Source organism: Ixodes scapularis, unplaced genomic scaffold (assembly GCF_016920785.2).
Source record: "Ixodes scapularis isolate PalLabHiFi unplaced genomic scaffold, ASM1692078v2 PGA_scaffold5__190_contigs__length_132052651, whole genome shotgun sequence".
Classification (NCBI taxonomy): domain Eukaryota; kingdom Metazoa; phylum Arthropoda; class Arachnida; order Ixodida; family Ixodidae; genus Ixodes; species Ixodes scapularis.
In genome coordinates this window covers 1,039,167-1,111,255 of record NW_024609880.1, presented here as the reverse complement: position 1 = coordinate 1,111,255, position 72,089 = coordinate 1,039,167, and the positions used below count along the sequence as shown (strand labels likewise).

Here is a 72,089-nt window from a genome sequence, read left to right as displayed (position 1 = left end):
AATATGGAAAAGCAGTCAGAGCATCATATGTACCTAGAGTGTTCAATAAGCTACCACCAAGAATAATAGAAATTACAAAAATAAGCGAGTTAAAACGTGAGTTAAAACAATGGTTTATTAACAGAAAAGAGCTGCAATAAGCAGAAGAGAAGTCTACCAGGGGTTGGAATCTAAATTGTGTAGTATTGTGTGTGTTATTTTGTAGAGAATTATGGAGTAAAGGTGTATATATATCTTGTTTTCATTTTTTTTTTCTTTTTTTTTTGTTTGCAAGGAACTGAACAAGTGTAAAAAAAGGGTTTGTTATAAGTGACTAGAGCTCTGTCGCTGCCCTACGCACAAGCCGCTTAGGCTTATGTGGGGTATGAATCTCGGTAAAATTGTATGTGGAAAAGATGAAATAAAGATTATTATTATTATTATTATTATTAATATCACACATATTGTTCCGAACATGGATAACTGGCATGCGCTCTGGCCATACCTGTGACACGTCTCCTTGGAAGCACTCCGACGCAGCTGTCAACTACAGGGGGGAGAGGTTGCAAACAGCAGTTTTACCTGCGTAGTTGTGAGCAATTTTAAAGGGATACTACAACGAAATTTCGGTGCTTATTTTTTGGTCTATACGTGTTCAAAAGAGCAGTATCACATCGAACTCATCAGTATCTTGTTAAAAAAGGCACTAAAAGGCATTTGAATAAATTAGGCAATTAGCAAAGAGCATTTTCTAGATGCCGCTAAAGCTGTAATGCCCGTCTAGGAACCTTGATAGGTAGGGATGATAACTGTCTTACCTAGAACTATACATGCTTTGAACCTGACGCCATCCCGACAGCTCTACGGCCAGCAGAAGAGAAAAGGGGAGGGAGGAATTCCACACTCGACGGGACTCTCTTTTGTGTGTCCCAAGATGATAGAAGATTAACCGTCACTCAAAATTCACACAAAAGCAGCTTTGGGGTTAGTTGCGGTGGCCCGATTGCTGGCGTACTTCGACCGCTTTGGTTGCTGGAACAGCTAGGGCATCCTGACGACGTCTGCCTCGCCGCAGCTTTGCTCATCCCGAGATAAACTACATCACAATTGCACTGGATGTGACGTGCTCTCAGCTGGCTGCTCGCCGAGCGCTTGCCACTGTGGGCAGTTTAAAACCAAAAATACAGCCATCAAGCTCAAAATACAAATGTGCAATTGTCATTTACGGGTACTGTGGATCATATTCAGCCTATTTCTGAACACGACGGGTATATTTCAACTGTCGTTGAAGTATTCTTTTAAAAAAATAACAGCATTAATATCATACATTTCCTTCTCCGACTCTGCAGGTGACAGCGGCTATGCCTTGGAACCTTGGCTCATCACCCCTGTCCCTGAATTCCACGCGATCTCCACCGCTTGCGGCCGGTTTAATAAGGCACATTCTTCGATAAGGTCCATTGTGGAGCGCTGCATTGGGCTGTTGAAAAGCAGATTCCAGTGTCTGCAAAGACACCGGACTCTGTATTATCATCCAACAACAGCCACCGTCATTATATCGTCTTGTGCAGTGCTCCACAATATGTGCCTTTCATCGAGGGAGGCAGAACCGGACCCTCACGAGCCAGGGTTGGAGTCTGGGCCGAGCTCGGAGGGGTCAGTGGCGGATGACGAGAGGCTAGCTCCTGCCCACCCTCGGGTCAGCCTCTCGGACAGGGGGAGGGCTCTGAGGCAGCGCCTTGTTGCCCAGTTCCGAACCCGCCACAGCCGTGCCTCACCGGAGCCCCACGCAAGCCACGATGGCAGTCGCGCCCACCAGGGACACTACCAGTGCCAAGGAGTCCGTCGCCACAATGGAGGTCCCGCCCATCAGGGACACCATCGGCGACAGGGAGCCCCTCATCGTCCTCGCCACGGTGGCACTCCCGCACACCAGGGACGCCACCGGCGACAGCGCACCCCTCGTCGTCCTCACCTCGACTGACGCCCTCGCCACCAGAGAAGCCCCCCGTGGCAGTATGTGCCTCACGTGTTGCTCCACAGTCAAGGCCGTCTATAAGCTCTACAGTGTCAACTCCAATGCCTTGCACAGTTCGTCGCACAACCACCGTGTTACCTTTACGGACATGTAGTACCGCCTCCGAAATGCTATTTGGTGCATCACGGTGATGTTGATAGAGCTTTTTTTAATTTCAAGCAGGGTGCATAAAATGCCTGGAACAATAACAGAATGTTTTGTGGGTTATGTAGCTAGCCAACAGGGCATCTGGCTCGCCCTTGCAGGAAACGTATAACTCAATGAGGCTACTGGTGAGACCCGTTTTGCTTCTTTTACTGCAATATATTGTTCGTATCGGGTTTGGACATCGATTCATTTTCTCTACACTTCCATTGCCCTGTTCCATTTTACAATCTATTATGGTTACCACAGGGCCAGGCGTATTACTCGATAATCGCATATTGGATTTGTGTCAGTTTGAATGTATAAAGAAGACAACAAGCAGTGTCTTTGAAAGTGCTTTCTTTTTTTTACGACAATGCCGTAACATGAAAAATAAACATGTTTGAAAGCACAGGTTGCAATACTTTCTTTAAAATTGAGCATGGACTATTAAACACCGTATAAATTCTTTGTCATTATCCAGGATATATCACAGACATTATTTCACACTACACTTCACTTAATTCAGCACACTGCCATTTGGTGTGTTTTGTCACACATGGAAGCATGACAGATTCCATATTAGGGGCATGTTGAGATCAACAATGATATAAGAAAACAAACAAACGAAAAACACAGTGACACAGACGAAGGAAACAGGACAAAATGCACTCTTAACTGAAGTTTATTGAAAATTTAACTTCAGTTGAGAGTGCACCTTGTCCTGTTTCCCTTCGGCTGCGTCCCTGTGTTTTTTTCGGCACTTTTTCTGTTTGCAATGAACGAACTGGCCCAAATCTCCACTTTATTTCGATAAAAGAAAAATGGCAAACCCGGAGGCCAGTTTCAGGCGGGTGGCAAGTTGTGGCTAGAGTGCAGACCTCTTGGTTTCAAATAAAGAAAACCCGGGAGCGCCCAGGGCCGAGTCCTCGCCCACCAGCGCCAAAATACGTGAGTATGGTGACGCCAGCGAGCGCACCCGGGCGCCTCCGCCCCCTGTTTGCCTGCGGGTAAAGGAAGTAATTCAATAGCTTGGTAAACTACGCAAATTACCTCGCCTGTTTCGCCAGCTCCGTAACCCGCGCCCGCGCCTTCGATACCCGCATGGCCCAGTAGCGTTTCCAACCTTCCGGCTCCTTCCTTGGAGGCTCCCTTGGAGGCCCGAGGAAGTTGAACCGGGAGGTTAGCTCGTTCCAGAGACGAACTTTGTCGTCTCTGGACAGCGCCGGGCTCAGCTTAGTTGCGCCGCGTACCAGAGAGGCCACATCCTCCTGTTTCTTGAGCAGTCATTAGCGCCAGTAATTCGAACTGGGCGCTCATCCACGTCCCGCATGTTGTTCTAGCCTTTTATGCGAGTTTACTCTATCTAATATTTTCTGGACCTGCTACAAAATCAGTTGTTTATTTCAATAGAACACGTGTATTTTTTTAGTTTGACAAGTTTCTTTCAAATAGAGCCGATGTGAAGGTCGCCGCCGCAAGGGATTGGCTGCCATCACTTGACTAAAAGCAGAAAATGCTCCTCCGGTTGCCAGAGAAACGGACGCTTGCGTAGGGACTAGGTTCCAGATAGGTACCGCCGAGAAAGCGTAGGTACGGCAGGGGGACAGCGTAGCTACTTCCGCTCTGCGGGGGTTGGCTCTTGACGCCTCTCAAGCGAGTGACAGACGCCAATCTTGCAGTGTCGTCACGGCGTCAAAGAAGGCGGTTTCGCGGTGCGCGCCGTTGCTTGGTTACGCTCCTCCTGCCGGTACGTCACTTCTGTTTCTAGTTTCTCGAAAGTCCAACATAGGTCCCCAGCTCGCTAGGCCTTACTTGTATTGCTCCGCTGTCGCTTGCCAGCCGCCATGTTGCTTTTGGGGATGCTCACTATGATTACCTGCTGATTGCGTGCCGTGTGACTGCCCATGGGGTTGTTAGTATAACGAAGGGGGGGGTAGCGATATCTGTGACGGCTTCTGACTACCCCAAGTGTAGTACCCTACGACAACCCTTTTGTTGAGAGTGCAGTTCAAGCGCACGCGGGCCTCGTCTTCCTCGGCCAACATGCTGAAAGACGATGAAGGGGACATCGTCAAGTATACACGTCACAACTACCGCCCCCCCCCCCCCCCCCCCGGGGAGGGGGGGGGGGGGAAGGAGGGAGGGTGGGGGGCGGTGTCTGGGTGAAGTAGGACGCAGCAAGCGTCTTTATACACAGGAAGGCGGTATGGGTGTTTTGCAGTTGTATGGTGAGGAGCATCTTGGAGATTAGTGCTTGGGAGGGGTTGGCTGGGGCTGAGCGTATTTCTTTAGCCGATTTACATGAATAATGTCGTCGTTTCGGAAGCGGGCATCGGCTGGTGGTGAGAGCGGTTCGACATAGCATGTGACTGGTGTCGTTTGTTTGATGACGCGATATGGCCCGACATACTTGCGTAGGAACTTGTCTGCTAAGCCTTGTCGCTTGATGGGCGTCCACACCATGACGAGGTCTCCTGGTGCGTAAGTAGCGGCTGTATGCCGTAAATCATAGCGAGTTTTTGCAAATCCCATATGGCCAGCTGTAGGGCCGTCGTGGAAAGCGCGAAGAAGGCCAGGCCGGAGACTGGAGGATGAACAAGGAAAAAGCCTCTTCGGTAATTCCCTTGAGGAGGCATATTGGCGCACCTCCACCAATATGTGACGCAGACCAAGAGTCGACGACCGTTTTTATGTCCGCACTTTTTAGCATTGAGCGCGCCTCTGCCCGCGCATCCAGTTCAAGCGCACGCGGGCCTCGTCTTCCTCGGCCAACATGCTGAAAGACGATGAAGGGGCCATCGTGAAGTATACACGTCACAATACACACACACACATATATATATATATATATATATATAGGCAAAAGTGATGTGCGCAGACACAGCAGCCGTAGGATGAAAAGAATAAAATTCTAATTTAATGGCGAAAAAAGTCACGCAAGAAAAAAGGGTGAAGTGCCGAAAAAAAGTTGTATTAGTTTACGGGAATAATGAAGACTAGGCACAAGAGCGCTAATTACGCGGGAAAGAAACTTTTAAACAGGACGGAGTAAAAGTCAAAGTTAACACACAAGAACTTACAAAAAATAAATTGTTAAATGAAAAATAAAATAAAGAATTGAAAATAAAAAATGTATAAAAAAATAAGAAAAGGGCCTGACGTCCGTCGACGTTTCGGCAGTGGCACTGCCTTCTTCAGGACGGGAGCCCACATGGCGTGGTAGGTTAGTTTTATAAAATATCTAGGGAGAGGGTTAGTTAACGCAAAAGTTCGAAGGGGTTTGTAGGGTAAGGGAAGCACGTGGGGGACGAGTCCAATTTTGTCGCGATGAGGGAGGCGGTTCTGGGTTTGTTTTTTCACAGGTGCGCTGGTGGTATGGAGGAGCTCGTAGGGAAGGGGAACACAGAGGGCAAAGTCCAATCTTGACGCGATGAGGCATGACAATTGTAGGTTCTGTTTGTCGGTGCATTGGTAGCAGAAGGAGCTTGCCGGGAGAGGAAGCGCCAGGGGGTATGAGTCCACTTTTGTCGCGGTGAGGGATCAAGGTTGCGGATTTTGTTCGGAAGCTGCCCTCCCGGGTAATTACGGTGCAGTGAGTGAGTCGTAGCGTCCTTGAGTGACCGAGTCGTCTGGGGCCCTCTTTCTCCTTGTCCCCGAGGGCTGGTACGTCCAGACCCAAGAAGGAAGAAAAAGGAGAGAAAAAAAGGGGATTAAGTAGGGCGGGGATGTCGCGGCAGGTGGTCGTTTAAGCTGTGTATGGTTGACAGAGTGCCCAAATCTTTGTTAATTTTGCACTGGAATTTATGAATTAGGAATGACTCGCGAATTTCTCTATTTGTTTGACTTTTGAAGCCACTCTGTATGATGACTAATTTTGCCTCCGTTATTACATGTCCATTCTGGCTAAAGTGTTTGGATACTGGAAGGTCGGGTTTGCACCTAACGTCGGACTTATGGCCGTTGTATCTTTGACGAAACGTGGATTTGGTTTGACCAATGTACTGCTCTTTACATTTGTGACATTCAATAAGGTATATTACATTGTCCGAGTCACAGTCGACATCGCTGCTAATCGTTTGACGGAAGTGCGAATTGGTGCTAGATACAATATTAGTGGAAAGCATTTGACGGCATATCTTGCAAGGAGATTTTCCGCATGGTTTACATCCCGTTGGTTTTGAATGACTTTGTTTATTTAGTTTTGCATGCACGAGATTGTCACGAATGTTTCGAGGTCGTCTAAAAACCGCTCTGGGCGCGTCGGGGAATATTTCTTTAAGTTTAGTCGATTGCTCTATCAAGTACTGATGTTTCTTTAAGATCGAGCGGATGGCAGGGAGGTTATTACTGTAGGTAAGTGTGAGGTTCACAGGATTTTTGGGGGCATTTCGCGTGGTGTCCGGAGAAAGTATTAAATTACGATCTTTTGCACGTGCCTTGTCTATCGCGTTATCCACTAAGGCCGTTGGGTATTCACGTCCCCGGAACGCCTCCCTGAGTTGTTCTAAATTTCTGTCTAGATCGTCATCGTTTGAGCAGATTCGGCGGCATCGGAGGGCCTGGCTATAAGGGATGGCTGTTTTGGAATGTCGGGGGTGCGAGCTTTTGAACGAGAGATATTGCTGTGAATCGGTTGGTTTTCGGAAGAGTGTGGTGCTTAATACACCATCTACGAGTTTCACAGAGACATCCAAGAAGTTGATACTTGTGAGGGAATAAGAGCTTGTGAATTTTATAGTAGGATGAAACTGGTTAAAATTTTTAATGAAACAAAGTAGATCGCTAAGGCCGTGCTGCCAAATTATAAATATGTCGTCAATATATCGTTTGTACAAGAGAGGAGTCAGCGCGCATTGTCCCAAGAAACTGTCCTCCAAAACTCCCATGAATACGTTCGCGTAGTTTGGCGCCATTTTTGTACCCATTGCTGTGCCATTAGTTTGGAGATAATGGTTGTCGTCGAATTCGAAATGATTAAAGTTTAGTATTAAATCCAAAAGTTTTGAGAGAGTCTCGGAGCTGACAAGCTTGTCTTTTTTGCGGTTGTATGCGGAAGCGGTGGCCTGAATGCCGTCGGCATGTGGTATGTTGGTGTAGAGTGAGGATACATCCAAGGTTACCAATAGCGCGTTTGGGGGAAAGTCGACATTAGAAATGAGATTTAGAAAGTGTGTCGTGTCTTTGATGTATGAGTTAAAAGTTTCGGGGAGATCTTTAATGAGGTAATCTACAAAATTTGATAAGTTTTCAGTCACAGTGCTATTCGACGAGACAATAGGTCGGCCTGGATTTCCTGGTTTGTGAATTTTGGGTAAAAGATAAAAGCGTCCTGGTTTGCAGTCGGTGGGAGTGAGGAAGCTTAAGAGGTGGTCGTCTATTTTGTTCTCTTTGTGCAAGCGCCTTAGGACCCGGGCGATGGTAGCTGCATAGTTAGCAGTCGGATCAGAAGTTAGGGCGGTATAAAAGTTTTGGTCACTGAGTTGACGCAGGGCTTCTGTTTTATACATGGCGGAGTCCATTACGACTGTGGCCCCTCCCTTGTCCGCCGGCTTGATCACAATGTCGTTCCTTTGTTGAAGGTTCTCCAGACTTTTTTTCTCGTCGGGTTTTAGGTTACTTTTTTTACCATTCGAGTCTTTGCGTCTACAATGCATTAAAACATCTTTTTGAATTCCCCTTACGTATAGGTCCAGATTCGGATCTTTGCTGGCGAATGGTGTAAAGTCGCTGGATTGTCTGAAGGGATGGATAGGGGGAGAGGAGACATTTCCATGAAAGTGCTCCCGAAGGCGGAGATTTCGAGCGAAATTATGTAGGTCGAGGTGCATTTGATATTCATTTACATGGGTATTGTCTGGACAGAAGGAAAGTCCCTTTCTTAATAGATTTATATCCGAGTGAGAGAGCTCAACTGATGATAAATTTACCACGGTGTTATCAATGATGCCGGATGCCTTAAGCATACCGGCAGGTTCGCTCTGGCTTAGGGTAGGGGGCTCTGTGTCGGGTGACCGTCGTCGGATATCGCTTATCCCTTCCTCTCCGCGGGCTTGACAAGTCTCTTGCAGGGTGTCTGGATCGGGTGATTCTAGATCGATATGGTCGCGGGAAAACTTTTTGGATACTCTTACATGTAATGAATGGGACTTTTTGGTGATGAAGCTAGCTAATTCATGCTTGTGCTTTTCCGAAAGTGGCATGGTTTTGGACAGTTCCTCCTCCTCTTGGCGTAAGGAGGTTATATTAGATTTACATTGGGCAATTAGGATTTTGACTAAATCATTGGAAGTCCTCGAGAGCGACGCGCTCCATTGCGATGCGCGTGCGGGATCAAGTGGAAAGTTTGGAAGAGCGGATATTTTAAGGCCCCTAGGGTAACTCTCGTTCTGGGAGTATCGTGATAATGACATGAGATGGTTTTCATAACTAATGCGTTTTCCAATTATTCTGCGGAGGCGAAAGAAATGCTGATTGGGAGCGTTTAGGTTAGGTTTAGCGGGCGGAGAGTATGAAAAGGGTTCACCGGATGGCAGTCAGTTCGGCCGCTGGTTGCCGTGGGGCCGGATTCGGCGTGGCTGGGTGCGACGTGGCTGGGTGCGACGTGGCTGGCCGCGCCGGGCCTCCGTGTGCTGTATCAGTGTAGCCTCCCCGAGCGTTGGCCAGTGCACATCCGGCGCCGAGGCTCCTTGAGGTCTCGGGGTCTGCCGCAGGAGGCATGGGATCAGCGCCCTGAGGTTTCGGCTCATGATGTGCACTCCGGCGAAGCTGGGATGGAGGCCATCCGCAGCCAGGACCCGGGGGAGTCCGCACGCCTGCAGGTTGTGCGTGTAAAAAAACAGGCCGGGTGTGGACATGCAAATGTCCGTCAGCTGCCGCCAAGCGTTCGAATCGTCATTCTGCACGTCGCCACTAAAGCCAAGAAGTCCACCAAGAAGTCGACCTACTGCCGCCAAGCGTTCGAATCGTCATTCTGCACGTCGCCACTAATGACCTAGCTTCTAAGGATCCTCAGGCCGTCCGTCAACACTACCTCGACCTGCTGCACCACATCCAAACAAGACTAGGCATCCAACTGGTCGTCTGTAGCCACGTCCTGCCCCGGATCATTAACCGCCATCTCCATTTTCCTAACAGGCATTTCACGGATGCCTTCAACCACCGAGCCGGAATCTTCAACCGGCAGCTGACGGACATTTGCATGTCCACACCCGGCCTGTTTTTTTACACGCACAACCTGCAGGCGTGCGGACTCCCCCGGGTCCTGGCTGCGGATGGCCTCCATCCCAGCTTCGCCGGAGTGCACATCATGAGCCGAAACCTCAGGGCGCTGATCCCATGCCTCCTGCGGCAGACCCCGAGACCTCAAGGAGCCTCGGCGCCGGATGTGCACTGGCCAACGCTCGGGGAGGCTACACTGATACAGCACACGGAGGCCCGGCGCGGCCAGCCACGTCGCACCCAGCCACGTCGCACCCAGCCACGCCGAATCCGGCCCCACGGCAACCAGCGGCCGAACTGACTGCCATCCGGTGAACCCTTTTCATACTCTCCGCCCGCTAAACCTAACCTAAACGCTCCCAATCAGCATTTCTTTCGCCTCCGCAGAATAATTGGAAAACGCATTAGTTATGAAAACCATCTCATGTCATTATCACGATACTCCCAGAACGAGAGTTACCCTAGGGGCCTTAAAATATCCGCTCTTCCAAACTTTCCACTTGATCCCGCACGCGCATCGCAATGGAGCGCGTCGCTCTCGAGGACTTCCAATGATTTAGTCAAAATCCTAATTGCCCAATGTAAATCTAATATAACCTCCTTACGCCAAGAGGAGGAGGAACTGTCCAAAACCATGCCACTTTCGGAAAAGCACAAGCATGAATTAGCTAGCTTCATCACCAAAAAGTCCCATTCATTACATGTAAGAGTATCCAAAAAGTTTTCCCGCGACCATATCGATCTAGAATCACCCGATCCAGACACCCTGCAAGAGACTTGTCAAGCCCGCGGAGAGGAAGGGATAAGCGATATCCGACGACGGTCACCCGACACAGAGCCCCCTACCCTAAGCCAGAGCGAACCTGCCGGTATGCTTAAGGCATCCGGCATCATTGATAACACCGTGGTAAATTTATCATCAGTTGAGCTCTCTCACTCGGATATAAATCTATTAAGAAAGGGACTTTCCTTCTGTCCAGACAATACCCATGTAAATGAATATCAAATGCACCTCGACCTACATAATTTCGCTCGAAATCTCCGCCTTCGGGAGCACTTTCATGGAAATGTCTCCTCTCCCCCTATCCATCCCTTCAGACAATCCAGCGACTTTACACCATTCGCCAGCAAAGATCCGAATCTGGACCTATACGTAAGGGGAATTCAAAAAGATGTTTTAATGCATTGTAGACGCAAAGACTCGAATGGTAAAAAAAGTAACCTAAAACCCGACGAGAAAAAAAGTCTGGAGAACCTTCAACAAAGGAACGACATTGTGATCAAGCCGGCGGACAAGGGAGGGGCCACAGTCGTAATGGACTCCGCCATGTATAAAACAGAAGCCCTGCGTCAACTCAGTGACCAAAACTTTTATACCGCCCTAACTTCTGATCCGACTGCTAACTATGCAGCTACCATCGCCCGGGTCCTAAGGCGCTTGCACAAAGAGAACAAAATAGACGACCACCTCTTAAGCTTCCTCACTCCCACCGACTGCAAACCAGGACGCTTTTATCTTTTACCCAAAATTCACAAACCAGGAAATCCAGGCCGACCTATTGTCTCGTCGAATAGCACTGTGACTGAAAACTTATCAAATTTTGTAGATTACCTCATTAAAGATCTCCCCGAAACTTTTAACTCATACATCAAAGACACGACACACTTTCTAAATCTCATTTCTAATGTCGACTTTCCCCCAAACGCGCTATTGGTAACCTTGGATGTATCCTCACTCTACACCAACATACCACATGCCGACGGCATTCAGGCCACCGCTTCCGCATACAACCGCAAAAAAGACAAGCTTGTCAGCTCCGAGACTCTCTCAAAACTTTTGGATTTAATACTAAACTTTAATCATTTCGAATTCGACGACAACCATTATCTCCAAACTAATGGCACAGCAATGGGTACAAAAATGGCGCCAAACTACGCGAACGTATTCATGGGAGTTTTGGAGGACAGTTTCTTGGGACAATGCGCGCTGACTCCTCTCTTGTACAAACGATATATTGACGACATATTTATAATTTGGCAGCACGGCCTTAGCGATCTACTTTGTTTCATTAAAAATTTTAACCAGTTTCATCCTACTATAAAATTCACAAGCTCTTATTCCCTCACAAGTATCAACTTCTTGGATGTCTCTGTGAAACTCGTAGATGGTGTATTAAGCACCACACTCTTCCGAAAACCAACCGATTCACAGCAATATCTCTCGTTCAAAAGCTCGCACCCCCGACATTCCAAAACAGCCATCCCTTATAGCCAGGCCCTCCGATGCCGCCGAATCTGCTCAAACGATGACGATCTAGACAGAAATTTAGAACAACTCAGGGAGGCGTTCCGGGGACGTGAATACCCAACGGCCTTAGTGGATAACGCGATAGACAAGGCACGTGCAAAAGATCGTAATTTAATACTTTCTCCGGACACCACGCGAAATGCCCCCAAAAATCCTGTGAACCTCACACTTACCTACAGTAATAACCTCCCTGCCATCCGCTCGATCTTAAAGAAACATCAGTACTTGATAGAGCAATCGACTAAACTTAAAGAAATATTCCCCGACGCGCCCAGAGCGGTTTTTAGACGACCTCGAAACATTCGTGACAATCTCGTGCATGCAAAACTAAATAAACAAAGTCATTCAAAACCAACGGGATGTAAACCATGCGGAAAATCTCCTTGCAAGATATGCCGTCAAATGCTTTCCACTAATATTGTATCTAGCACCAATTCGCACTTCCGTCAAACGATTAGCAGCGATGTCGACTGTGACTCGGACAATGTAATATACCTTATTGAATGTCACAAATGTAAAGAGCAGTACATTGGTCAAACCAAATCCACGTTTCGTCAAAGATACAACGGCCATAAGTCCGACGTTAGGTGCAAACCCGACCTTCCAGTATCCAAACACTTTAGCCAGAATGGACATGTAATAACGGAGGCAAAATTAGTCATCATACAGAGTGGCTTCAAAAGTCAAACAAATAGAGAAATTCGCGAGTCATTCCTAATTCATAAATTCCAGTGCAAAATTAACAAAGATTTGGGCACTCTGTCAACCATACACAGCTTAAACGACCACCTGCCGCGACATCCCCGCCCTACTTAATCCCCTTTTTTTCTCTCCTTTTTCTTCCTTCTTGGGTCTGGACGTACCAGCCCTCGGGGACAAGGAGAAAGAGGGCCCCAGACGACTCGGTCACTCAAGGACGCTACGACTCACTCACTGCACCGTAATTACCCGGGAGGGCAGCTTCCGAACAAAATCCGCAACCTTGATCCCTCACCGCGACAAAAGTGGACTCATACCCCCTGGCGCTTCCTCTCCCGGCAAGCTCCTTCTGCTACCAATGCACCGACAAACAGAACCTACAATTGTCATGCCTCATCGCGTCAAGATTGGACTTTGCCCTCTGTGTTCCCCTTCCCTACGAGCTCCTCCATACCACCAGCGCACCTGTGAAAAAACAAACCCAGAACCGCCTCCCTCATCGCGACAAAATTGGACTCGTCCCCCACGTGCTTCCCTTACCCTACAAACCCCTTCGAACTTTTGCGTTAACTAACCCTCTCCCTAGATATTTTATAAAACTAACCTACCACGCCATGTGGGCTCCCGTCCTGAAGAAGGCAGTGCCACTGCCGAAACGTCGACGGACGTCAGGCCCTTTTCTTATTTTTTTATACATTTTTTATTTTCAATTCTTTATTTTATTTTTCATTTAACAATTTATTTTTTGTAAGTTCTTGTGTGTTAACTTTGACTTTTACTCCGTCCTGTTTAAAAGTTTCTTTCCCGCGTAATTAGCGCTCTTGTGCCTAGTCTTCATTATTCCCGTAAACTAATACAACTTTTTTTCGGCACTTCACCCTTTTTTCTTGCGTGACTTTTTTCGCCATTAAATTAGAATTTTATTCTTTTCATCCTACGGCTGCTGTGTCTGCGCACATCACTTTTGCCCATATATCAACGGAAGCATTTGTCAACATTCGTCACTCTTTATATATATATATATATATATATATATATATATATATATATATTGTGGGCAACCTCGCGATTCCAAGCGGTTGACCCATGCTGTCCCTCCCACAATCATGAGTGGTCATCTTGACTACGAGGGGGCCAAGGGCAACTGGCCACGCGAGCGGCGCTGCGCCGCTGATAAAAGGCCGTCGGAGCGGATGCGCGGGGGGCTGTTGGGATCGCGGCGCAGGCGATAGCGCTCATTAAATGTTTACGTGTTGTTGAACCGGTGTGCTGTGTCATTCTCCGAGACGGGTAGCAGCAAGGGAAATCCCACACTGGCGCCCAGACGTGATATGCTGCTCGTCTGGGAGGATGGCAGCAAGCTGGGTTCGTTCTTAGGTTTTACAGTGTCAATTTTGCGTTCCTGAGTTTGCCCACAGTTGAGGGCGCGTTTCTTCGCAAGCCTAAGTTCATTCACCTGCGGAAGCCTCCACTACAACACGATGCCGTCTACAGAGGACGCCGACAGATACTTGAGTGAGGACGACCTTTTGACGCTCGGTGCACTCGCGGATAACACCGCCAGCGACATAAAACCAGACGCTAAGCCTGCAGTCCCAGTCCCGGCAGGCGCATCATCAGAGGGTGGTCTAGCAGAACTAAGAGTGGCCATGACCATGCTTCTTCACATACACTGGAAAAAATGGACCGTCAAAATTACGGTAAGTTGACCGGCATTCTGGCCGCCAGCAATTTCTCATAATTTATACGGCAGACCGTAAATTCAAATTTACGGTCTGACCGTAAATTTGGAAAATTTACGGTCTTTTGTAAAATATTCCTTTTACAAAAGAAGGCTGTAAGAATTATTGACAATTTAGGCTACATCGAACATACAGCATCCTCATTTGAAAAATATAAGTTACTACCAATAGAACATGTCCTCTCTCATAAACTGGCAATCGTAATTTTTGATCAGATCAAGCATGATGAGGCACATTTCCTCGATACTTATCTTTATAAATCTGCGGAATACGATCTTAGGAGTACGAATTATACAAAACCAAATGTTAGAACTAACTATGGAACTCAAAGACTAGATTACCAAATTCCTAACCTACTAAATAAACACCCAAGCATTGTGCAAATAGCACAGCAGCGTAGAACATTCCAACCGTTCAGGAAAAAAGTTAGAACATATTTCCTTGAAGCTGATCGCCTACCTTAGATTATTTAATGTGGCTTTTATGTGTTTATATTGCAAATATAATGCCTTTAATATGTCCTTCTTTCATGGTGTTATGAAGTGTTGTGATGTGTTAATATCAGACGTGCGTTGGATGATTTTGTTGATAACGAAGATGTTAATGTCAATGAATACAGTTTTCTCTGGTTTTTGTTTCATGATTTTTTTATTAGTTTGTTTCTTTTTTTTATTATGACGCATTGCTTATGTTTATATTGATGATATTAAGTGGAATGGTTTACTGATGCCTATGTTTATTTCAATCTTGTTGCTAAATTATTGTATGCTGTCTCTGTTGACTGCTATGGGCAGGGGAGGGGGGCTAGCGGCCTCGTCAGAGGGCTTTTTTGCCTTCTTTTGCTGCAGCCCCCCAGACATATGTATCACACATGTATGTCTGAAATAAACTATTCTATTCTATTCTATCTCCCAGTGAATTAAACAGTCACAGTAAAAACAAATACCGTTAATTTGACGGGGGAATACTGAACAGACCGAAAACGAGATTTACTGACTGCCGCTACGGTCACGGCATGGTGGGAGTTTATTTGCCGGTCAACGGACTGTTAATTTAATGGTTACCATAAAAATGTTCACCGTTCAGGTCACTGCCGGTTAATCATTGTAAGAAGTAAAGTGAAGGTGCAAAGTGCTGGCTCAATGAAGCGCTCAGCACTTCGTACAATATGTCAAAAAGATTGCAGAATTCGACAGAATTAAGCATTGTCGGATTCTATCATCTTCCCCCCGCATTGTACGACATGCTCAGCGTTTCACCGCATATGTTTCGCCGCTTCAATTTACTTCCTACTACTGGTCAACAGACAATGAATCAAACAGTGAGTCATGAAGTTTCCCTAGGTTAGTCATTTTGTGCCTGTAAAATTTGTGGCATGCTGTATGTTGTAATTTGAGAGTGGTCTTCATGTCTCCAATGTGACCACTGTGTATGTACATGCAAATGCAGTTAAGCCAGAACACTGCATAAATAATGTGTTGATAGAAATAGAAACATCACATTTATTTACTTTGATGGTTAGACCCCAGGCCCAAGTACCCTTTGATCGGCAAGAGAAAGGAACCCTTTATGGATATAACATATATGAATATGCCAAAAAATAGCCATTTAATAGATATGTTATATAATTTCAGCCACGCTTTATTCGGTGTGCAAAGAAACTAATGATACCGATAGTGCTTCCAATGTTTGAAAGAAGTTTTATGTGACAAGTGAATACTATAACTTAGCTTCTGCTAATCAAGTCAAACTTCATTCTATCTCAGAAGCTATATATTAGCTTTGTAGTACATGTATTTTGGTGTTCACGAATACTATTTCAGTATCTCTGCACAGCCCCGATATACCTGAGCAAATGAATGAGAGGATATGGACAAAGTTTGTAAAAGAGTGCTGCACTAAAATTTAGCTATTTGATGGGAAAGCCTAATATTCACTTGCTAGACATTTTTCAACTTAGGAGTGGAGTGAGTTTGTTTTCTAGGTCAGGGGTCTACGTTATTACACAGCTCACATAAAAATTTACTCCTCTTGTTCAACTAGTTAAGCTGGATGACTGTTAAGAGTTACGCATTTCGGCAGTTATACTGTTCTAACGTAGAACAAGACTTCCCCCACCATCACAGAATAAAATGCTCTTGTCACCGTGAGAGATATGAATACTCAGAGCGAGCTAGAAATTTCATGCTTAGCTTGCAATACAATCTCTGTGCACTGTGCCAGGTGTTGCTACAGATAAACAAATGGCGGCAGCAGTGTTCTCAGCACTTAAGTTTGGGATGGTATTCAAAATAAATATGGACAGCTTGGGATGCAGCCGCCACTTACATACTCCTGATATCATTGGCCTATATTTGCCATGTATATGATTCATCATATCTACAGTGCCGTCATTTCTCCTAAAATATGACTACATGCTAACCATATCTCATTTCTAGCATCACATAGATATTGTTTTATGTAACTAAAGGCGGTATAGTAAAGCTATGTTCCAGTTATAAGTGAAGCCAAGTTAGGTTATGTTTTAACACAATAGCGTTAAGGCTCCCGTGTAGCGAAAGATCCGGCGTTCAGCGTCGGCGCGTTGAGAAAATTTCACAATGTCTTGTGTGCGTAAGGAATCCCATGCAATTCCATGATCCCTTGTGCATGCAAGCAATTATAGGATTCCCCTCCCCACTACTCCAATCTCCTTCCCCACTGCTACCCTCCCTGCCCCTTCCCCTGCCTCCCATCTCCTCCTCCACCCCCTGCCCTCCCGCTATCGCGTCATATGCTAAAGCTAAACATAAATGTCCCGAATTTTTTTTTTCACAAACGCAGTTTGGCTTTTAAGTATTGCCATACTTGCCAAATTTAGACCCAAGTGCCATTGCTTGTGGCTGCTGAAATCTTCCTGATGCAAAGACTTTGTGCTGAATCAGCCTTGAGCCCCAGTTGCGTGCCTTGTCCCCACGTAGGATGACCAACCTTGTGACTGCACACAATTCAAACAAAACAGAATTGGCAAAAAACCGCACACTAAAACAAATCAAAGACAGTAACTCCAAGCTACTGCTGAAGTGATGTGAACAGTCTAAGTCATTTCAGAGCCCCTTCTGGACCAGCCAAGAAATCTATTTTCAAACAGCAAAAGAAAATTTTGGAGCACGAATGCACACCGTGTTCTCATTCATTCCGTTGTGAATGCAATAGTATACTGCCCAGAGCAGCAATAAGTTTTGATTTGCTCAAGCCCACCGTGATAGTCCAGCCATGAAGCAGGGCCTGATCAATTGGTTTCTATATTGATGGGAGGAATTAACTTGTGGTGCAATGTAGGCATGAGCAGCATCACAGCAATGTAAGAAAAAAAATTTAGGCAAGCTTGATTATGCTCATAAAGACAACGAAAGCTCAGAATGTGTTGGGCTCACTCAGACGCATGCTGTGAGTGGTCATGGACAATAGATAATGGTCATGTGACCATCTGACTATGATTTGCTCAAAAGACTCCTTTCCTCTGCCTTAATGTTTATTTTATTTTTATTTTCCACCAGCTTTTCACTTAAAGGCCCGTTCACACTCTTGCGACCGAGTACGACTGAGAGAGACGAGATCTCTTAAAACTTCTTAAATGTTTTTAGAATGAGGGAACACACTGGCATTGTGGCGCCATCTATGCGGTGACCCTGGAACTGGATTTCACAAGAGCGAAGGTTTTGCGGGATTTCCGAGGTCAAATGAGCGTAATACCCATAAAAAGGCTCGTTTATAACATTGACAAAAGTTTTTCGAGCCAAGAAAGAAAGGATAATGCGCGAGAAATAAAAAAAATATGCCGGACCGCCGAGTTTACACTGCTTCCCAATAGATGGCACCAGTGTGTTCTCTGGTTTAAGAAGTTTTAAGGAACCAAGGTTTAAGAGGTCGCAAGAGTGTGAACGGGCCTTTAAGTGAAAAGCTGGTGGAAAATAAAAATAAAATAAACATTAAGGCAGAGGAAAGGAGTCTTTTGAGCTTATTTTGTGTACTATGTTTAACCTACTCGGCCACCAAATGATTTTGGAACAGTGGTGACTATATGGGCTCCCTTCACGCTTGTCGGTGTCTGATGTGTGGGCTCTCTGCGGTAGTCGTTCTGTTGCCGCTGGATGATGTTTCCTTTTTTTTTTTTACGTCGTCGAGGCCAATCCTGTCGATTGCGCCAGTACGGGTTCTTTTTCAGGTCACCTCGAGCCGTTCGGGTTGCCAGGTCCGGATCGGGTGACGGACCTCATTCTGGGAAGCTGGGCGGGTCTCGTCGGAGACGAAGTTGCTTCTCTTGACCGTCGACGACAAATTCCGTTGAACTCGGGGATACTTTTTCAATACACACTTTATTCTTTTTTTAGTGAATGAAAATACATAATCGAAACAATTATGCAAAAGGGAAACTTCTCCTGTACAGGGTTGAAAAAGAGGTGCTCGGGTGTTAGCATATCCAAGCTCAGGAGTGGGCGGGCTCGTGGGATTACGCCCCGATTACGGGGACACAAGTCCCTCGAAATCCCACGACCTGATTCGATTACGGAGCGTCAGCTTTCGAGCCCCAACACAAACTAAACTCACTTGCTGCGTTTCCACCCAAAGTCGCTCGCTGGTTCATCTCCGTTTGTGGACCGCCGAATATAAGACGCGTCGTCCGACACGCGTTTCCCACTGGCTTAAAGGCCACAACCAATCGGCTAACTTTCTCGCCTTGGTGCGGTTGCTTATATTCAAGCGTGAGAAACCGCGGTCTTCGTATATCTCGTGGTCAAAGGTTGGGCGGATGCGAATGCAAGCAAGCTATTTCTAGAACTCGCAAGGCGAGTCAGACAGCCGACCCCGGTGTGGATAGCGCCAACTAAGTGAGCCATCCCGTCATTCATTCTGCCAGACGCGGTCTGACGTTGCCGTTCTGCCGTGACCCCCCCCCCCCCCCCCGCCCACACACACACACACACGGGGGCGAGAAATACAACACCGATGTAAACGGTGCCGGCCAAAGCCACTGCGTTCTCCCGGCCCAAAACGCACGCTCCATATTCTCGGCAGAAAATTGCGCGTGCCGAAGATCGCGTCGCAAAGTACGCCTGTTCCTCGAGGTCGCCCACCGCGGGAAGGGTTTACGCCGACGCTTTCCTATCAGCCAAGTCTCCCTGGCGCTAATAGCCCACCCGCGGAGCTCTCGTCGATGGGCATGACGTTTACCTCCCGCACGTTTTATTATCTTTTTATTTTTTTTTCCATGTAAACACATTTTAAGCTTTGCCATACGCTGGAATTCACTGTTCACCGAGATTGGTTGTCTCTCGTGTTCTGCAGGAAAGTAAACTCACAGTCGTCTTCTCAAAGTGTGGGACGCAAGCGCTGGTGAACTGTGCAGCCCTAGATACGCGCTCCTTTTGTTCCCGGTCAAAAGTAAAGCAAATGGTGAAAACCGGAGCCGGCAGTGGACATATATAAAAAGTACATAACAACGACAGGTAATAGAAAATGGTGCTGCGCGACGTGTTTTTTTACGCGTAGTTTTTGTTTGTGCAATCTACCATCCAGGTTCCTTGACTGAAAAAGCGCAGTATTTGAAAATATTGTATATATTCTTTTTATGTATAAAATACACGAAACCATAAGAAGCGGGGGATATAAAGTTCAAGAAATTAACCAAATAACAGCTTTTTTTGCAGCCTTCTGGAGATACTAGTCGACCGTCAGCTACTTTACGTTCTCATTTTATCTCACCCTGTATACTAACTAACCTCAAGGGCATCCATCTGTTGTGAACATCTGCATTTGTTAAGAGAGACTGGACAATCCTCAAAGTGTTGAAACGCGCTAAGGTATGTAGTATACACTGAAGCGCAGAACCGTCGATTTTCTATTTCGTCGGGGTCATTGCTACATAGAATTACTTTCTTTACTGTTCCCAACCGAACCAAGCCACCCTGGACCTGGCAGCTGAGCTGCCAGGTCATCCTGAAAATAGCGCGGTATATAATTCATCACTGATGTTCATCTATGCCTGAAGGCCCTTTTATACAGAGTGACCGTGTGAAAAGCATCACCGCAAATTTCAGTCTCGTGCGCTAAACAATTTGTAACCAAAGCGCAAAACAGTTTTTTTATACAAAAAGCGGCGTTGACGGTGCGACTGCGAATTGACTCACAAAACGACGGGAATCGCTTTGCGATTGAAGGAATATCGCACCATGCGAAATGACATTGAGACGCGATTGAGTGAACTCTGATAAACTCGACGAGCAAAGTGTTACGCAACAAATATCTTAAACCATCCTGGAGAGGACCTAAAAAAATAGGCCTCTTTGCTCCAGCATCTTCTCTCGCATCTTAAGTAGGAACTTGACCTTCACTTGTCATGAGTCGTTCTCCTACAAATAGAAGTTGCATTAAGTCATCTATACAACTACGTTTTAGTAGATGGCGAAATCAACGTAACAATCCCAACAGCGAAGAAAGTTTACCTGCGTCTCTGTGTGTGTCTGTCGGATGCCAACGTCGAATGCTAGCGCCTATAAACTCCGTGAGACGCGACTGGCGCGCCGCCGCGCGGCCGGTACCGAAGGTAGGCAGTGAGAACCCCAGAAAAAACGAAACCGAAACCACGCCGCGGTTGGTACGCATTAAGTCGGAGTGGTGCGGTTCCGCTGGGTTCACAGCATGAAGTGCTGCCTGTGCTGCGTCATTAAGTGCTTCAATAGTTATGCGTCGTATCTTGTGGAGACAAAGTTTCAGTTTTTCACCTCGCCGATGTTTTGTGGGACAGCGACAACGATGGAGCCGTGCCGTACGACGCGAGAAATTCGGTCTCCCGATCATGTCTGCCACTGTGTCGGCACGGCTGGCATATTCTACACTGCCGCTTTGCGCTCTGCGTTTGTTTTCGTACCAGTAACGCCTACATGTGTCAGCGCCGATGGGACGAACTGAAATGCCATCCCACACTCGCGGGTATGCAGTGCCAATTTCGTTGGAGGAATGCCCTCCAAAGAAGTTTCGTTCCCATCGTACGTGTCGATGATATTTCCGGACAAGTATGGCACACAATCTGTTCTTCATGAACAAAGATTCGAACGGTAAAAAAAAAAAAAAGTGACAAATGTAAATCTAAAGAAAACAACAATGAAACTCGGAATTACTGGAGAATCGACGTTTGAGTATGGAAGTTTATGTGGTGTGCTTTCTTTCTTGATCAGCCTACTATTGGATGTGGAAACGCTGACACCCCGAGTTCTGTAGACAACAATTTGTCTCTCGGCTTTAGAGCCACCTATCGCAAAGTGGTTCGAAATGGAAGTACAGTCCACTGGTCCCTTCCTACCTGTAAAGTGTGCACCTCCCACGATGAGTGGTATTATCTGGCAGCCTTTGACGGTCAAAGCCAGTTCCCATTTAGTTACGCCGCCCAAACTAAATTTCCACCTGGTTTCGCTATGCCAACTCTTTTCGTTATAATATGTGTTGTGCTAAGTGACAGTCATGTCAAAGTACCTGTGCGCGGAAAATCAGCACCTCGCACAACAGGTTAATACACAACAGCTGACTGCAAAAGCCCTTGGTGGCCAAACCGTGTGTTGGCCGACAACTTTGTTTTCTCGGCTTTGGGACCACCTTTCGTAAAGTTGTTTCAATTGGAAGTACAGTCTACTAGTCTCTGCCTACCTCTAAAGTCTCCACCTCTCCCGACCAGTGGTATTCTCTTGACAGCCTTTTCATGGTCAAAACCGGTTCCCTTTGAGTTACGCAGCCAAAACCAAATTTTGACCTGGTTTCCCTATGCCACTTTTTCTTTGTATAATAAGTGCTGTGCCATGTTACTGTCAAGTCCAAGCACCTGTGTGCCCCAATCTGCACTTTGCACAGCCCGCTATAACCCAACATTTTGGGTCCAATATTGGATATCCCATCAGCTTTATTTCTTTATTCGTTAGAAACATAACTTTCACACCTGCTGTCTTAAAGAAACTTGGCTCTCTTCGTGCACAAACTTAGTGAACATCTCACTCGCCTCCAAATATCATCGTTCCAGCAGTCCTAGGTTTAGAGCGACGAGCGAAATAAATTTCCCACTCAGAGCAATTATGGTGGCGGCCGTCTTGTTTTTCGGAAAATTGCTCCAACTCCTTTCTCGGCCGCAACTAGAGAAATTACCCCTAATAACGACTCAAACTCAATATATAAGAAGTGGAGAACAGCTAAATGCCCTTCTGCCCCAGCACTCATGCAACGTTACCCTCAACTTATCGGCTCAAAAAGCAAAAGTTTCGTCCGTGCGCGCTTCCGCTGCCACAGCGTGGCATGCGAAAAGGCGCCGCCGGCTTCTGAACGCGCCTCGCAGTCGAACGCCAGCTCCTCCGCTAGCGGCGCTGCGCGCGTTTTTCAAAGCGCCCCCTAAAGTTCCCGCACGGAGTGTATAGACCTTTCCAGCGGCAGTGTCGAACGAAGCGATTTACAGCGCGCGTCCCTGGTTTTGAGAGTGTACGTCAGTGTTGCCCGACTGCGCTGGGCTGTGGGTTTTCTCGTCAATAGGCTGTGGCAGCCTACGTGGGCGCCATACCGGACGCTGATGGCGGCTAAATTGCCTCGTTTTATTTTTGATCTTGTGTTCTATTGCAAAGAGTATTTCTCGAAGGTTTTAAGAAAGCATTGCACTATTTTTGGGAACAGAAACAAACAAATGAAAGCTATTTTTGGTAAGTTCGTGCGCGACAGAACATATGCAACTGGAATGTGTGTTTCATTTTATGTTGATTTATTTTACGGCACCATACACCCCAGCCGTGTCAATCTACAAATGTCTTAACTGCCGGAAATATTTGACCACATTACGGGATAGCCGAACTGCATGGGTATTCCCCGCTGACAACATGAAATTTAACGAGTCTCATCCATCGAACAACATATATTGTACGTACCCCACGGTGCCGCGTTATCTGAACAGGATTTGAGAAAGGTGTCTACTAACACTTCATATCCAATGTACAGTGTCGACGATAGTCACTTCTCGGCGATCGGACGGAATAAGCTTCTCTTGGGCCCTTAAAGGACCCATGAAACGAATTTTGGGCTGGAGTAAATCAATTTATATTGGGATTTTACTAAGAGCACATCGTTCAGTGGGCCAAAAGAACAAAGGTAGAAAGTCAGAAGCCTGACTTTAGCTACGAAAATTTGCAAAACATAGCGGACTATTTCGTACCTCCTTCCCTTCGTAAACTTTCCGCCTTTTCACTCTGATATATCCGCGGACCCCGCAGCGCGTCATCGGGCTACTAGCCACCATAACCGGGCCCCGCAGCGCGTCACCAGGACCCAAGCGCACGTCACACGACACCGAACCTCACTTAATCCCTTTACCCCTAAGCTGACATTGCGGTGGAAGCTACGCGCTTGCCGGACCAATCAGCCGCCTCCCTTTCATCACCTGACCTCATTCTCTGCGGGTTGGTATGCGCGAGAGAGCGTGATCACGTGGAAAATGTGTGGCTGGCCCAACGAGCACGTAGCTTCCACAGCACTGTCAGCTTCGGGGTGAACGGGGTGGGGAAAGCAACTAGTCGGAATTTTGAGCGACGGCCTAATCTTCTAGGGGGACAAAAGCTGTGATCGGCTACACAAGTGAGATTCCGAGCAAGAGGGGACTCCCCCCTTTCCGACCTTTTGAACTGTTTGGTACAATGCGCGATTTATGAGTTGAGGAGGAAAGCTAAACAGAAAAAAGTTGAAAAAGCGTTTCATGGCTGCTTTAAAGGCAGCCCTTTTCTACGCAGCACCAAAACAAATGAACGGACGTGTCTATTCCGTCCCCATACCCCGGACCCTATCAGCTATTTCTCGCCAAGACCGGGAACATAGCCGGGAATGCTTTTAGGAGATTATCTCAACGGAAATAATCCTCGAAGAACGTGGAACGGCCCGCGTCGCGGGCTGCTTGACGTTTGCTCTCTTCGTTCGTTTCCTGCGTAGGCCGAGCAGGTTACGAGCCCTGATATTCCCTGGTTCTCACAGTGGAAGATAACAAACAAAGGTTAAGCATCCTAAACAAGCAAATAAAGTAAAAACTTCCAAGGAGAGCCGCCGAACTCTGATGCACAATGAAGGTGGGGAGTCGCGTTGGCCGCGTTTCCGGGCCAACGCGACTGGCGGTTGGCAGAAATTTCTGGCCGATAGGGGTCGCTCGAGTCGCAAAATGGCGGCGGCCAGAGAGCTCTTTTTGGAAAGGTCTATAGCGGGAGGGCTGCACCATCGCAACAATTCTTTGATAACTTGAGCACGGACATGATGGTTCAAGACAGGAACCGTTCAAAACTCCACTGAGTTCAGTGCTAAAAACTGCGACGGCGGAAAGAACAACCGCAGATTGGACGCAGCTTAAAGGGATGGTGAACCAATATTTGGATTAAAAAAAAAAAAACAATGCTGGATATGCAGGCGGTACGCTGCAATCCCTACAACACTACTCGTAAGGCGATATCTCGAATGGATGGCCGTATTTTTGGAAAAAGAAGTCGACATTGAGCCAGGCCGACGGGGCGCGTGACGTGAAGATACCTAGTTTCCTTCTCTCTCCCCTTCGCTCCCTCAAGGCCGCAAGGCGGAGAAGACGCGAGGTTGTTCCCTCTCCTTCCCGGAGACACATGACGTCAACATTCCTGCCAAATGCGCCTCTTTTCTTGAAGAATACGGTCATCGTTCGAGATATCGCTGTATGAGTGATGTGTTGGTGTTTGTAGCATCCCGTTGCACGCCTTTGCCGCGTGTTTTGGGGAATCCAAATTTCGGTTCAGCATCCCTTTAAGTTTCGTTTTGTGAAAAAAACGCGCGCTTTTTTTGTGCTCAGACGATACTTGAACAATCCGGATGTCCATCAGTCTTCGGTCGCAGTCATAAACGATGACATTGTAAGCTGCTAAAAGCCTAACAAACGAAGAGAGAAGGAAGGTCAGAGAAACATTGAGAGCATCACGCCTGCCCCCAGCGAGTTACTAGAAAGTTTTAGAATAGCGCTTTAAAGCTTTGCCTGTGCAAAGAATAGCGTCGTGGCTACTCCGCATGCACCGAACGCTAACCACGTTTTACGCTGTGCATGCGCTCTTTTAGCGTACGCTTTTTTTTCGGAAATTGCGTGCGTACGCGAAGAGTCTTCGCGCTTCTCCAAGGTGGATTCGTAATAAGAAGCTGGCTAAAGCCAAGACGAGCAGAGTAAAAAAAAAATGGCGGCTCCCATGGCTGCGTTCGCTTTTGCGGCGTCGTGAGCGCGACGTCGGTGGAATCCTTACGACTGCGATTTTCAATACGGAACGGCATTGCACTCGGTTTGGAAAACCCAGTAAGGTGGGCGACGATCACCGACAGCTTTATTCTTGCGACGTGCGAACATTTCTCGGTAGAGATACGGTGTGCGAAGGTCAGTACACGAGACCTCTCTTGCCGAGGCGACGCAAGCGGGCACGACCGGTCGACCGCTCGCGTCGCATTCTCATGTTTACACAAATCTAAAATGCTACTCTGAACCAAAAATCTTTTTTTTTTTTTTTTATTTCTCAGGTTACAGCTTTTTGTGTGTGAAATAAAGGTAGTTACTGTATCTTGGTGGCATTGCAAGTGCGAGATGCTTGGGCTTTTGCGTCGCGGCGGAGAAACGCTATTCTAAAACTCTCTTGTGTAGCGTGCGCTGACGAAAGCGCTAAATTTAGCGCTAGCGTGCGCTAAAATTGTGCAGGTTATTCTAATACTTGTTATTGACAAGCCCCGAGCCCCGAGCGCACAAGTCAAAGCAGACTGTCTTCGAAAGGGCGAGGTTGGTTACAGACAGGGGGAAAGACAGCACGAACTCACTGTGAATTTTTCCTTCTTTTTTTGCGCCTTCCTATTGTCTGCGCGTCGAAGAAAAAAGGAGGGCGAACAGGAACTACATAAAGGAGAAATACTATTTTGCTTGTATACTCTTGTTTGTCAAACGAAGCCGTTTAAAGTCGAAATTATATTTTTTAGTAGCTGTTTATTTCTGTTTGTCCACATACAACTGGGAAAGAAAAACTTCGGTTCCGGCGGGCCGCTTATATGAAAGATTTTAAATGGCAGCAACAGAAATTGCGTGTATGTTTTGTCTTGTTTTAGGGGAATTTTGTGAAGTCTTGTTTATTTTTTATATAATTGCCGCTCCTCCTCCCTCCTCCAGCCTTGTGATTTCATACCGATTACTCAGTTGTTTCGAACAGCGAGGACACACGAGAAGAAAAAAACTGGAAGAATATATTAGCCGTATTGCAGAATCCCTCAGGCGCAACGCCCGAATAAAGTGTCATAAGAGGAGGCTGCGTGCGTGTGCTGAAGGCTGAGTTATTTTTTATGCGCGAGCTCTCATAGTGGATACTCAAACTCGCTCACTTTTACCAGTCTCATAATGGAGTTTCGCGCACGCGCATATATCCTTCCGTATCACTTCATTCATCTCTTCCGCACGTAACGGACTGTGGTTTTTATACATACATCTTTGTCGACAGCTGTATTTTTGCATCAAAACAGGAAACCACATCTTATCCCAGAGGTTGTCATTCACGTCCTTCCACTTGCACGGTACCGCGCAGCAATAAATTCGCATCTGGAAAGCCGTGGTGCGGTGGCTGCAGCGTGGTGGCCTGCGCCACCGCATCCATCTTAAGAGGGCGCAGTACCTCTATTTATTCGTCCATTTCAGCCACCAGATGGCGCGCGGCTCGTGACGTGGTTGAACGCGCAACTTCTAGATGGCGCCAGTATCGAAGTGTGAAAAGGCCCGCGTTATCCGCGGCGTGAAATAGATCCCCGAAATGTGTCGTGCTCTCCCGGCGGAGGAAGTTTCTCCCTCCCTCGTGCGCGCTTGGTAATGTCTGCGGTCAGTCAGCTCAGTGTGCGTAGCACACTGAGCTGACTGACCGCAGACATTACCAAGGACATGGTCACGTGGCCGCGGCCTCGCCGGCAGTGGCGCACGTGACCATGTCCAGCGGTCGCGCGTAGTTCGGGATTGACTCGGAAAGATGACGAGGCATTGGTGAAGGGATATTGCACGTGTTTAAAATACATATCATTTCAACGAATTCTCACGCACAGCTTTCTAGCTCCCACCATAGGATCTCAAGGACGTATTTGGTTAACAATTAATAGGGTAAAAACAACAACTACATAGTGTTTCCTAGTCGAGATAAATTGAGAACAGCTTGATCAATCTGTCGTCCCATATGTTGTTTTATATCTTCTCAACGAGCCATTAGTGCAACTGCTGCCGCTCTGCGAACCACTTTTCTACACTATTTATATATTTATTTATTAAAGTTCCCTTAAAGGCCGTCGTTGAGGGCATTACATAAGGGGGGGGGGGGGTGGGGCGGGTTCCTGACATGAGAACATAAAACAGTAACAACAACATACGCAGATACATATGTTATCGTTATAAAAAAAAGTTTAACTAAAGAACCTGGGATGTTCTGGCGCCATGCTTAGAAAGAGTGTTGGTGGTAACGCGTTACTGTTTTTCGGTAACGCTTTACGTATTCTTTACATTTTCAAAACAGTAACAGGTAACGTACGTGACTTACGTTATTTATTTCGAGTAACAGGTAACGTAGTTACGTCACTTGTTACATATTCTTCGCACAACTTAAAAAAAGAACACTCAATTTTTGGTGTTTTTATGGGACTTTTTTTTAGTTTTCATTGGTTTTTCCTTGCGTTCTTGCTTGTGGGCATTTAGGTAAGACTTGTACGTAGTTCAACTACTTTACTCAAGTTACTGTAGTTAAACTAGTTTTCTCAGTAGTTTATTAACTTTCAATTACATCTTGATTTCGGTAACTTGTAGTTTATTTGCATTAAATTTTCCGAGAAACTTATACTCAAATTACAAATTACTTTCGAATTTTAGTTGTAGTTATGTCTGTAAACAAACGTTCTTGCACAAACAGAGGTATTTTGGAGGATCAGCTGATTTTTGCAAAGAGGGTGAAGCATGTGGCGTAGGCAAGAGGGGAAAGGGAGGGAGTAGTTTGAACGGTCCGAAACTTGCTAGAATTTTCGCGACCCCTCACTTCAACAACCCCCCTACAAGGCGCGGTTAGCGGACATACACATCGCAAGTGAGGCCGAATAACTGCGGGATTAGCGCCGAAGACTGGTATTTGTTTTCTGTCTTGAAGCTCAAGGGGACTTGAGGCATTTGAAAAAAAAAAGAGCTTATCCCCGCTTCTCATCAACGTAGGAACTCTTGCCCACTACAGGAAGTGTACACACTGCAATTTCACTCAAAGGAGGAAACAAAAGGCAGCACCCGCTTTGAAGCTCATTTGGTGCTCCTGTATAGTTCGTGCTGACATTAGAGACGTCATCTGGTCATTTCTCTGAGTGAAGTAATGGCGCCTATAAGACTGATACAAATAAGTGCCTTATAGACGAACACGCGGCCCTGACGTCATGCAGCTGTGGTGTCGCTGTCGACGGCACGGCTCATGCGCAGACGCTTCGGTTCACGCGGATTCGGTTTCTGCGCAAGCGCAGTGCCCACACCTGGTGTGGGCAAACGCGGGCTTGTTTGTAAACAGCGTGTCGGTCTATAAGGTGATTGTGTTAAATAGTCCGCCAGCGAAAATAAAAATATTATTTTGCGGCGACTTATATTATTTACCGCCATTTCCGAAAAAAAAACTTAAAATACTGATGCATCTTTGATTTCCCTTGGAGCAATGAATGAAAGGACATTCTAAAGGATTGTGTTAAAAGGTACTTGTACTTTACTTTGAAAGTACATTGTATTTATAGTACTTTACTTTAACTACATTGCCCCTGGTGTACTTACTACTTTACTTGGAGCACATAACCTCTAATTGACTTTATACTTTACTTCTAGGGTGATTCCACGTCAGTTCATGCAATGATGGTCCGGGTCATAATTTAGATATTTTTGTTAAAAATATATATGAAAGCCATGTTCTTGGGAGGAACATTCAGCTAGATATGAACGCCGTAACATTTTTTTTCGCTGAGATATAAAATAGAGAAGCTTGAGGCGTGGAAATTGAGAAGATTTCACAATGCTACTTTGCACAGCCGTCATTTCCTTATCGAACCTTTCACGGCACCATAACTTTTTTAATAGGTTTCACAAAAGTTAAACAACGCATACACAAACAATTAAAAATATCCATAAAATATTTCTATGCAAACAAAAATATCAATAATGGCACAAGAACGCGTTTTAGAGACATATTCACAATTTTTTTGCAAATAAACCATCTTTCATATTACTTCACAAAACATATCAGAATGCGCGTATTTAAATATTCTTTACGAATCTATAAAGATAATATGCCCACCCTTAAATATATTTTTGTTATCAACGCGGAAATGCGGCTGATTTCTCAAAATGTGGCAAGATTGGGCGTCGATATTAAAAAAACTCCATCTTTTATTTTCTTTAAACTCCCCTTGGCACTTTGCAGTGACGTGAACTAACCTGCGATGGCAAAAGATTGAGTAACATATGACCTCCAAGCGGGAAAAGCTACGACAAACCTTCACTCGGAGCGAGCCGATGTCTTCGTCATAGCGGCTTTGCCGCACAGCACCAAACGTTTTGAGCGTTAGTTATGGCATGTATTTTATATTATTAAAATTCTTTTTTTTATAAGCGGTGAGTATTAGTGACGTGAAAAGGAACTTTGAGCTGGAATACCATTAATTAGCTTACAATTCACAGGAATAAAACGGCCCCACTCCGCAAATTCGCTACCTATGCATTATACATAGGCTTAAAACTCTCAGTTGCGCGAATGGTCATGTATACATCTGGCCTCTCGGCATATGATGACTTTCACAGATGAGTTGCCTGGATTCCTTTGACAGGTTTTACGGTAGTCCACTTTGCTTGCTTCACCGCACGAAACTCTCGAACTCGAAGACAGTTGTGAGCACTGCGCAGAGTGGTTTGACGCGTTTTGCGAAGTGCTGAAGGCATGTAGTTCCCACCAGGAACGCAAGCGATTGTACGTGCTTCTGCCACCAATCATCCTGAAGAAAAAAATATTGCGTCTGGTGTCGGAAGCGACTGCCTACATGATTGATCAAACATGAAAACTGAAGCGCAAAGGTGGTGTTTGGGCAACCCCTGATCCCTACATGGGGAAAAAGGCGAATGCCGAAGACGTGAGGGTTGCAATTGAGTACTACACACGCGACGACCTCGCATGCTCTGTTCAAAGCCCCAACAAAAAGGACGTCGTCAAAGCCATGATCAACGACATGTCCAAAGCCGTAAAAAGGTTTATGACCCGCTCTATTAAGGAAGCTTACCAGCTGTTTAGGAAGGACCATCCCCATCCCGAACTAGGCATCTCCAAATTTTATTCCCTACGACCAAAATGGGTAAAAAAAAAAGTCCCGAGCACCAGGTGTGCGCATGCATATATTGCGTCAATTTTCAGTTGCTTTTAACGGCAATAACAAATGCCCCAAAGAAGACATTTACTGAAGACGACCTCAAGCGCATCTACCTCTGCTGCGCTCCACAGAACGATTGCTTTCTACGCCGTTGCGAAAAGTGCCCAAAAACGCAGAGCATCTCGCTGCAGTCGCTTCATCTCGACGAAGACGAAGAGATCTGTTGCGCGTTATGGGACGCTGGCGAACTCGTCAAAAAGGTTATGGACACTTCTGCCTTCCTGCGGCAATAGGAGAGCGAAAAGTATATGAGGCATTCTTACATCCTTGACCTTGAACGAAGCCTGATACATGACACAAGAACCGCCTTAACACCCAAGGCAGTGGTGTTCCACTTCGATTTTGCGGAAAAATGGACAGTACTCTTTCCAACCGAAGTGCAGAGTTTTCATTGAAAAAAATCTCAAGTGTCTCTCTCCACAAGTGTGGTTACGTCCACGCAAGGCACGCAAAGCTTTGCCGTTGTCACCGATGGTACACGGCACATGACACAGCTCACGCTCTTCTTGCCACATAGGCCATAAAAGCGTATGTTAATGTTCATTTCCCAGTCTTTTCTGAAATAATTTTTGTATCAGACGGAGCGGCGGCGCATTTCAAGAATTGCTTCCAATTCCACGAATTGTCTCGGAAGCCGCACTCTTCGGCAAGATGGATCTTTTCAGCCACTGGACACGGAGAAAGCGCTTGTGATGAAGTAGGTGGAAGAACCAACGCTCACCAAGTTGAGATCTTCGCTCAACTCAACGATTGCCACCGCTAAAGACTTTGTGGAAGTGCTACGTAAAAAAGTAACAAATGTCTGCATGTTCCACCTGTCTGTGGAACGGGTTCGAGAGTTTCGTGCGGTAAAGCAAGCAGAGTGGACCACCATAAAACCTGTGAGAGGAATCCAGGCTTCTCATCTGTGGAAGTCATCATATGCCGAGGGGCCGGATGTATACATGGCCACTCGCATAACTGTTAAGCTTATCTATGCACAGTTAGCGAATTCGCACAGTGGGGCCGTTTTGTTCCTGTGAATTGTAAGCTAATTAATGGCATTCCAGCTCAAAGTCCATTTTCGCGTCACTAATACTGTGCCCTTATGAAAAAAAGAATTTTAATAATATAAAATACATGCCATAACTAACGCACAAAACGTTTGGTGCTGTGCGGCAAAGCCGCCTTGACGAAGACGTCGGCTCGCTCCGAGTGAAGGTTTGTCGTAGCTTTTCCCGCTTGGAGGTCATATGTTACTCAATCTTTTGCCATCACAGGTTAGTTCAAGTCACTGTAAAGTGCCACGGGGAGTTAAAAAAAAATAAAAGATGGAGTTTTTTAAATATCAACGCCCAATCTTGCCACATTTTGAGAAATCAGCCGCATTTCCGCGTTAATAACAAGAAGACAATTAAGGGTGGGCATATGATTTTTACATATCCGTAAAGAATATTTAAATACCCGTATTTTGATATGTTTTGTGAAGTATTATGCAAGATAATTTATTTGCAAAAAAATTGTGAATATGTCTCTAAAACGCGTTTTTATGTCATGTTTGATATTTTTGTTTGCATAGAAATATTTTATTGATATTTTTAATTCTTTTGTGTATGTGTTGTATAACCTTTGTAAAACCTATTAAAAAAGTTATGGTGCCGTGAAAGATTCTATAAGGAAATGACGACTGTGCAAAGTAGCATTGTGAAACCTTCTCAATTTCCACGCCTCAAGCTTTTCTATTTTATATCTCAGCGAAAAAAATTGTTACGGCGTTGATATCTAGCTGAATGTTCCTCCCAAAAACATGGCTTTCATATATATTTTTAACAAAAATATCTAAATTATGACCCGGACCATCATTGCATGAACTGACGTGGAATCACCCTCTAGTATGTTGTATTTTAATATCGGAGCTTAAAGACAGCTGGACGAAAGATCAGCTGTTCCATCCGCGTCTTTATTCACTCTCCTCTTCTTCTTCCAACTCCTTGCGAGCCCTTCTTTCCGACCGAAACCAGACACAACATAATCCCCCCTTAAAAAAATTCCCTAAGGAGAAAGTCTGTCCGGCGGATTTTTGCTCCTCTTGGACCTTCGTAGAGTTAGGTGAAGTGGTTGTTCCGCATCTAGACCATCTCCCCCGGGCCCTGTGTTGTCCTCATGTGACTGTGATCCGACTGGAACATATGCTCGCGATAACCGCGACGAATTCCAACATCCTCCTGCAGATGTAACAAACGTATTTTGGCCGACTGCTTTTTGAATTCGTTCGGGCTGTCCGAACGCTGTTGTTCCCTTCGCTTGGTGTGTGGGAAGTTTCACGCGCACATAGTCTCCCACGCTTCCTTTAAAGGGTCTTGCTCTGCGTCTCTCGTCAGTGTACTGCTTGCTCCGTCGCTAATAATCGGCAATGTTTTGACGGAGCTGCTGCATCTCGATATGAGCAGGTTCCTCGAAATTTGTAAATCCAACGATGTCCATTTTCGTCCGCATTCGACGTCCATGAAGCAGTTCAGCCGGGAAGAGTTTCGTCACCGCATGTGGTGTACTCCGGTAGACGCCCAAGAACTCAGTCAGGCTAGCACGAATGTTGCTTTGTTCTTGTATCGTAGTCTGGACGTACCCTTTTAGAACTCTGTTGAATCTCTCCACCTGTCCGTTTGCTGTGGGTGGTAGACTAGACCGACGGTGAGAAATTCCTCTTGTGTTCAGGAACTCTCGGAATGTGCTAGACCGGAACTGCGGACCATGATTCGAAACAATCACGTTCGGGTATCCTTCTCGGCTAAAAATCGTAGTTAGAAAGTTGCAAACAACTTCAGCCGTTACTCGAGTACAAAAAGCGACCTCTGGCCTCTTGCTGAAGTAGTCTACCAAAGTAACCGCAAATCTAAATTCTGGAGGAAGTCGGTAAAACGGTCCCACAATGTCGAGTCCTAGCTGTTTCCATGCGGCTGATGGAAGTGCCACTGGTTGAAGAGGTAGTACTGCTATAACCGCTGTCTTGTCGTTTGTCTGACATGTGTTACAGTCTTTGATGCAAGCTTCTAGTTCAATGTCCATCCTGGGCCACCAGAAGCGCTGACGTAGACGCTGCTTCGTTCTCACAATACCCGGATGTGACTCGTGTGCTAAGTTAATGAGTCTCCGTCGGATTGAAGTAGGTGACACCAGCACTTCTCCCCGTAGTAGTACGCCGTCCACCCAGAAGAGCTCTTCTCGTAGTTTGTAGTATGGAGACAGTACTGTGTCCCGTTGCTGTTCGAGACACTGTATCACCCGAGGCAAATCAGGGTCTTGTTTCGTTTCACTTTTGAGCTCTTGTATGTCTATCGAGTGTAGGTTGTGTACCAGGCAATTGAATTCGTCGTCATCTTCGCATGTCTGGGAGTGGTCGGCACCATTCCGTGCAGGCAGACGAGAAAGTGCGTCTGCCACGACGTTTTCATTCCCCTTCTGATAGTGAATCTCGTAATCGTATTTTAGGAGTCTCATGGCCCATCTGGCTATTCTCATCGGTTGTCGACCGGTTCCCTGAGTAGAAATCAGAGTCACCAGAGCCTGATGGTCCGTCTTGAGCGTGAAATGTTGGCCAAAAGGAAAAACATGCCACTTCTCGATGGCCCAAAGAGATGCTGAAGCTTCTTTCTCTCCCGTAGAGTAGTTGCGCTCTGCGCTAGAAAGTGTTGATTGAGACGGTGTGTATACCATTTGAATGTACTTGTTGCAATACCGCGCCCAACCCGTAGGTTGATGCGTCCGTCGTAACGACGGTAGGAAGTGTCACATCAAAAATGGCGAGTGGGACACAGCTCTGAATCAGGTGTTTGACTGAGGTGAATGCCTCCTCTTGTTCCTTTCCCCACTGGAATGAAACATTCTTCCGTAGGAGTGCGTGTAGAGGCTCTACGATGGTTGCAAATTTGGGAACGAACTTGAGGTAGTACATTAGGAGACCGAGCAAAGATCGTAGTGACGTTACGTCTGTGGGAGCAGAGGCTTGCATGATCGCCCTGACGTTATCTTCACATGGCTTTATCCCCTGAGGAGTGATCTCATGTCCCAGGAACTGAAGCTGTGGTACTGTGAAAATGCATTTGTCTTTGTTTAGTTTCAGGCCCGACTCTTGTAGGCGGGTAAGGACTTCTCCCAGTCGGACGTCATGTTCCTTGTTTGTTGCTCCAAAGATGAGCACATCATCGAGGTACACGATGGTACCCTGAGTGCCTCTAAGGATACAGTCCATCAGCTTTTGGAAAGCAGGGGCGGCGGAAGTCAGCCCAAAACATACCCTGGTGAACCTAAATAGACCTTCATGCGTCACGAAGGCCAGTAAGGTCTCTACTTTCTTCTGCCAGGTACAACTGGCGGTATGCTGACGAGAGATCTAACTTGCTGAATATCTTTGCACACGACAGCCGGTGGAAGAGCTCGTCGGGACACGGAAGAGGATGGGAGTCAACAATGACTGAAGTATTTGGCTTGCGCAAGTCTACGCAGAGCCGGCTGTCTCCATTTTTCTTCCGTGCAACCACAATGGGAGATAGCCACTCCGAGGCATCGACGCGTTCAATGACACCGGAGTCCCACAACCTTGCCAGCTCCTCAGAAACTTTTTCGCGTACTGCGAAAGGTAGTCTTCGCAGTTTTTGTTGTAATGGGCTGACCGCAGCCTTTGTCTTCACCCTGTGGACGAATCCTTTGGCGTGACGCAGACCCTCCGAGAACAGTTGGTGGAAGTCCTTTACAAGCACCGGAAAATTTCTCGAAGAAATGGTGGCCACTACTTCACCCCCCTTCGGAGAACCAAAGTGAAGATGTATATTCAGAGCACGTAAGGTATTCAGCCCCATCACGGCCGTGCCTGTTCGCACGACGTGGAATGTGCACGTACCATTCCTTTCGGCGAACTGTACTGTTGAGTCGAATTTTCCCAGAATGGGAATGTCCTTTCCAGAGTAATCGATGAGAGCTGTACTTGTTGGTTGTAGCTTGAAGGATTGAAAGTATCTTCGGTAGAGGTTTTCTGGAAAAATCGACACCGATGATCCCGTATCGAGCAGAAGTCTGATGGGTACGCGCGAAATCAGTATTTCGCAGGTAATGGACTGGTTGGTGAAGCTTGTAGGAATGGCTTGTACTTGTTCTACGTTTCGCACGTGGGATTTCGCCTGGGACACAGTCTGTTTGCAAACAGAGGCAAAATGTCCCTTCTTGTGACATTTCCTGCATTCTTGATTCTTTGGAGGGCATTTAGGGTGATCCGCCATGTGATGTGTTGAACCACATCTGTAGAAACTACCCGAAGATTTTCGGCTAGATGAAGAAACCGGAGGTTGTGGTTGATTCTGTGCTTTAATTTTCGCCACTTGGGCACTAGAATCCGCTTCTTTAGTGAATAGTATTCCCTCCTTCATCGCCTGCTCAACTTGAGATGCGATAGTTCCAGCGAAAGCTCAGCCTCTAGGAGTAGCCGGTTTCGTACTTCGGTATGGCTCGTTTTCTCGACGAGTTGATCGCAGATCATTTCATCCGTCATGTCCCCAAATTGGCAATTTGTTGCAAGGCGTCGCAGGACCGTCACGTACTCTTGTACTGTCTCATCGGGCATTTGCGCTCGTGAACGGAATACAAATCTTTCAGCCGTTTTGTTGATGGCGGGCGTAAATAATTTTCGCAATTTCCTCACCGCGCTATCGTAGACTATGGTAACTGATGCTCTCGCGCCGCTCGAAGCCGAGGCAGCCCCTGAGGTACTTGGAACTGTATCAGGGATGGCTGTGGGAGTGTGTTGAAGATCCGGCAGTTTGCAGTAGGTCCGTTGACCCTCAACTCCGAGTGAACTCAGTAGAATGGCAGTTCTTCTGCCGTCGTCCATCGCCGACCCGCCGGAAGCGATCATGTACGTCTCGAAAATTGCGTACCACTCGTCCCATGGGATGGTAGGCTTGCCCGGCGACGGTAAGAAAGGCGGCGGTGGCTCGACCTTCATGCTGAAGTTGAGGCTTGTCGACTGCGCCAATTGTTGTATTTTAATATCGGAGCTTAAAGACAGCTGGAACGAAAGATCAGCTGTTCCATCCTCGTCTTCATTCACTCTCCTCTTCTTCTTCCACCTCCTTGAGAGCCCTTCTTTCCGACCGAAACCAGACACAACATAGTACTTTTTAGATATACTTTACGCAGCACTGTAAACAAGCAAACAGTGTCTGCAAAATCAAGCTCAGGCAGTGCTAAACCTCAAAGGAGAAATGACACCTCCGCAGTGCATCATTGACCAAAAGGAAAAGAACTACAAAACAGTGAGTCATGCAGAAGCAGAACCAGCTATTAAAACATTTCTATGAAAACACAAGCCGCTTTATATTCAGGTAGCAGGATTTCGCTTACGGTTCAAAACATAGGTACGTCCCTGTTAGTATAAGAAAGTATAAAAGTAGCTTCAAAAGTAATTCGCTACTTTTTTACTGTAATCATTAATTTACTCAATTACTTTCCAATGAAGTAATATCTACTCTTCTCAAATTACTTTGGAGGATAGTATTCAGTAACTTAATTTAATTACTTGTTTGAGTAACTTGTACATTTCTGATTTACGTGAAACTGTAGAAAAGATAAGGTATATATGTTCTGGTTTCTGCGTGTACATAATATTTCCTAAAATATGGCGCTAATGGAAACCTGTACCGTCAAACTGTAAAACGTGTTAATTCATAATTAAAAGAGCAACACAAAAGTAACGCGCGTTACTTTCCGGCTTGTACGTAGTTCAACTACCCTACTGAAGTTACTGTAGTTTAACTACTTTTCTGAATTGTTTAGTAACTTTCAATTACTTTTTATTTCAGTAATTAGTAGCTCACCGTAATTAATTTTTCCGAGTAACTTCTACTAAAATTACAAATTACTTTCCAATTTTGGTGCTAGGTTCGCTTATCAACATACATTCCTGCATGAAAAGATATAAGATATTAAAAGATCAGCTGATATTTCTAAAGAGGGGGAAGCATGTGGCGTAGGCAGAAAGGGGGGGGGGATGGTTTGGAGGGTCTGAAGACTGAAACCCCCTCAAATTTTCACGGGCCCCCGCTGCAACAACACTGCTACGAGGAGCGGGGAGTGGACACGCATGTCGCAAGTGAGGCCGAGTTACTGCGGGATTAACGCCAGAGACTGGCGTTTCTTTGTGTCCCGAAGCTGAAGGAGACTTGACGCTTTTGAAGAAAGTGGTTGTCCCCACTTCTCCCCAACGTAAGAACTCTCGCCCATTACAGGAAGTGTACACATGCATCCTCACTGAGATTGTGCTGTACTTGAAAAATTACGTCCTAAAAGGCAACGTAACCTCTTTGGGTTGTCTTTTTTCCTAAAACTCAGAATAACTTCCAAGATTCGAAGATCATTCGAGAGAGTAATTCCCCCGCCGCTTTTACAAAAAAGAATAAATAAAGAAGTAGTGATGGAAAGGAGTGTAAGTACATGGTACTCAAAGTACTACTTCAAGTATGTTTAGTACATTCTCTAAGCATGCACTTGTACTGTACTAGAGTATTTTTCCTGGTACTCTCCAAAGACAGTTCAACTCCCGACTTAAGAATTCACTCCCAAATGAAAAATAAAAAAAGGCGTATCATTTTCTGAAAACGCGCTATCGTCTTTCGAGGCGTCATTTCGTCATTTCACCGAGTGAAGTAAAGGCGGCTGCAAGACCGATATAAATAAGAGCTTTATAAGTTGATTGGGTCAACTAGCTCGTCAGCGTGAGTAAAATACAAAACTCTGTGGCGAATTCATCCACTATTTGCCGCCATTTCCAAAAACAAGCTAATGCACGTCCGATTACCCCTAAGGTAATGCATACCAGTAGAAAAAAAACTGCATAGGGGATGAACGGGCATCATGAAAATTGTGTTAAAATGTACTTGTACTTTTTATTGAAAGGACATTTTATTTATAGAACTTACTTCAAGGACATAGCACCAGGTGTACTTAGTACTTCACTTGAAGTGCATAACCTCACATTTCCTTTTACCTTACGTCCAGTACTTGTTAGAAATATTTCACGCAACCCTGTAAACAAGCGAACACTATCTGCAAGATCAAGCTCCGGCAGTGCTAAACCTCAAAGTAGAAATGATACATCCACAGCACATCGTTATTAAAAAAACAAAACAAAAGAGTGCAAGACAATTAGGCACGCAGAAGCAGAACCAGCTATTAGAGCATATCTGTGAAAGCGCAAGCTGCTTTTTATTTGGCTAGCCGAATTTCGCAAACAGATCAAAACCTATATACGTTCTTATTACCATAAAAATATGAAAATAGCTTCAAAAGTAATTCGCTACTTTTTTACGGTAGTTAGTAATTTACTAAATTACTTTCCATTTGAGTAACTTCTACTCTACACAAATTACTTTCGAAGCCAATACTCAGTAACCTTATTACTTTTTTGAGTAACTTGTACATGTCTGGAACTTACTTTTGATCTGTAACGGTAATGGTAACGCGTTCCTTTTATTTTCAGGTTACGTAGGTTGGTAATGCGTTTCTTTTATTTGCAAGTAAAGAGTAATGCATTTCGTTACATTTTTTTTAGTAACGCCTACAACACTGCTAAAAACAATATGCGCTATAACGGAAAAATCTTTATGCTTACGGGAAGCGGTTGACTTTCTGTTTTTGCAAACTGACACAACAAATCGTTTTTCTGATTACTTCAGTTCCTGTTTTCCTTAAACTGCTGGTGCAAAATGCAAATTTGACAAAAAGCAGGTACTTCTTATATGCTCTTACTGCCAAGGACACAGAAGTTCTCAAAGCTGTTGAAAAATTAAAACGTAGGTTTTTGACAGGGATTGACGGTACACCTAATTTAATTATTAAGTTCTGCTCTGATATATTTGCTTTTCTTTTGAAACATATATTTAAGCTATCTCTCGTGAGGGTATTTTCCTTTATTTGTGCAAGTCTTCTATTGTCGTAACTATCATTAAAGCAGGTGAACAGTCACTAATTATTAATTACCACTCCATTACATTATTATTCGGTTTCCTGAAGGTTTTCGGAATGGCTATGCATAATCAGATATCTAGGTGTCTAAGAAAAGTAATTAGTACTGTTCTGCGTAGTCTTTTTTCAAGGAAGAGTACTTTCATACAGAATTGAGCTCTTCCCTAGATTTCTCTGTACCGATTGTCACAAACACGGGAAAAATCTATTCAGTATATTTTGACATGACGAAGGCCTTTAATCGTGTGGATCATTCTTTGCTTCTTTGCAAACTTACTTTGTATGGGCTGTGTCCTAAGTTTTTTAATGGCTTAAGTGCCACTTGAGTTCACGCAGTAACTCTGTCCGTGTTGAAAACTCATTTTCAAAAGGCTTCACTATTATCTATCGTGCGTCTATTTTCTAGCCATGTACGCTCGAGATTTGAATTTGGTTCAATTATTTGGAAATTACTAAGTTTGACCCAAGTTGCATAAATTAAAAATGTGCAGAACAAAGTTTTTTGAATTATTTACCCTCGATACAATCCTCGATTCTTTTTTTTTTTTTTTGTAAATTCTGATATTCTATAATTATTATTTAGGCTCGAAATTCTCTCAACGAGGAGGGCGGGATATCACACACATTCATTTTCTTCATAAGGTAGTGCGTGCTCTAGTTAAATTTGAGAGTTTACTTGCTAGCATTGACTTTCATGTACCCACTAGAGCTATTCGTCATTTTTTAATATTCTCCCCTTATGAAATGTGTGAATCATCACCATTACCTCGAATGGAGTCTGGTTTTAATAACATGGGCAATTGTGAATTAGATATTTTCTTAATTTTGTTAATTATAAGCCAGCCTTGTAAAAGTGTATTTTATCTGACACTGAATTTGTATGGAAGTTGTATCTGCTTCAGAAAATTGTATTCCTGTCTGATCCCATGTTTCTGTACATTTCAAATTGTGTTGCTCTAAACACGACCTGACGGCGCATCACACAAAAGGCGTCATAGGTGTTTGTGGGCACTAAGGAAAAAGAAAGCATTATTTTTAATATTATTATTATTATTACTATTATTACTATTACTATCACTACAGTTACTAATAATATTACTATCATTCATTTATTATTAATATTATTTTATTTCATTTGATTGTTTTTTTTTGTCCCCACTAGTAATTACACTACTTATGTGTCTTTTTGACTGGTGAATTTGGGATATAGGTCAATGGTGCTTGTGCCAAATTCTGCATTATAATTTTTGTTTGTTTTTCATGACTAATTTTGTGACTGTTCTTATACACTGAGAAACTTTATCTTCAACTGGACGAACCCTGCATCGTGCAACTCTTAAAGGAACGATATTCTGTGATGTTTTTAAGTGACATGATCTGATTTGTATTTTTTTTTTGTTTCCGGTTTATTGAATTTTATAATTTTTTTTTGTGATTTGAAAGCCTAAGCTTCAACTAGAGCTATTGCTAATTCTAGTTAAGTGGAAACTTTTTTTATGTTTTTCCATTTCCTTTTTTTTTCTTTTTGTGATAGTTATTTTATATCTTTGCAACCTCGGTTGAGTCATACTGCGTTGTCCCGTGGATATGCTCCTGCATCGGAAATAAATTTCGAATTATATATTAATAATATTAATATTACTATTATTGTTATTAATATTAATTCCTGGCTTTGTGCGCCCATTACGTAACTTTGATTTCTGCTAGACGGAATAAATATATTTATTATTATCATTACTATTACAGCAACCTAATTGCAATATTACTATTTGATCTTTATTCCCCAAAACAAAATGTGTTTCATCAGGCGAACTCTACCGGAAAACCATTATGAACCCTCCCTTGTAAAGAATCGTGACGTCATGGTACCACTTGGCGCCATAACGCAACGTAACATTATGTTGTAACGTGGCGCCGTGACATCCCGTAACATCGCAACTTTATGACGTTAGGGTCATGTGATCTGATATTATCACGTTACATCACACTAATATATCATGCGCCCCAGCTCGTTCAGGACACATTCTGTGATTTTCCGGTCTTTCTCAGCATGAAGAATCAAGTGTAAAGTTTTTGCGTGATTTATAAAAAGCAAGAACCTATTTTGCAAAAAAAAAGTCTAGCACCGAGTTGTGCGCGTTTACAAACATGCACTTCGTACGTTCTTTTGCAGGGCATCCTGTATGGCAGTCTTGTACTGGTCTACTCCTCGCTGAAGGATGACTCTTTCCGGTTGTGCAAGTTGACATACTATCCAAACTCTGGGATAACACCCGAGGAACACATTGAAGTTCTCACAACGTCAAGGGATTGAGAGTAACAACATTTAATAATTATTCTGTCAATGTTCTTGCCGCATGTTCCATTGAAGATATCAAACAGCGTAGCATATAACTTAAGCGGCTCGAGATTAGATATGTGCGGGGCCTGGAATGCGTCTTCGATAGGTGTGTTTAGTATTTTTTGCCACCCATGGCATCAAATCTGGGCCGGAAGCGGCAACCAATTACGTCAGGTGATTCGGTGGCAATGCGTTATGCTGTCATCTGTCGCGATCCGGGCGATTGCTCGTAGAAGTGGTGCCAAAAAAGGCGAGAGCGGACGCGAGTGTTGCCGCGGCGTTCCATATCGTGTCTGCTTTGGCTTCCATTGAATGTCTGGCTGCAGAACAATATCAGCAGAACTGGTGTCTGTCGAATCCACCTCTGCTGCTATGCCACCGAGAGGATCGCGGCAAGCAACCGAATGACACTTTTGTAACGTTATCGGGTGAAACTCAATGCACCACTTTTCAGGACATCATGACACATCAGTGGAGATGCGCACCAGACAACGTAATCTCAAAAATAATGAAGAAGAACTAGGCGCGCCATGTTTCTACCACTTAGAAGACTATAATGGAAGTGTGGAAAATATTTAGCTGGGCAGTTTTTTTTTTTTTTTTTCGGCGAGGATTCCATTTGTATATACATGTGTATATATATGTATTTGCACGTATGAATCTATTTTCGTATCAGGCGCACGTAGCAGTTCAAGCTAAGTAGACGTAAAGATAAAGAACGAATAAATTATATTCCGAGTTGTAAATTACCGCTGTGTTCGTCTTTTGTGTCTCCCTTTTGTCCCTTGTACTTTGTGCGGAGGGCTTATACAGCACGCTTCGAACAATAGTGGCTACCATCAAAATATTGATCTACGCTGGCGGTATTTTTTTTTCTTCCCGTGGAGTTGCGAGTAACAAAACACTATTTTAGTTAGAGACATATGGTTCAAGGATTCGAAGCAAAAACCGCCTACTTTCACAATAGGACATATAGAGCGATAACTTGGTTCTATCGCGGTGATAATAATGGTACGTTAAGCCTTTCGCTCGCTCAATGCGTGCGTGCTACAATGTGAGAAGATTTGCATGTATTCTTATCTCCTAATAGATTATGAGTCGAGAGTAATCTTCTCGGACTACAAACATTGCACAATACTCAGGACTGAAAAGTATAAAAACCGTAAGTATCTTAACTGTGCTAGCACTTGTAGTCCCTCAAAAAATAAGAAACCCAGGGCGTGGGGATTCCCACACGTCCTGTTATCGCTACACAGCCGTTTTGGGCGCCAGAGCATAGGAACGCTGAAGAACGACAAGAACCGCCGAAGGGTGCAAAGTCACTCCCCGCATTTCCTAAAAAAAACACTGAAATTAAAAACAGAAAAAAACAAGTTTTTTTAATGGGTTTAGATGGGACACATATATGTTTTTGTATGTAAATGTTTTTAGGAGAAGAAGGTTTTTGCAGCAATATTTACTCGGTTAAACACAATTTAGGTGGGGGTAGCTCTGCTTAAGGCGTCGCCCGGTGCTTTCGAAACCAAACAGCTTTTCCGGCTCTCATTGTTTCGAGAGATGATTGACGTGTGAAATGAAGGTTGTAAAACTGTATCTCCGTGCCGTAATGTCATTTTAATTGACAATAATTTCATATTTGAAAAAAACAATAATCTAAATAAAGTCACTACTATATTTGATATAGTCACGAATGACGAGTAATGAGGCGGCGAATGACTGAGTAAACTGAATTTTTAATGAGGCGAACTTTCGCCCAAAAAATAAAAAGAAACAGAAAAAAACAGAGCGTCGTGGGTGTCGAAGTCGGCGTGACAGCAGAGTCGAACGCTGGGGCGAAACTGCCTGCAGATCGCCACGCGGGCTCCTTATGTACACGCGCTGGCTTCTGGAACAATCGACCTGGAAGGTTCGGCAACTGGAACATTCGTACCTCGATCAAGCAACAGAGTTCTCGAATTCACCAGAACATTAAACTGCAAGAATAAATAAAAGGACGCGTAACTCCGGGAATCGAACTCCCGGCGGTCAAGCACGATAACCGTTAGGCCACGGCCGCGCTGCCTCCTTGGCGAGGTGCGCGCGCGGCATTACTCCCCCCTTTAAAAAGTGCATCGCCCCGATGTAACACAAAACAATACAAAATAAACAGAGAACGATAAACTAAAGAGTCATTTGGAACGCATTCACAGTCCTATCGAGCGTAGTACGGCTTCAGGCGACGACGTGGACAACTTCAGGTCGTGGTGGGCGGCGTGATGATGTTCTTGTTCCGTCGGGCATCACCTCGTAGTTCAGCTCCTTGAGGCGACGGAGTACCTTGTATGGTCCAAAGTAGGGTCATTCCATATCAAACGTCAAAGACGTCGCGCTCGACATCTTCCAAATTCAAAAAAAAAAAAAAAATTAATAACCTTTTGCCGCAATGTCCGTAGCCATGCCCTAAAATATTCTTGGCAAAAAAATTTTTCTTATGACGGGAGCTCGGTTTTAACTTTAAAAACAGCGCGATACTACAGTGTACTAGAATACTTGGGTAGTGTTGGGACCGGAGCGGCTCGGCAACGGGAGCTCGTGAGGACGCGTGTATTGACAGTTCGTGGCGGCGCTGTAGTCGAGTTATCCGGCTCGCGCAGCCCGCCTTTATTTTTTTCTTTCTTCCTTTTTTTCTCTTTGAGCGGTGCATGTAGCGAAAGCTAGGAGCGCGAGCTCATAGCGTTGGCAGCTGCCCTTGGTGCACGGGAGCTTGTGCCGCCGAGATGTGCCCTAGAGCAAGGAGCTCGCGCCTGTAGCCTTTCCTGCGGTACAGCACAAGGTGAGACAGAGTATAGGGCACGTAAAAAAATCGGTATTTTCAAATCTTTTTTTTTTTTAATTTTTGCGGTAGGCAAAGGTTTAATGAAATGTTTGATGGACCATGTTGCAATTGCAGCTTTAAAGGGAGCCATCATTAAAGGCCAACTTAATTAAAAAGTTCGCGAACAAACAACGAGCTTTGAGCGAAAGTAACAAGGCGTTCGTTTTGTTGTGTTCGTCCGTTCATTTTCGTTTCTTCCTCAAGCTTAATTATCTCTACCAACCCGCTCGTTCCTTCCTGAGATATTCATCGCTAAAATTTTGCCTTTCTTCACTTAATTAAAAAAACTGCGCGCTGAAAGCGCAAATTAGGTTGTGCTGATATTGATGAGTAGAAGAATGACGCAGGTTGTTTCTGTCCCCTCGTCACTCACTCGAAAGCGTTTTTTCGGTGGACTCGTCGGCGCCACACATCAAGACGACTAAGTTACAATTCTACGTATTATTTTCATAACGCGGTTTCTGAATCAAGCGAAGAAATGCAAACTTTTACGATTAATTTTACGAACCTCGTTGCCTTTTCGCGAATTGTCGAAATTGGATTTGCCTTTAATAATGACTCTTCTTAAAACTGCAATTGCACCATGGCCAATTAAGCCGTTAATAAACAAGTTAACTAACAGATCTTGGTTCATTATTAAACATTGCAACGGTTATTCGCCCATTCATTGTCCACCGAACCCTACAGATATAACGAAAGACGGCATCCGCATATCTGCCACATCCTTTTTTTTGTAAAATATGTAAAGTTCTGTAAAGAATAAAACAAAAACACCCTGAATGTCTGCGTGAACCAGATACGCCCCCTGTGGAGCCATGGGTGTTTCCCTTCGAACACCCAGCTCAGGCGAGACTTGCCTGGTTGTCAGCTGTCGGTTAAATGTATTGTTTTGAGCGTGTAGGTTTCAGATGGTTTACCCTCAAGAGGATAATGCGCTGCATATTGTAACCATGTATGCGCTGCACATTGTAGCCATTATTTCAATGCCGTGCTGTAAACTATTACAACTTTTTCCTTGCCTGATCTACGTGTGCTCATGTTTTCTGCTCAAAATGATGTGAAATAGTTTCTTGTTTTCTTTGAATCTTATAAAGCATTACTTGTTCAGCCCACATTGCCTCAGTTTTTGGACTTAAGTTAAATGTTAAAACCCGTGATAAAGATTGTCACGGCTTATAAGCCATTTCTTACAAGTGAACGTCGGGTGATTCTCGGATGGTCGTGGCAGCCGCGAAGAAATGGAAGATTCTCACCCATTTGCGACCGTCGCTTCGGTGGTTCGTCGCATAAATGGACACAAGAATGAGTGACAAGTGAAGCGAGCTGAATAAGGTCAAGAAAAGGAGGACGGGCAGAAAAGAAGACAGAGAAGTTAACCTGGGGTATTAAAAGCATACTAAAACAGTCTCGAACTTTAGTATGTGCCGTTTCGTTCCGTTATAAAATAAGAGAGGGAAAAAAGACCACTTCCGAGTTTTAGATATCCCTTTCAAATATCTAATGTTCGGCATTTGCGACCAAGGAAATGGGCATTTCATTTAAAATGCTCACCATCCGACAAACCGAAACCGCTTCTTTAAAGTCGCAATTGTTTTTATGTAAAGGAAGGGCAATGTAGCTTGTACCGTCCAATACATTAAAGCATCATGTTGCTAACGATCGTGCCGCAGCGTAATTGATGCCGCGGTACGACCGCTGGCAGGTCGTAGCTGTATCAGAAATCCTACGTGCACTCCACCAAAGCGGCACCAAAGATTCATGTTTTCGCGCGTGCAGCCGCGCATGCGCACACCTTCCGGATAAGGCGCCGGACGCGACACCTGTCGCGATCAATACCACGCGCTTCAGGCGAGCCCCTTCAGTCGCAACACTACCCAAGTATTCTAGTACACTGTAGTGATACTAGGCATCACTCAATAGTTGATCAAAAATCAGCTATTTAGTGAAACACCCAACAATATATTTTCTTAAATTTGCACGGCTTTCGACTTAAAATGTGACTGGGCTTGTAAAGTTTTGTTAAATTTTACTATCTTTAAAAAAGAACTAAAAAGCTTTAAAAATTTTGATATTTTTGTTTTTTTATAAAAAAAAATCTAATTGCTCGCGGGACTTAATAGAACTTTTGACCGGCTGCCCTGCAGGTATATAATTTATAAAAAAAAAAAAATTTAGAACCGCTCAATTAAAGGGCCCATGAAACGAATTTTGGCTTGGGATAAATCATTTTAGATTGAGATTTTACTAATAGCACATCGTTCAGTGGGCCAAACGAAAAAAAGGTAGAAAGTCAAAAGCCTGACTTTTAATGGGAAAATTTGAAAACACAGAGGACTATTTCATACCTCCACCCCTTCGTAAGCTCTCTGCCTTTTCACCGGGATACATCCGCAGTCCCAAAAGCGCGTCATCGGGTCCAAACGCACGTCACACGGCACCGGACCTCACTTATTCCCTTCACCCCTAAGCTGACATTGTGGTGGAAGCTACGCGCTTGCCGGACTAATCCGCCGCCTCTCTTTCATCACCTGACCTCATTCTCTGCGTGTGGGTATGCGCGAAGGAGCGTGATCACGTGGCAAGTCTGGCCGGCCCAACGAGCACACAGCTTCCACAGCACTGTCAGCTTCGGGGTGAGCAGGATGGAGAAAGCAATTTTCGTCTGAATTGTGAGCGACGGGCTAGTCTTCTAGGGGGACAATGGCTGTTTCCGGGTACACAAACCAGATTCCGAGCAAGAGGGGCCTCCCCTCTTTTCGTCTTCTTGAACTCTTTGGTGGAATGCGCGATTTATGAGTTGAGGAGGAAAGCTAAACAGGAAAAAGTTGGAAAAGCGTTTCATGACCTGTTTAAATATCTCGTAGTAAAACAAAATCCTGAAGTTGCAAAAAAGTGCGTTTTGACACATAAACAGCTGTTTATTTCACCCTGAGGTGGTCCAAGTAAAAATACAAAATATGGTGGATGTGGAAGAACAATCGATAACGTTTTGATTTTGAAAGTTTAATCAAAGCAATATTTGTTTAAAGCGAGAAAACAATTTTTGAATTTGAACTCTCGCACCACAATCCGGCGTCGCTTCTTAATGCCTTTTCGCCGCACAGCACGCCACCGTCGACGATAGCTGACACGATAAGGTCTAAAGAAAGAACGGAGCTTACTGCCTCTCTCCCTTGTCCGTCTTTTCAGCTGCAAGGAAAGAAAGGACGGGTATCGTGTAATAATCGGAGGTGCCGCCAGCGCGTAGCAATAGCAGGCCGTTTGTGCCTTTTGTACCCGAGGGCGGCTCGAAACGCGATGCCTACTATGGACGGCATCAGTTGACGTGGACTTCTCCTAAAAGGGAAACGCGATAATATCGTCACGAAATCTAGCTGTCACGCATACTGCGGTGAAAAGCGGAACTATTCAGTGGCGCAAGGATTTGCCGTTTCAAAGTCGATTTCAACACAAACGAGGCGTCAGCCTCCAACTGCGCGCATTCGTTAACGCCACATCGCCTCGTCGTATGAGATTGCCCGTTCACGGGGCTTTTGTGTTGCTGTCTACATCTGTCCTGACGTCGAGGAGAGAGAGTGGTTGCGATGTGTACGTAAGAAACAGCTAGCTTACCAGTGGATGCTCTTACCTGGCAGCGCTAAGCAATTGCTGATGTCAAGACCGTGGAAGTCCACAGGAGTACACAGCCTTGCAAAACGGTCAAATAGGAAAAGCCATAAAGCAAAAGGAGTAGAAAAAAACCTTTTCCCACCAAGCTGTACCCAACAACTCGAGGTCCTGCTTTCTACCCGAGTGCGCACACCGTGACCCCGTCGCACGCTTTGCCGGGCTCGACGGTGGCGTGCTGTGCAGAGAAGTGGCGCAAGAAACGACGCCAGGTTGCGCCGCGAAAACTGAAGTTCAAAATGTTTTTTTTTTCTCTTTAGAACAAAATCACTTTAATTAAACTTTCAAGAACAAAAGGAAATAAACTCTTTAGTAGAAGTCCCCATGTTACGTATTTTTATTTAGGCCACCTCAAGGCAGAATTGACGGCTCTTTATTAAGTAAGCAAGTAAGGAAGTATAATTTCAGCAATTTTGTGCTGAGGGCACCAGACAAAAAGCTTCCATGAGGTACACCCTAAGAAAAACGTTTGCCACAAGGGACTAACGGCAGCATTTGGTCTTCTGAACTCCAAGTTGCTCCCCGAAAGGACCAGCTGGTTCAAGCTAGGTACCGTGCGCAAAAGCTGGGGACTAACTGCTCTCGACTGGGACTAACCGATAGGCGTGCGCGAGCAAAGCAGCCATTAGTCCCCCTCAGAGAGGGTGCATCTGTATGATTGAGTCCCCGAAGGCAAACGGAATGTTCGCCAGAAGGACGGGTGATATTTCGCTTGTCTTGGGGATCGGCGAGACTCAGCCCAGCACTGCTGAAAGTGGTGACAAAACTCGGACGAAACTGGTGAATTTGTTTTATGTGCCACGAACGTTGAGACATTACATGGTAGAGCTTCGCGCGTTGTGCGAATGCGAGTTACCGAATGTATTGACTCTACTTCACCCAACTATCTCGTTAAAAATGATCTGTTGACATTTCACAAGTCCCATTCAATTAATTTGCCTTCGCGCAAAAAATGAGCATTTATCCAAACGCAACGCCTCCAAGTGCTAACACTTCTTTTTCCTTAAATGAAACTTAAAAGTTTGTAGAAGACGCGATTTCAATACCGGAGTCTCGCAGTCAGAATAAATTGTCACTTCAATCGCTAAAACTGAGTTACTGAGAACAAGTCGAGCCTCGTCTCTGCATCTCCCCGTGACCAACCTTTCTTGGTAGTCCAATGTCGAACTCAAAATCCGCAACGACACACTTGATGCACGGCACGTTCCACTCAAAAAGCACGTTTAGGGGCAGTATCCAGACGCCCTCATACGATCGTCGTCGATGTTTCAGATAACACTCCAGATGAACAACGAAGAACGAACCGCGCCCGGTCCGTCATCCATGGCAACGCCCTGCTAATACAAAACAAATGCGAACTTAAAAAAGAAAAAAGGCCCCCGAGAAAACTGAAGAGAGAGAGAGAGAGAGAAAAGTGTTTGCTTGTACGTCACTTGAGCGGCGTGTTGAAAATGATGACCTTCGACCTTCTCCCGCCCTTGGGAGCGTCCGTGTGTCCGTGTGTCGTGTGTAGTGGGAGGGAGAAAAGAGATTTTCGTGTTCGCGCCCTCCCCCACCTACCAACCCCCTACCCCGCATTCCTCGCTCACGCGGGGGGTCGGGCAGATGGGACAGAGAGGGTCCGTCGGGAAAATGGGAAGGGGTCTTTGAAAAGGACCTGTTTTTAGTAGGGAGCCTTCATGTGCGCTTTGCTAGGGTGATGCCACCCTTTGTAATACCACTCGCCGACAAACCAGCAGCCATTTTGGTTCTCGGCGTTAATCCGTGGGGCTTATAAACCTGCCGGAAACAAGCACCTTATCTCACAAGTTCAGAGCAGCGTTGTGGAACACACGGAGGGAGGATTAGCATTTTCCTTCTCGGATGGGAGGACCGATGGACACAACGGCAACTTTCCGGCGCACGGGGAAACAATGAGAGGAACAAAATGGCGGTGGAAGAGGGTGTGGGAAAGGGAAACAGGCAGTTGGCATCACTCTATGCGAAGCGCACACGAAGGCACCTTAGTTTTTAGTATTGCCTTCGTCAGAACTTAGCAGCTGGTCGTCTCCAATCATTGCGGGATCCGGTTTGGATCCGCGGTGCCGCAACACTGCACTTGATCTGTTCTGAAGCCACAAGCCAAGGGAACTCGATTAAGGTATGTCAAAGTACTTCTGTATATGGTATATTCATTAACTGCGGCTTCAGGAAGTGTTTTATATTGAGCGCGTTCTATAGCTTCCAAAGCGCGTGCCATGCTCTATTCTTTTTGGCACCATGGTTGCTTATTTTGTTATGCAGCACAGAGACCTGATATTCAAACGTATCGAGCAAAACTCCAGTTCTACCGATGGCTTATTTTTTTTAGTGTGTTTTGCAGACCCTGGCAGGATCGCTTTACCGTAAATGCCTGTTCAGACGTGCAGCAGAGAGCTACAAAAAGCGCTGACCTAGCGCTAAGCGCGTGCTGACGGGAGCTTTCACCAGCTTTGTATCGCATCGTCAAAACTGTTGCTCATGTCACATGAAAAGCAGCTCACGACACGTGAGCAGTGCTACTTCAGCGTTTCGCTGCCTGTGAGAACCGGCCTTAACGGATACATTTATTCGATTGTACAGACTTTCGCGTTGATGGCGGAAGCTCGTTCCGTCACTTTGAAGCATACTTTGAGCACGCTCACGCTGGGTCTGTAATTCGCAGCGGATGGTCTACTAAAAATATAATATTGCACCGGTCTGCTGTCAACAGATCGCATGTTAGATGTGAACCATTGTAGCACTTTTGTGGCCTATTTTTTATTTTATTATGTGTGTGTGTTATATCTCATACTTTTGTTGAGCAATAGGGTATTTCACGCTGCCCCTGTTGCTAATATTCCAAATTTCTCGCACACAGGCAAGAAGCTTGTGGTCGGTTTGTCTTGCTGCATACCCGACCCGGAGGAATAACACGGAGCCAACGGTTTCAACACCGAGAAACTACATTTAATTGGACATGGACAAGACGATCAACATTGCTACCGGCGGTGCCGGAGTCCAGGCAGCGACTCTCCGTGCGCCGATCTGCCTTATCAAGGCGGCGCATCCGATGTGCGCGTGGCTTGCGTGACGTCGCCGCCACGCGGGAAAAGTTCGGCACCTTTGCCTCGCAGTCGGGCAACTGGGCTGGGGAGCCACCAGGGTGCCCACACTTCACCCCCCCCCCCCCTCTAGCTTCGTCCGGCATGTCGATGACAGAGACGTTGTGGGCGTCAGGGGGTGGATGGCGCTGTTGGGCGGTCTGACGTTTTAAGTCCGGCCGGCGCCGGCTGGACGAGCGCGGCGGCTGCTGACGAGCGCGGCGGCTCGGTCAGCTCCAGCTTGTCGTTTGAGCTTGTTCTGAATCAGGGCTCCACTTTGTTGCTCTGGACCGCCTCCAGAAGGTGGCGCTCTGCACGTGGTCCTTGATCCGAGCCAGCTGTCGCTCCATCCAGTAGAGGGCGGTGGCGGTCCATGGTTCCCTGGGCCGCCCCTGGCGCGCCAACGTCCTTGGTGGCCCGGTCCACCATGAGATCGGCCGCCGTGTCGTTCCGACGGCGGCTGTGGTGACGGTATTGTCCATGGGCCAGCTTCGTAGAAAAACAAGGAAGCAGACGACATGGGGCTCAGTTGAGGGCTGAGCCTGATGTTATCTTCGCACCCCTTCCAGAAAGTTTGAAATAACGGATCTGAGGTGGGCACACAATCTTCTCCCCCCTCTCTTGAAAAGGGGGCAGATCCGTGGAAGTAGAAAACTACCCTCAAAATGCGAGACAGGCCAAGGAGACAGGAAAAAAAAAAAAGGTTCCTCTCTCTTTGGTGTCACCGACGTCGCAGATTATACCGCCGCCTTGGTGGAGACAAGGGGGTTTCCGGAACGGGACTGCCGTCAGTGTCGTTCCGGTCCTGTGAAGAATCTTCGTCTTCTGCTTGAAAAAATCGTTTAAGGTCGGTGACATGAACAGGTCCGGTTTCCTCACTAGACTCACAGTGAACTAGTTTGTAAGTGAGCGGTGAGCACTTTTCATGCACGCGAAACGGACCTTCCCACCTGTTGGCGAGGGAGGCTGCGAAGCCTCGAGCGGCGTCACTCAGTGGGTGAGTACGCCGGAGTACAAAATCTCCCACCTCGAACTGCAAGTCACGTCGCCCCTGGTTGTACTGTTCTGCCTGCTGTACTCGGGCGACGTCGAGATTTTCTCGGGCCTCTCGAAGGTTATCGGAGAAGCGCTTTCGCAGGTCCTCTGCAAACTTCACGTAGGGGCGAAGCCTTCCCCCCGACTCTGTAGAAAGGAGACTCTTAAAAAGAGGGAACGCAAGCTCCTTGCCGAAATTTAATTGGGCAGGAGTGAGACCCGTTGACCGATTAGTGGTTGTACGGGTTGCGAATGCCAGCTCGGGCAGTTTCGCGTCCCAGTCTTTGTGGCGCTCGGTGTAGGCCACTAGCATCATCTTAAGGTTCCGATTTACCCTTTCCGTGATGTTTGCTTGCGGGTGGTACGGGGAAGTTCTTTTGTGCTTGATTCCCAGCACCGCGCATGCCTCCACAAACACCTTACTCGTGAGATAGGAGGCATTATCGCTTACAAGCTGTGCAGGAAAGCCAAACCTAGCGAATGTTTCAAGTAGACACTCCCAGATGTTTTGCGAATCTAGCTTCCGCAATGGAAATAACTCAACCCACTTCGTGAAGTGGTCGGTTACCACGAACAAGTACTGATTGCCGCGGGTACTACGTGGGAAGGGGCCCCATGACGTCACAGAAACAAATCTGCCAAGGGCTCTGACTCGCGATTGGTTGCATGAGACCGGGGGGCTGGCCACCACATGGTTTTGCCTTTTGGCACACCGAGCAGCTACGAGCGTATCGGAGCACATCCTGCCTCATGCCTGGCCAGGTAGCAATTTGAGATAACGTTTCGTAAGTCTTGCTCCCACTGCTGTGTCCTGCCAAGGCAGGGTCATGCATGTATCGGATGAAAAGCTTACGTAGCTTGCGGGGTATCACGGTCCGGAACGCCGACAGGCAAGACGTCTGGCACCGTGGTGAAGTGTGCTGCAGTTGTCGGGTTAGGGATGCAGTCCTCCCGTTTGGTAAACGGAGTCAGCTCCGGTTGTTGTCCCAGCCGGTATCCACCACCAGAAAAGTCGAGCGTCATCTTTTCGCCTATAATGAAATCTCGGCCCAAGATCACAGGTACCACGAGTCCTGGCAGATAAAGAAATCGCTGACGCCGCTTCTTTCCATTAAACCGAATCTGCAGCCACACGGCTCCTCCAGCTGTTATCGCTGTACCAGAAGCTAGCTGCAAACGGGTTTCGCACTCCCGGAGGCTTATCTTTTTTGCTTTGCAGAGTTCGAAAACGAAATCCCCTATGAGCGAGATAGCGGCCCCGGAATCCAAAAGTGCGGCAATGGGAAAATCGAGCAGTGAAATCGTCATGCGCGGTTCAATGATGTTAGGCTCGGGCTGGATTCGACATACCGATGGAATCTGTGCCGCGGCCTGACCGCTCCCAGGGACTGCACCGGCCGTCGGCGAATGGCTGTCTGGTTTCAGCGTCGCCGGCCGTAGTAGTTTCCCTGGTTGATTTGGTTCCGGCCCTTTGCCGCCGTCTCGTGCCACCTCTTGTTTGTAGTGTCCAGCAGCCTTGGACACTGCTTTCGGTGATGGCCGGGCTGCTCGCACTCGTAGCAGCAGTCCGACGACAGTTGCCTGCTTAGGCCACCCGCACCGAGGTGCCCGTCGGACCGCCTCCAGTGATCGGATAAGGAACCACTATGGGAGGGCCTCCACCAGGCTTGCGACTGGCTGTTGTGGGGAGGGCTTGTTCCGTTGCGGCGGGGGTCAATGCTGCTGGGCTGCGGGTTTGCGACCGCACCGTGCCAGTTTTCGCCAGCACTTGCAAGAGCAGACCGATGAAGATGGTTCGCTTGGGTGGTGTTCTCCGTTGGGCCCCAGCTTACGATAGGGCACGGCCAACGACCTCCCACCTGTCGTGGCGACCCCCGCCCGAAACCCTCACGGGCCTCGCTGAGACCTACGGGGACCTCTCGGGGAGAGTTAGGCGAACATACGCTTATCCGGCACGGGAGATCACCATGCATGCCACGCCAACTCTCCTGGTTGACGTGGTGGGGAAGGGAGGTCTCGTTCGGACAGTTCACTTGCGTGGAGGCCTCGGGGCCCCGCCATGCGCATGCCGGTTCGAGCGCGTACTTGGCTGGTGGCGGCGGCACGTAGTTCCGCTCATCATGAAGAGCTTCCTCGATGAGGCGGGCGCCCCGGGCTAGCTCTTCAAGGGTCTCAATGGCGCGGTTGATCAGGTAGACGCGGTACCTGGGGTGACACTGTCTTCTGACCCGAGCTACTCTGTCCGACTCCGGTGACTTCGGGACCGCCCTCTTGAAGAGCTCTTGCATGACCCGAACGTACCGGACCAGACTTTCATCCGGGTCCTGCGTCCTTGCATCGAGCTCTCGGAGAATCTGCGTCGCGTAGCCTGCAGGCAGGAACTCGTCTCGAAGCCTTGTCTGGAAGTCCGCCAGGCTGGTGAAGGGGGCCTGTGACCCCAACCAGCACCTGGCGCTGGCTTGTAACGCCAGCGGGACAATCCGGTCCACGATGAAGGCTTCCGAGGCACCGGAGGCAACGTGGTACGTCTGCAGCTCGCCCAGGAAGTCTGCCACGGACTTGACGTCGTCGTACCCCATGTAGACCGGAACAGTCAAGTGTTGTCGGGGCTCTCGCGGTGGGGTCTCCTGCTGGCCAGGCGTGTGGGCCAGGCGCTGCATCACGGAGTCGCACATCTCCGTGACCTTCGTGAGCACGTTCATTTGTGCCGCTGCGGCCATTGCGGCTTCCCGCTCCCGCGTGAGCATTGCTGCAAGCACAAAAGAAGAAACGCCCCCAAAAACTCAACAGAAGCGCGCAAAACCATTGCCGCGGTCACAAAAACACAGTCAGAAACACGCCAATACAACAAACGCGGACGTGACGGAAGCACGGTACAACGATAGGAAACACGGGGAATATGAAAAAGGCTTACCAAAAGAAGAAACCAAGCCCCGTGACATTCCTGCGAGTGGGTAGCATACCACGGTTGGGCGCCATTGTGGTCGGTTTGCCTTGCTGCATACCCGACCCGGAGGAATAACACGGAGCCAACGGTTTCAACAACGAGAAACTACATTTAATTGGACATGGACAAGACGATTAACATTGCTACCGGCGGTGCCGGAGTCCAGACAGCGACTCTCCGTGCGACGCCTCTGATCTGCCTTATCAAGGCGGCGCATCCGATGTGAGCGTGGCTGGCGTGACGTCGCCGCCACGCGGGAAAAGTTCGGCACCTTTGCCTCGCAGTCGGTCAACTGGGCTGGGGAGCCGCCAGGATGCCCACAAGCTGCAGGTGCCCCAATAAACGGAGCTGGGACCACGACCGGTTTGGACAGCCGTCCCAGTGTTCAAGCCATCGTCGACGCAAGTGCACTCTTCGGAATTTGGCTTGATCATGGAGGCTACCGCTCAGGAACTTCGACTTCAGTCATCCTTGAATGCGATGTGTATCTACGAGGCAATAAAGCTACGTTTAACCTGAACTGCCCAATTTGGTTCGGGAGATTTGTGGCTCGGGACCAAATGTAAAGGATAAACCTCTAGTCCCAGGGGTCTAAATCCAAGGGCGCAACGTTTAGACCCCGGGGGTCCAAATGCAAGGGCCTAACAGTTGGTTCTCGGGGTTCATTTGAAACGATGTAACAGTTTGTCCCAGGGTTCCAAGTGCAAGGGCCTAACAGTTTGTCGTCGGGGTTCAATTGAAACGGTGTAACAGTTTGTCCCAGGGGACCAAGTGCAAGGGCCTAACAGCTGGTCCTCAAGGTGAAATTGAAACGGTGCAACTGGTACTCCCCTTCTCGTTAGTCCCCGAGGGGAATAATGGTTGTGGAAACGCACTTGCTCCCCTCAGGGGTCTAAGTCGCGCTCCCCTTTTTCTTAGAGTGTAGCTTGTCCGTGTCTGGTGCCCCTGCACCTACAGGGCATGGTAAAAACAACTACTCTATATACTACACTTTGTCAAAATGAAACAAACGTGTACACTTACAGAGCATCATAAAACAACTACTATGCACTACACCATCTAAATAAAACAAACGCGTATATCATTTTTGTTAAACAGTGAATATCATTGTGGTCTATAATGAACCTGTTAAATAATGTAGGCCGGTTATGCGCAATAGATTGCTGTGCATAATTTGTGCGAAAATGAGACACATTCCAGAACTCTCTGCGTCTGACAAGGATCGAAGATTCACGTTTTGTCAGGTGGGATACATTAGACAAAAGAAATAAACTCATCGGTCGAAAATAAATAAGAACATAGAAAACGGTACTCGTATGGAGTGGCAATTCTCATGACATGGAATTTAAGAAATAATGGTTCCGTATGAGTGTCGTAAGGCACGTTCGCAATAAAACGCAGCATCTTCTTTTGTAGGATCGTAAGTTTGTTAATAGTAGATAAACAGCAAAACGCAATTATGCGCAAATTTAGTTTTGTTTTTCTCCAAGATATTTACTTTTACAGCATGAAACCTTTTTTGTGTGCAGTATGCCTACAGGGCTGTCGATAAGAGTATTTACAGTCGCGTCCAGCAAAGCCATAGTTTGTAACAAAACTAAAACTATGTTAAAATTCTCATTCATTCCTTAGTTTTTAAAACTGCTTCGAGCATACCAAATTCCATGACCATGATCCTTATTACATAGCTATCCAAATACCGTAGGGTTTTTAGGCAAAAATATTCCAGTGGTCTGTTAAAAGTTTTCCTTTTCATCAATTATTGAATGACTCGTAGTTCCACCCACCTTTTACTATTTCAAACCGCCATCACCCCATGAAATTTCCTTTTTTTTTTTGTGTAAAAAAATCTGTTAGAGAGGCACCAGAAACGTTACGGTGAAGAGCCATCAATTTTATTTTAGGAATTGGAGGTGGCCGTGGGACCTTTGGGATGGCACGGAGAAGTCCTGGTCACATGATGCCGCCCGTCGTTTAGTCATCGCGTTTCGAGCCGCCCTCGGGTACAAATGGCACAACGGGCCTGCTATTGCTACGCCTGGCGGCACCTCCGATTATTACACGATACCCGCCGTTTATTCTTTTGCAGCCGGAAAGACGGACAAGGGGAAGCGGCAGAAAACTCAGTTTTTTCTTTGGGCCTAATCGTGTCAGCTATCGTCGCAGGTGGCGTGCTGTGCGGCGAAGAGGTGTTAAGAAGCGACGCCAGGTTGTGGTGCGAGAGTTCAACTTCAAAAATTGTTTAAAAATTACTTTGATTAAACTTTTAGAATCAAAGGATTATTGATTGTTCTTCCAAACCTGTCATATTTTGTATTTTTACTAAGACCACCTCAGGGTGAAATAAACGGCTGCTTATGCGCCAAAACGCACTTTTTTGCAACTTCAGGAATTTTGTTTACCGCGAGATATTTAATTGAACGGTTTTAAACATGTTTTTTTAGATTATATACCTGCAGGGCAGCCGCTAAAAGGTTATATTAGTAACGGGAGCAATTATATATTTTTATAGTAGCACAACAAAAATGTTAAAATTTTTAAATTGTTTTAGTTTTGTTTTAAGTATTTAAATTAAACAAAACTTCACAAGCCCAGCCATATTGTAAATTGAAAGCAGTGCAAATTTAAGAAAAAAATATTGTTAGGTGTTTCACAGAAAACTATTTTTTTTTATAAATTATTGAGTGATGCCTAGTTTCACGCTGTCTTTAAAAGTTATAACCGCGCTCACGTCATGAAAAAATTTTTCGCCAAAAATATTTCAGGGCATGGCAACGGACATTGCGGCAAAAAGCCATGAATTTTTTTTTAGAAATCGGAAGGGGTCGAGCGCAACGTCAGGGACGTTTGACATAGAATTACCCAGTACCGTTTCAGCAGTATCTCACTGAGGCCGAGGCGACAGATCGGCGTCCACACCCTGTCTTCGGGCTGGAAGTGAACGTCCCTGTGACGAAGGTTTTAGCGGCCCGCGTCGACGCGTTGCTGGTCTTAAATCAGGAGTCGGGCGAGCTGGCGGTCTTTTTCGGCCCGTTGAGCTACCACCTTGGCGTCGACGCTCTCATTGTCAGCCGGCTCATTGGGGAGCATCGCGTCCAGCATTGTCGTTACCTTCCGACCATGTCCCAGCTGGTGTCCGGACCATGTACCAGCTGGAAAGGTGTGAATCCAGTGGTTTCTTGAACCGCCGTATTGTACGCGAACGCGACGTGGGGCAACACCTCGTCCCACGTCTTGTGCTCTACGTCGACGTACATAGAGACCATGTTGCCGATTGTCTTGTTGAGTCGCTCCGTCAGCCCGTTGGTCTGCGGGTGGAAAGCAGTGGTACGACGATGCCTGGTGTGACTGAGCCGGAGGATTTCTTGGGTCAGCTGTGCCATGAACGATAATCCGCGATCTGTAATCAGAACTTCGGGAGCGCCGTGCCGGTGTACTATTGACTTGATGAAAAACTTGGCGACTTCAACAGCTGTCCCCGAAGGAAGAGCTTTCGTTTCTGCGTACCGCGTGAGATAATCGGTGGCAACGACTATCCAACGGTTTCCCAGGGTCGATGGTGGGAAAGGACCAAGTAGATCCATTCCGATCTGCTGGAATGGTGCAGTTTGCGGAGGAATGGGCTGCAGGAGACCTGCCGGCCTTGTCGGCGGTTTCTTGCGTCGCTGGCACTCGTGGCGTGATCGAGTGTAGAGGTGAACGGTTTTGGGGAGCTTGGGCCAGTATTACTTTTCACGAATACGGGCCAGAGTCCGGCTGTAACCAAGGTGTCCGGACGTCGGGCCGTCGTGACATGCTTGAAAGATCTCCTCTCGAATGTCGGTCGGGATTACCAGCAGCCACGGCGTGTTGTTATCTCCGAAGTTCTTTTTGTTGAGTACACCTTGTCGAATGGCAAAGGTCGGAAGGGCTCGTGAGAAAACACGTGGTACGGTACTCCCGCACCCTTCCAGGTGCTCGATTAAAGCGCGCAACTCCGGATCGTCTCCTTGACGTCGTGCCATGTCGTCGGTGTTCACAGCTCCTAGGAAGCACTCGTCGTCATCGTCGTCGCTGCTGCCGGAAGGTGTTTCGACAGGGGCCCTGGACAGGCAGTCAGCGTCGCTGTACTTGCATCCTGATTTGTAAACCGCAGTCATGTCGAGCTCTTGTAGCCGGAGGCTCCATCGAGCGAGGTGTCCTGAGGGTCCTTGAGGTTCGCAAGCCAGCAGAGCGAGTGATGGTCCGTGACTACGCGGAACAGGATCTCGTACAAATACGGGCGGAACATCGTGATTGCCCAGAAGACCGCAATACATTCTTTTTCAGCCGTGGAGCAATTTCTCTCCGATTTGGACAGCGTCCGACTTGCGTAGGCGATGACTCGCTCGGTGCCTTCCTGCACTTGAGCTAGTGCCGCTGGAAGCTGGCATTGCTAGCGTCCGTGCGAATTTCTGTTTCTGCACCCTGATCAAAGTGTCCAAGGACAGGTGGAGTCCGGAGTCTTCGCTTTAGCTCGTCGAATGCCTTCTGCTGCTCCTCGGCCCATTCGAACTTCTTGGCGGCCTTCGTGAGGTTTGTGAGCGGTGCGGAAATCCTTGCGAAATCCCGAACGAAGCGTAGATAGTAGGTACAAGGCCCAAGGAATCTTCGCACGGCTTTCTTATCTGTCGACACTGGAAATGCCGCGACGGCGCGAGTATTTTCTGGGTCTGGGCGGACGCCTTTGTTACTAACCACTTTGCCTAGGAACTTCAGTTCGTCATAGGCGAACCGGCACTTTGGCGGCTTCAGGGTGAGCCGAGCGGTCCGTATGGCTTGAAGAACAGCGCGGAGTCTTCGCAAGTGCTCGTCGAAGTCAGTTGAAAATACTACGACGCCGTCGAGGTATACGAGACAGCTCGGCCACTTCAGTCCTGCCAGTACTTTGTCCATGACACGCTGGAAAGTTGCTGGCGCCGTGAATAGTCCGAAGGGCATTACCTTGAACTCGTACAGTCCATCCGGCGGGACAAAGGCTGTATTTTCTTGGTTCCTTTCGCCGACTTCAATCTGCCAGTAGCCGCTCTTCAGGTCCATCGATGGCGCAGCTTGTCTATAGTGTCGTCAATGCGGGGGAGTGGGTAGACGTCTTTCTTTGTCACCGCGTTCAGCTGCCGGTAGTCCACGCAGAACCTAAGTGTTCCGTCCTTCTTTTTAACCAGCACGACTGAAGAGGCCCACGGACTGCTTGAAGGTTGGATTATGTCGTCATTCAGCATCTCTTCAACTTGTTCCCCTCGATCACCTCCCTTTCTTTAGTGGAGACTCTGTAGGGCATTCGATGCACAGCGCGCGCGTTGTCGACGCTAACGATGCGGTGCTTCGCTTCGGCGGTTTGGCACACCTTCGACGACGTCACAAAGCAGTAGTTGTATTCGTCGAGGAGTTTAATAAGCTGCCGTCGTTTCAAACCCGGAAGCTTAGGGTCAATGTCGAGCTGCGCTGGCGACGCACTGTCTTTCTGAGGTGGCGAGGATTCGTCAGTAATCGCGGTGATTTCGGCGAAGCTTCGGAGTTCCTCGACGTGGCCCACGGCTGCACCTTTCATGAGGTGTTGCGTTTCCTTTCTGAGGTTCGTCACGAGGGCCACAGTCCGCCCATTCTGAACTTCAGCTACTCCTCTTGCGACGCCTATGTCTCTTCCCAGGAGCAGTAGGAGGCTTCCCTAGAGCTTCGCCGCAGGAAGCTTCATCAGTCCCGACGAGTATGAAAACACTCGACCGCGGTGGTAAGTTTACTTGGTTTGCGAGGACTCGGACCGCAGATAGCGTCGCTTTTCGTTCCTCCGGTATAGGGGCAGGTTTTCGTGGCGTCAGCCGGTTTGTTCCGAGGTCGATGATGGCGCCATACTCGCAGAAAAAGTCCATTCCGAGGATAACGTCCCTCGCACAGTCTTGCAGAATGGCGAACTTGACAGGGCACGTCTCACCGTGGATTTCGACGCGAGCAGTGCAACTTCCGACAGGCGTGATAAGGTGTCCTCCGGCGGTTCGAATTTGTGGTCCTTCCCAGTGCGTCGTAACTTTTCGCAGGCGGCAAGAGAGCCTCCCACTCATGACTGAGTAGTCCGCTCCGGTGTCCACGAGTGCCGACGCGTCGTAGCCGTTGATACCAACGTTTAGGTTGTTGGACACCATTGCTGGGGCGTCGCTGCGATGCGTGGCGTCGGGAGAGTGGGAGCGCTCCGGCGTTCTTGGAGGCTCTTTACTTTGGTCGTCTTCGGCAACGCCAACTCCATTAGTTGCCGCAGTTGGTTTTCCCGGCGACGCAGAGGAGGCAAGCTCTCTCGCCGGGGTCGTGGCGGTGGAGACGCTGAACGTCGTGACGATTGTGAGCGAGATTCACGGCGGAGAGACGGCACTGCAGGGGGCGAGCGTCGGAGGTACTCCTCGATGTCGCGAGGGCGTTCGCCATACCTCGGGCGTGGGTCGTTCGGGTGGAAACCACGCAGCCCAAGTCGACGGTAGGGGCAGCCGCGGCAGATGTGGTCGGCTTCCCCGCAGTGGTAGCAGAGCGGGCGTCGGTTGGCCGTTCGCCTTGCGTCGGTCTTCCTCGTCAAGGGTCGCTCCGGGTGAACGTAGTGGGCTGGTTACTCGTGACGCTGAGGATACCGCGACGTTTCGGCGTCTCTTCGCAGTGGCGCCGGGGCCTGGCGGAGAGCTTGCGGCGTAGCTCAACATGGTTCTCCTGGCGTCGTCACATTGATGGGAATTTCAGGTTGTATCGCCCGTTTGACTTCCTCGGGCACAACCTCGACGATGGAGAGTGTCGCTGGACGACTCGAGGCTGGCAGCAACCTGCTGAGTTCATCCCGGACAACGTCCCGGATAATTTCGCGGGTGTGCGGGGTTACAGGGGAGGTTTCGCCGCTAAACAGGGTGGATGCAACGACGCCGGGATGCCATTGGTAGTGGGAAGCGCGCGCTTGGAGGGCGCGCTCGATGTTCGTCGCCTCCGTGACGAAGGCTTCGACGGTGGTCGGCGGGTTGCGGACGAGGCCTTCGAAGATGTCATCCCTTACACCTCGGTTCAGGATCCGCAACCTCTTTTCGTCGGTGGCTTGAGGGTCGGCGCGAGCGGCCAGGTGCAGAACATCCTCGACGAAACTGGTGATGGTCTTGTTTGCGCCCTGAGTCCTCATTCAAAGAAGGTCCTCGGCCCTCTCCCGTCGATACTGGTTGATGAAAGTCCGTCTCAGCTCATCCTTGCAGGCGGTCCATAAGATCAACGAAGTCTCGCGATTCTCGAACCGGTGCCTGGCCGTTCCTTCGAGCGCGAAGTGAAGATTCTGTAGGCGCTGTTCGTCCGTCCATCGGTTGTGCTGGGCCACTCTCCCGTACTGGTGTAGCCAGTCCTCGATGTCTTCATAAGGCTCACCACGGAAGGACGCGGGAGTAAGGGCAGCGACGGGTAGGACAACGACAGGTGGAGTGGTCATCGTCGCGGTCTTTCTCTTTTGTTTCTGCAGCAGGGGTCCGAGTTTCGGAGGTTGGACTTTGGTACGGCGGCTTGCTCGGGCGTCGGCGTCTTCTGCGATGGGTAGCTTTCCGGGGCTGAACACTTCTCTTGGCCGGGATGTTTTCGTAGATGTACGATTCACAATCATAGAAAGTGATACCCAGCACCTCCACCAAAATGCCAGGAATGACGAGTGATGAGGCGGCGAATGACTGAGTAAGCTGAACGTTTAATGGGGCGAACTTGTGCCCCAAAATGAAAAGGAAACAGAAGAAAGCAGAACGTTCCGGGCGTCGAAGTCGGCGTGACAGCAGAGTTGAACGCTAGGGCGAAACTGCCTGCAGATCGCCACGCGGAGCCCCTGTGTACACGCGCTGGCTTTTGGAACAATCGACCTGGAAGGTTCGGCAACTGGAACATTCGTACCTCGAACAAGCAACAGAGTTCTCGAATTCACCAGAACATTAAACTGCAAGAATAAATAAAAGGACGCGTAACTCCCGGGAATCGAAACCTGGCTCTTTGCGTGGGAGTCAAGCACGATAACCGTTAGGCCACGGCCGCGCCGCTTCCTTGGCGAGCTGCACGCGCGGCAATATTTTTCTTTTAAATATTCCTAGATTGCTTTCTTTGCTTCGTTTTCAAACGATAACAAACATGGCTGCCGACGTTTTCGGAGTGTGGAAGAAGTGCAGCTCGTTGAGCTCGTTTATTTTTACGAGTGCGAGTCGTTCTGCGTTCACCGAGGGGTTTGAGAAAGATCTCCTCAACTGACGTACTGACGTAGATCGCAGCAAACAAGTTCCCCAAGTAAACGCATTCGGAAGCGCTGTGCGTGTGCTTCTTCTCGCAGAAAGACTGGCCTAAGCCTAGCTTCTTCACTTGAACTATGTTTCCTATCTGGCTTAATTTGTTCCTTTGCGGGTGTTGGTTTTCTTATGTGAAGTGGCCGGTAATTTGGTTCGCCAAAGAAGTTTGCCGGCTGGTTTGCTCGCTCCAGTTGTGCTGGTATGGCGTTTCAAACTCGGCGCCTCAGACCCTAAGCCTGACACTCGACTTCGATCTGTTTTTTGAGACGAGAGAAAGGGTCGAGACAGTGAGGACCCTATTGAAGATCTCATTTAGTGAGAAATTTCTGTGTCCAATAAACAGATATGAATCATACAAAATATATAAGAACATATAAGAACCATATAAGGACTATATAAAAACTATATAAGATATATAAGAACATTTAAGAACCATAAAAAAAACTTGTGAGAAGTTTCTTAGAAGTTTCTTATGTGGTTCTTATAAGTACTTATATATATTATATAGTTCTTATATGGCTCTTATAAGTTCTTGAGTATCTTGTATGATTCATATGTGTTTATTCGACCCAGATATTTCCCATACAAATGGCTTTTTCACTAGGGGGGCAAGTCAGGCACCGTTAGTAACGAAAGAAAGGAGTTTAATAAAAATGAAAGACGTTTACGTATCTCTAATGCGAAATTAGAGCACAGCTCTTGAGGAGGAGCAGGGAGGGTGCGGAGGGGAGGTATGCCCCTCCTTCTCCTCCGCACCCTCCCCTCCCTCTGCTCTTCCTCCACTCCTGCTTCTTTCCTCCTCCTATCCTTTTTTTCGTGAAATTTCATCGCTAGATTTTTCTCTAATGGCGAATTCCACTGGGCATTTTAGAGCGCGCCGAGATCAGTTGACCAGATTCGGACTGGAGCACACGATCCGAACGGGGTGCGCCGCCTACGGATCCCCAGTGGAACATGACCACTGCTCCGGGATCGGCGGATGCCTTCCCGTCATTCAACTGCCCGGGAATCCCCTTTCTGCGGCCACCGCGGTCGTTTCGAAGACGTTTTCGCAATCACGGCGCTAACATGTGTTCGACGGACGAGCGGCAGGAATGGCTGAGGCGCTTCTAGCAGAGATTGCCGGAATGCCCGTAGCGCGGCAAATACCTTCTCTTCTCCTTCCTGGAAAACGAACCGCCTGTCGAGCCAAGGGGTAAGCAAGCGGCCATTACAAATTCTTCTGATGTCGAGACAATCTAGGAGCCCAGCCCGCGGCGTGCTTCTTTCATTCTGAGGCGAGATGGGCGAGATCAGGCGAGATGCCTCGCGAGAAAGGAAGTTACGTGTGTGCGCCGAGAGCTGGCCCGGCTGGCTTCCGGTTGAATCCGCCGAAATCGTGGGAGCGACTTTTCTCAGATCCAGATCGAGATCTCGAGCGGGAGCTAATCTAAATCGACCAGTGAAACACATCGGTCTCGATCCCGATCGCCCAGTGAAATAGGCTCGCTCCAGTAAAGTCGGTCCCGGCGCGCTCCAAAGCGACCGTGGAATTCGCCATAAATTTAGCGAAAAGTTTAGCGAAGAAATTGGCGTCACGTGACTTCTACACCCAATTCGGTTTCTTCGGAAAACTTAGAGGGGAAAATGACGTCACATGACATCGTGTCACATCACCCACGAACAAATTCGGTTTCTCCGCTAGATATAGCGGGAAAATTGACGTCACTTGACCTCAACACCAATTACATTTTCTGCTAAATTTAGCGGGGCGGTTACGCCGACGCCGATGCGGACGGCGACGCCGCGAAACGCGGAAACGGGCGTCTAAGAGCTGCGCTCTGAAACAAAGCAGTGTCCCCACAGGCCAGGAACGTGGATTGAAGGGCTCACACGAGAACGAACGCTACAGTGTACGCGCTTCGCTTCGACCGCAGAGGACAGCGCCACATTGGGGATGGCGACCGCTGCGCCGCGACTCGGTTCTGAAAAGAAGCTTGGGAGTTTCGGCATTCTGGGAATATTCAGTGACGATTGCAGACTAGACGCGCCGGATATCACTAAAGGGAAACAATAGGCTTTTGAGTATGTTCGGTCGAGCAGCCATGCCAATCCAGTAGTAATGGGCCTAAACCTCCACCTAAATTACGTCCGACGGCGAATATATTGCACGTTACTTTTTTTCTTTCGTGAAACATATATATATAAAAGAAACGTGTTCCATCATTGCCCTTTAAAATAAAGACATCTTTAACAACATATCTATGCCCATTAATTTTTTTTTGCTTTGTGTTTTTTAATGTAATACGTATAACAGTATGACGAGTGGGGTGTTTGAGTTAGGTCAAGCTCCCGATTGAAGGAATCGGGACACACTGCCGAGGTATATTGTGCGAGTGGGATCATTACTAAATAAAGGCAACTGGGAAATTAGAGTCGTTTCCCAGAGTCAATGTTGGTGGACTCGCTTGGTAGTCGTTATCGTCGGCCGCAGTATCGTTGTTTTCAGTCTACTTAATATTCTGAAATGCACTGAGAAAGCTGAAATAATGCATGATGATTTCGGGTATCGTCAAGCTGTTGACGACAAAAAGCTATGTCATTGTTTGTTCAACGGAGACTCGCAAGGTTCCAAGTGAAATCTGGTTTGGCCAGCGCCATATTTGAGGTGGGCAGTCCCTAAACTAATCAGGGGCAGAGAAGGCGCATTGACCTTAAGTTTTTAGTGTTTCTGTGTCTGTGCGTATGTGTTCTGGTCTTTAAATGCACTTTCATTTACAATGAAATGAAACATAGGGTTGAGTTTGCGTAAATAGGTTAACTGAGCACACTCTGTATTTCGTTTCACCGTAACTTAGCAGAGCAAACGCTACGACCCTGCGGGGCCACTCAGAGCGACGGAGGTGAAGCACGTGGGAGCCCTTCGTAAAGGTACAGGGGTGAGAGTGTGATTTAAGCAGTTAGAGAGGAGGGGAAGGAGAACTTCCCTCTTTCCCGGATCATCTTTTGTGTGCCCCAAATGTCGTGTTTGTTCCCTACTGAGATTATCCTCCCACTTAAACGTCTTTGCTGAATCCCTTTTTCTCCCGCCCGTGGTTTCTACAGCACAGCGCGCAACTACTGAGATGGCGTATACCATCGTATTTCCCTCCAATGCGCTGAGTGGCTTAATTGGGCCATAGCTTTCGCAGTTTTTCAAGTTACAATGAGACGGAGTACAGAAAATGCCTGTTCATTCACTTCCTCTCGGTCATTTTGAGGAGGAGTGGACGGAACCTCAGGGAGCCACTTGAAGCTAGCTACGGAAAGAGCTGGCCGAATGAGGACACCAAAAGTATGCCTAGAAATGGAAATGAATTCTTCAACCTGACAAAGAGAATGTCCTTCCATTTTGCCTTTTTTCCGTAGACCGCAGTGATTGGCTCGGCGAGTGCCCAGCCTGTTTGTTTAACTGTCTCGATTTTCCCGTTGCTGAAGAAGTCTATAACTATTTTTGTGAGTAGGTATACAGAAATATGCTATAAGAATATACCAAGATATAGTGAACGCGGTAGCATTATTGCGTTCAAAACCAGCTTTGTATTAAGAAGAAAAATTACTGCAGATATGTTACAGAGAGCTATCGGCCAGTTTCGGACTGACACGATCCTTCACTCATAAATTAATTTTGTACCCTTTACAGTGTGCGAACTCTTCACTCGCGGTCGTCATGATTCCGACCGCGTGAATAGCTGGTGTTTTTTTATCTACACTGTCTTTTGTGGGACACCGGCTGTCACTTTCAAGTCTTTAGGAGAATGTTGGGGAGCACCGGCTAAAGCTGAGCCATAAATTTCACTGAAATAAACCACTTTTATATCACCTGCATCCCGAAACACTTTTCACAGGACCGCCTCTGAGCCGCACGGCGGCGCGGGAGACTAGGAAGTGGTTCCGAGAAAAGTTTCGCGCTTTGATAAACGTGGCCAACCCCTATGCTAACGACAAAAGAGTGACTATTCAGCAGAAATGCAGACAGATATTTTAATAAAAAGCTTAAGAAACACTGGCTGTGATTAGTTATTCCGCTTTCTTTCCCGGCGAATGGCGCATTCTAGGGGTGTGCAAAGAGTGATTCGAATGGAATACAGCTTCGTCATTCATAACATTCACAGTGCAAAAGTAAGTCACAATAGCCGGTTCTCTTAACAGCGCTGATGCTACGAATGACACTGCGCTTGCGATTATAACCTCTATTCGTACACCCCTATCGCCTTCTCATTTGCAGCAGAGCTGTAATACGAGGTATAGTTAAAAGGTAACCGCAATTTAGCCGTGAGAAGATCAAATCTAATGATAGACTGCTGTGCTGAAAATACTTTTTGACCTACCACAACAGCAGCTGAGTACGCCAGCCTGGCGACTTGATGAAAAATGTCATGTGACCGCAGCTCTTTCAAAGTGGCCGCCCCCGTGTTAGCATGCAGAAGGGGGAGCAGCGTTTGGTTATTCGATTTTTGGGCCGGGGGGGGGGCGGGGGGGGGGGGGGGCGAAAAACTTGCGGATATTCATCGCAGGATGCTGAAGCAGTACGGAGACGCCCGTGTATCGCTTCGGTAGGTGTACCAGCGGCACAAAACGTTTCGAAGTGGAGCGTTTAGTTTGACGGACGCACCTCGCTCCGGCTGGGCTCACACTTTAACGACGCCAGACGCAATCTCTGCTGCGGAACGGCTCACACACGGAAACCGGCGAGTCGGCATCGATCAAGCGGCTGAAGAATTAAATATTAGTCACGGCTCGACGCACCATATTATTCACGTTATCCTGAAGTACCACAAAGTATCCACCAGGTGGGTACCAAAACAACTTATACCGGACCTTAAGGAGAGGCGTGCGGATGCTTCTGAGACACAATTGCGACGGTACGAAGCCGAGGGAGATGATTTTCTTCGACGCATTGTCACCGGTGATGAATGCTGGGTACACTACGCCTAGCCAGAGACAAAACGACCGAGCAAGGAGTGGCGACACAAATCGTCACCCAGGAAGAAGAAGTTCAAGACAGCGCCAATGGTGGGCAAGCTAATGCTCGCGGTCTTTTGGGACCGTAAAGGCCCAATAGTTAAACTTTACATGCCCAAGGGACTGGGTGTGCACAGTGAATCATACTGCAACCTGCTTGAGAACCACTTGAAGCCTGCAATCAGGTCAAAGCGTCGCGGATTGCTAAGCTCAGGGGTGTTGTTGCATCACGACAATGCGCGCATCACGACACGTACAGCAGCGAAAAAAATCAAAGGAATGTAGTTCGATTGTATCCCGCACCCACCGTACTGGCGAGACCCCACACCGAGTGATTTTAACCTGGCTCCGGAGTCAGCCAGAAGGTTTTTTTCCCCGCGGCACTGATGCATTGCTGAAGCGTTGGTGCGCATGTGTCGAGCGAGGAGGTGACTATGTTGAAAAGAAATAAAGGACTTTTCGTGATATCTACACTACCACGCAAATAAAAAATAAATTGCGGTTTCTTTTGCTCGTTGCCTCGTACGATGCTGGATACTTACCACGCTTTGCGGTTCTCAAATACAGGAATTTTTAAACTCTGTGTCTGCCCTTATAGACCGAAAAGAGCGCCGTACCGTACTGCGTTTGTGTAATCGCTACTACATGTTGCATGTTCAGAGAGAGCTAGAGAGCTCAACTAGCAGCCCCATGGAGAATCATCAACATCATTATCATTTATTTTTCTTTGAGCGACTCGAGGTAATAAATGAGGGAGCCACAAACAGGCAAGCAGAATAACAATTAACACATACACTAGCACATTACTAATATGCTGAATGATATAGCGTTGCAGAAATGCCAAGATATGATCTAAAATGGGCCGTAAAAATCGGCGCTCGCAGGTAGCAATCTCAAAAGGGTATTTCATACGTGGATTTGACTTGTACAATTGCAAGGCGTAGCTTTTTTTCTGCGAACAAATACGGCCAAAAGCTTAAGCCTACCTTAATGGTAACGCCTTCATGTTGCCCGCACCGGACTCAGGTTCAATTCCTGCGGGCGGCGGGCGCCTTCTTTCAAGGTCTTGACAACACCCAGAACCTACAATCCCAACTACAATATCAACAACTAAAACATCAACAGCGGACGTCATTTCCAGTGGTAAGAAGAACCCCTAACAGCTATCGCTGTAAAAAAAAAAAAAAAAAAAAACACGTCTCCAGCGATACACCGCAGAAACGCAGCACTTTTTACGTAGTGTTTTTCACACTTGTAATATCCCTCATGTGTTAGTAGTATCAATAAATAAATTGAATAGAAACCATGAGATCGGTAAGCTTGTCTGCGAATAGGTTTCAGTTTCTTTAAACAGTTCAGTAAGTACAATGTTCTCTGAAGTTGTGTAAAAGGCTTCAAGTTCAGTATTAAAAAATAAGTTTCCTCTTTTGTAATCCTTAATAAATTTTTATGTGCGCATTCGTTTGTTGATAGCGTCATGTTTAACATTTTGGGGTCCTGTGAGCAGCGGTCACGTCGCCATGCGCGCATAGAAAAAAAAAAAAAAAAAAAAACATTTAGGCCAGCATATTCATCCCGAAATTCAGTGCAACCAGGGCTGGGTGGAGACACTCCAAAAAGTATTCTTTAACAGAAATACTGGTATACATGTATTTTAAGGCCCAAAATGCAGATGCAAAGACACATTCGTCTTTTATGTAACCGGATATCCCTGAGATACGTCTGAAAAAATGTCGAAAAAGTATTCCGGAGTACAGATAAAGATATTTATAGAAATGCATTTGTTCCCGAACGGTGCTGCGTGGGGAGGTCGCGGTTTGTGGCGAATGAAAATAGAAATTTATGCATGTGATCCTCCTTTTGTGTCATTTTATGCACTTCCCCTTAACGCAAATGCCGCTAACAAAATAAAAAATAAATAAAAAAAACATGTCACGCTTTAGTGAACTATAGTCGGTGACAGGTCAAGGACGAAGTTGAAGCTCCTGCCACCTCTTTCCACTTTAGCAGAGCGAACGTTGGAGTGGAGGTCGCCTCCTCTCAAGCGTTCGCTCTGCTAAAGTGGAAGAAGGTAGGAGGTGTTTCTACTTCGTTCTCGACCTCTCACCGACTACACATAGTTGCTCATCGGAAAAGACTGCGTTCCATGCTTGACAAAAGGCGTTTCCACAAAATGAACTCCATTTTGCCGTTAGGGAGGTTCTTAAACTGTCGTCTTATATGCTTCTGAGTTAGCCATAGTGTGAGTAGAATCGACCACAGAGCCGCTCGAAAGTATCCCTAAAATGCTATCGCGATACATTTGTACCGCGATCCTGCTCAGGCCTGAGTGCAACACATATCCAACTATAAAAGATGTACAATTTTAATCTTGTCTTTCGTTGATTGTAGCCTCTTCCTCGATCTGCACCTGCCGATATAAACAGCGTACGAAGAATCGTGTGTTTCAGCAGTAAGAATCATAATTTAAACAATGTCTTAAAAAAGACACGAATACTTCAGATATCAAATTGTTCTCCCGGGATATAGTATTTAGCAATCAGTGTTTATATATACATTATTTACATATCAAGTGCAGATTGCTGTCACGGCCTTCGGAACGTAGCCGCTCAACTTGCTCGCGAGCCTTTCTCCGTGTCGTCCTCTTCTTTCCTCTTTCAAGAGCTGGCGCGATGACCGCTACACTACCCCCCTTCTAGTCGATTTGACGATTGAAGGTAGAAAAATGAACTTTGCGGTGCGTTGGTTTGAACACTTTTGTCTCTGGGGACTCCTGACGTGACGGTTGGATAGGCGCGGGCTTGAGCCTGTCTATCGATACATTCTCTGTTTTCCCGTTTAACAGTATTTGGAAGTATTTCGGTGTCCTCTTCAAAACCGGAAATGGACCATCGTAGGGTGGTTGGAGGCAGCGGCGTAGAGCATCCTTTCTGACGAAAACGTGTGTGGTTGTTGACAGTTCGCGGCTGACAAAAACAGGGCGTATCGATGACGGCCTTGTAGGTGTGGGGCGAAGTTGTGACATAGCATCCCTGAGACGGTGAACGTAGTCGGATGGATCGGGGGTGACTAGTATGTCAGGCGGGATGAAATATTGCAGTGGTAAGCGAAGTGTCGTTCCATAGACAAGTTCGGCGGCTGAGCATGAAAGTTGGTCACTGAAGACCGTTCGAAGACCCAAAAGCACTAGAGGTAGCGATTCGGTCCAGTGGGTGTGAGCCTCGCGTGCGATGAGTGCTGTCTTCAGCTGACGATGAAATCTCTCAATCATTCCGTTGG

General features: G+C 46.9%; 1 non-coding gene across 1 annotated transcript; it reads left to right on the top strand.

Annotated features, from left to right (window-relative positions):
• The first annotated feature begins 14,017 nt into the window (after positions 1-14,017).
• On the top strand, positions 14,018-67,637 carry LOC8051329. The gene is made up of 5 exons (XR_005716214.1): positions 14,018-14,068; positions 41,769-41,911; positions 42,850-42,947; positions 43,027-43,098; positions 67,489-67,637. It is a non-coding gene; the product is annotated as an uncharacterized LOC8051329 (transcript).
• Positions 67,638-72,089: the final 4,452 nt, after the last annotated feature.